The sequence below is a fragment of the Delphinus delphis genome, chromosome 12 (assembly GCF_949987515.2).
Source record: "Delphinus delphis chromosome 12, mDelDel1.2, whole genome shotgun sequence".
In the NCBI taxonomy this organism is placed as follows: domain Eukaryota; kingdom Metazoa; phylum Chordata; class Mammalia; order Artiodactyla; family Delphinidae; genus Delphinus; species Delphinus delphis.
In genome coordinates this window covers 14,263,899-14,335,113 of record NC_082694.2, presented here as the reverse complement: position 1 = coordinate 14,335,113, position 71,215 = coordinate 14,263,899, and the positions used below count along the sequence as shown (strand labels likewise).

General features: G+C 46.5%; 1 protein-coding gene across 6 annotated transcripts; it reads left to right on the top strand.

Annotated features, from left to right (window-relative positions):
• Positions 1-12,756: 12,756 nt before the first annotated feature.
• THNSL2 (threonine synthase like 2) lies at positions 12,757-29,888 on the top strand. 6 transcript variants are annotated; one of them, XM_060027385.1, is made up of 9 exons: positions 12,757-12,793; positions 15,234-15,468; positions 16,707-16,901; positions 17,635-17,787; positions 21,012-21,242; positions 24,328-24,476; positions 24,583-24,708; positions 26,907-27,058; positions 27,557-29,888. In XM_060027385.1, the coding sequence occupies exons 2-9, from the start codon at positions 15,246-15,248 to the stop codon at positions 27,780-27,782; spliced, it is 1,455 nt and encodes a 484-aa protein (XP_059883368.1). In that variant the 5' UTR covers positions 12,757-12,793; positions 15,234-15,245; the 3' UTR covers positions 27,783-29,888. The 6 variants fall into 6 exon arrangements, with proteins under 6 accessions (XP_059883368.1, XP_059883367.1, XP_059883372.1 ...); XM_060027384.1 differs by lacking the exon at positions 12,757-12,793 and adding an exon at positions 12,895-13,352; XM_060027389.1 differs by lacking the exons at positions 12,757-12,793; positions 27,557-29,888 and adding exons at positions 12,895-13,352; positions 26,552-26,694 and having other exon boundaries at positions 26,907-27,018.
• The last annotated feature ends 41,327 nt before the right edge of the window (positions 29,889-71,215 follow it).

Genomic DNA, 71,215 nt, shown 5'->3' with positions numbered 1-71,215 from the left:
TTTTTTTTACATCTTTATTGGAGTATAATTGCTCCACAATGGTGTGTTAGTTTCTGCTCTATAACAAAGTGAATCAGCTATACATATACATATGTTCCCATATCTCTTCCCTCTTGTGTCTCCCTTCCTCCCACCCTCCCTATCCCACCCCTCCAGGCGGTCACAAAGCACTGAGCTGATCTCCCTGTGCTAGGCGACTGCTTCCCACTAGCTATCTACCTTACATTTGGTAGTGTATATATGTCCATGCCTTTCTCTAGCTTTGTCACAGCTTACCCTTCCCCCTCCCCATATCCTCAAGTCCATTCTCTAGTAGGTCTGTGTCTTTATTCCTGTCTTACCCCTAGGTTCTTCATGACATTTTTTTCCCCTGAAATTCCATATATATGTGTTAGCATACTGTATTTGTCTTTCTCTTTCTGACTTACTTCACTTTGTATGACAGACTCTAGGTCTATCCACCTCATTACAAATAGCTCAGTTTCATTTCTTTTTATGGCTGAGTAATATTCCATTGTATATATGTGCCACATCTTCTTTATCCATTCATCCAATGATGGACACTTAGGTTGCTTCCATGCCCAGGCTATTGTAAATAGAGCTGCAATGAACATTTTGGTACATGACTCTTTTTGAATTATGGTTTTCTCAGGGTATATGCCCAGTAGCGGGATTGCTGGGTCATATGGAAGTTCTATTTGTAGTTTTTTAAGGAACCTCCATACTGTTCTCCATAGTGGCTGTACCAATTCACATTCCCACCAGCAGTGCAAGAGTGTTCCCTTTTCTCCACACCCTCTCCAGCATTTATTGTTTCTAGATTTTTTGATGATGGCCATTCTGACTGGTGCGAGATGATATCTCATTGTAGTTTTGATTTGCATTTCTTTAATGATTAATGACGTTGATCATTCTTTCATGTGTTTGTTGGCAATCTGTATATCTTCTTTGGAGAAATGTCTATTTAGGTCTTCTGTCCATTTTTGAATTGGGTTGTTTGGTTTTATTTGTTATTGAGCTACATGAGCTGCTTGTAAATTTTGGAGATTAATCCTTTGTCAGTTGCTTCATTTGCAAATATTTTCTCCCATTCTGAGGGTTGTCTTTTAGTCTTGTTATGGTTTCCTTTGCTGTGCAAAAGATTTCAAGTTTCATTCGGTCCCATTTGTTTATTTTTGTTTTTATTTCCATTTCTCTAGGAGGTGGGTCAAAAAGGATCTTGTTGTGATTTATGTCATAGAGTGTTCTGCCTATGTTTTCCTCTAAGAGTTTTATAGTGTCTGGCCTTACATTTAGGTCTTTCATCCATTTTGAGTTTATCTTTGTGTATGGTGTTAGGGAGTGTTCTAATTTCATTCTTTTACATGCAGCTGTCCAGCTTTCCCAGCACCACTTATTGAAGAGGCTGTCTTTTCTCCATTATGTATTCTTGCCTCCTTTATCAAAGATAAGGTGACCATATGTGCATGGGTTTATCTCGGGCTTTCTATCCTGTTCCATTGATCTATGTTTCTGTTTTTGTGCCAGTACCATAATGTCTTGATTACTGTAGCTCTTACAGTCTGAAGTCGAGGAGCCTGATTCCTCCAGCTCCGTTTTTCTTTCTCAAGATTGCTTTGGCTGGGCTTCCCTGGTGGCACAGTGGTTGAGAGTCCGCCTGCCGATGCGGGGGACACGGGTTCACGCCCCGGTCTGGGAAGATCCCACGTGCCGCGGAGCGGCTGGGCCCGTGAGCCATGGCCGCTGAGCCTGCGCGTCCGGAGGCTATGCTCCGCAACAGGAGCAACGGGAGAGGCCGCAACAGTGAGAGGCTCGGGTACCGCAAAAAAAAAAAGATTGCTTTGGCTATTCGAGGTCTTCTGTGTTTCCATACAAATTTTGCGATTTTTTGTTCTAGTTCTGTGAAAAACGCCATTGGCAGTTTGATAGGGATTTCACTGAATCTATAGAGTGCTTTGGGTAGTAGAGTCATTTTCACAGTGTTGATTCTTCCAATCCAAGAACATGGTATATCTCTCCATCTGTTTGTATCATCTTGAATTTCTTTCATCAGTGTCTTATAGTTTTCTGCATACAGGTTTTTTGTCTCCTTAGGTAGGTTTATTCCTAGGTATTTTATTCTTTTTGTTGCAGTGGTAAATGGGAGTGTTTCCTTAATTTCTCTTTCGGATTTTTCATCGTTAGTGTATAGGAATGCAAGAGATTTCTGTGCATTAATTTTGTATCCTGCTACTTCACCAAATTCACTGATTAACTCTAGTAGTTTTCTGGTAGCATCTTTGGAATTCTCTGTGTATAGTGTCATGTCATCTGCAAACAATGACAGCTTTACTTCTTCTTTTCCTATTTGGATTCCTTTTATTTCTTTTTCTTCTCCGATTGTTGTGGCTAAAACTTCCAAAACTATGTTGAATAATAGTGGTAAGAGTGGGTAACCTTGTCTTGTTCCTGATCTTAGTGGAAATGGTTTCAGTTTTTCACCATTGAGAACGATGTTGGCTGTGGGTTTGCCATATATGGTCTTTATTATGTTGAGGTAAGTTCCCTCTATGCCTACTTTCTGGAGGATTTTTAACATAAATGGGTGTTGAATTTTGTCAAAAAAATTTTTTGCATCTACTGAGATGATCATATGGTTTTTCTCCTTCAATTTGTTAATATGGTGTATCACATTGATTGATTTGCATGTATTGAAGAATCCTTGCATTCCCTGGATAAACCCCAGTTGATCATGGTGTATGATCCTTTTAATGTGCTGTTGGATTCTGCCTGCTAGTATTTTGTTGAGGATTTTTGCATCTATGTTCATCAGTGATACTGGCCTGTTGTTTTCTTTTTTTGTGACATTGTTGTCTGGTTTTGGTATCAGGGTGACAGTGGCCTCATAGAATGAGTTTGGGAGTGTTCCTCCCTCTGCTATATTTTGGAAGAGTTTGAGAAGGGTAGGTGTTAGCTCTTCCCTAAATGTTTGATAGAATTCGCCTGTGAAGCCATCTGGTCCTTGGCTTTTGTTTGCTGGAAGATTTTTAATCACAGTTTCAATTTCAGTGCTTGTGATTGGTCTATTTATATTTTCTGTTTCTTTGTGGTTCAGTCTCAGAAGGTTGTGCTTTTCTAAGAATTTGTCCATTTCTTCCATGTTGTCCATGTTATTGGCATAGTTGCTTGTAATAATCTCTCATGATCCTTTGTATTTCTGCAGTGTCAGTTGTTACTTCTTTTTCATTTCTAATTCTATTGATTTGAGTCTTCTCCCTTTTTTTCTTGATGAGTCTGGCTAATGGTTTATCAATTTGGTTTATCTTCTCAAAGGACCAGATTTTAGTTTTATAGATTTTTGCTATTGTTTCCTTCATTTCTTTTTCATTTATTTCTCATCTGGTCTTTATGATTTCTTTCCTTCTGCCAACTTTGGGGGTTTTTTTGTTCTTCTTTCTTTAATTGCGTTAGGTGTAAGTTTAGGTTGTTTATGTGAGATTTTTCTTGTTTCTTGAGGTGGGATTGTATTGCTATAAACTTCCCTCTTAGAACTGCTTTTGCTGCATCCTATAGGTTTTGGGTCATTTTGTTTTCATTGTCAATTGTCTCTAGGTATTTTTTGATTTCCTCTTTGATATCTTCAGTGATCACTTGGTTATTTTGTAGTGTATTGTTTAGCCTCCATTTGTTTGTATTTTTTATAGACTTTGTCCTGTAATTGATATCTAGTCTCATAGCATTGTGGTCAGAAAAGATACTTGATACGATTTCAATTTTCTTAAATTTACCAAGACTTGATTTGTGACCCAAGATATGATGTATCCTGGAGAGTGTTCCATGAGCACATGAGAAGAAAGTGTATTTTGTTGTTTTTGGATGGAATGTCCTATAAATATCAATTAAGTCCATCTTGTATAATGTATCATTTAAAGCTTGTTTCCTTATTTATTTTCATTTTGGATGATCTGTCCACTGGTGAAAGTGGGGTGTTAAAGTCCCCAATTATGATTGTGTTACTGTCAATTTCCCCTTTTATGGCTGTTAGCATTTGCCTTATGTATTGAGGTGCTCCTATGTTGGGTGCATAAGTATTTACAGTTGTTATATCTTCTTCTTGGATTGATTCCTTGATCACTCTGTAGTGTCCTTCTTTGTGTCTTGTAATAGTCTTCATTTTAAGTCTATTTTGTCTGATATGAGAATTGCTACTCCAGCTTTCTTTTGGTTTCCATTTGCATGGAACGTCTTTTTCCATCCCCTCACTTTCAGTCTGTATGTGTCCCTAGGTCTGAAGTGGGTCTCTTGTAGACAGCATATGTACAGGTCTTGTTTTTGTATCCATTCAGCCAGTCTATGTCTTTTGGTGGGAGCATTTAATCCATTTACATTTAAGGTAATTATCGATATGTATGTTCCTATTACCATTTTCTTAATTGTTTTGGCTTTGTTATTGTAGGTCTTCCCCTTCTCTTGTGTTTCCTTCCTAGAGAAGTTCCTTTAGCATTTGTTGTAAAGATGGTTTGGTGGTGCTGAATTCTCTTAGCTTTTGCTTATCTGTAAAGGTTTTAATTTCTCTGTCGAATCTGAATGAGATCCTTGCTGGGTAGAGTAATCTTGGTTGTAGGTTTTTCCCTTTCATCACTTTAAATATGTCCTGCCACTCCCTTCTGGCTTGCAGAGTTTCTGCTGAAAGCTGTTAACTTTACGAGGATTCCATTGTATGTTATTTGTTGCTTTTCCCTTGCTGCTTTTAATATATTTTTTTGATAGTTTGATTAATATGTGTCTTGGCATGTTTCTCCTTGGATTTATCCTGTATGGGACTCTGTGCTTCCTGGACTTGATTAACTATTTCCTTTACCATATTAGGGAAGTTTTCAACTATAATCTCTTCAAATATTTTCTCAGTCCCTTTCTTTTTCTCTTCTTCTTCTGGGACCCCTATCATTAGAATGTTGGTGTGTTTAATGTTGTTCCAGAGATCTCTGATACTGTCCTCAATTCTTTTCATTCTTTTTTCTTTATTCTGCTCTGCAGTAGTTACTTCCACTATTTTATCTTCCAGGTCACTTATCCGTTCTTCTGTCTCAGTTATCCTGCTATTGATTCCTTCCAGAGAATTTTAAATTTCATTTATTATGTTGTTCATCATTGTTTGTTTGCTCTTCAGTTCTTCTAGGTCCTTGTTAAACATTTCTTTTATTTTCTCCATTCTATTTCCAAGATTTTGGATCATCTTTACTATCATTACTCTGAATTCTTTTTCAGGTAGACTGCCTATCTCTTCTATATTTATTTGGTCTGGTGGGTTTTTGCTTGCTCCTTCAACTGCTGTGTATTTCTTTGTCTTCTCATTTTGTGTTTGGGGTCTCCTTTACGCAGGCTGCAGGTTCATAGTTCCCGTTGTTTTTGGTGTCTGTCCCCAGTGGCTGAGGTTGGTTCAGTGGGTTGTGTAGGCTTCCTGGTGGAGGGGACTTGTGCCTGTGTTTTGGTGGATGAGGCTGGATCTTGTCTTTCTGGTGGGCAGGACCATGTCCAGTGGTGTGTTTTGGGGTGTCTGTGAACTTATTATGATTTTAGGCAGCCTCTCTGCTAACGGGTGGGGCTGAGTTCCTGTCTTGCTAGTTGTTTGGCATGGGGTGTCCAGCACTGGAGCTTGCTGGTTGTCGAGTGGAGCTGCGTCTTAGCACTGAGATGGAGATCTCTGGTAGAGCTCTCGCCGATTGATACTACATGGGACCGGGAGGTCTCCAATGGACCAATGTCCTGAACTTGGCTCTCCCAGCTCAGAGGCTCAGTCCTGACACCCAGCCGGAGCACCAGGACCGTGTCAGCCACACGGCCATGTACGCGGGGAATTTCTTGCCTTTTGGGAAGTCTGAGGTCTTCTGCCAACATTCAGTAGGTGTTCTGTAGGAGTTGTTCCACATGTAGATGTATTTTTGATGTATTTGTGGGGAGGAAGGTGATCTCCGCGTCTTACTCTTCCGCCACCTTGAAGGTCCCCCTCTCATTCCTTTTTTAGCTTTAGATATTATCAATGACTCATTATCATGGAAGATTAGGATCATGAGGCTTATGTGGTGGTTTTCAGCTGCGCAGCTGGGCACACCTGTGTCGTCTTGCTGTCAGGGAATGCCCCAGACGTGCCCCATATCAACTGCCACAGAAAGTCCAGCCGCTGGGGAAGAAGCTTTTTCTTCCTGAAGGAGGATGTGAGCAGAACATCACAGTATCCTCTGCATTTAGAAATTTTTTTTCTCCTCACTGGGTGGAGCGTGGGCGGGACACTCAAAAGTGATAGAAGGTGGTCCCAGCTGGAGATCATGAAAAAAATTTAAGTATAACATCACCAATCTGTACACCAGGTACCTGGCCAGGAGGTAGGGGGGACACAGTAAGAAAAAATAATTCTCATGGCAAAATTCTAGTTTTGCCAATTTTCTAGGAAAACATCAGGCAGTAATTTCCAGTCTACCATGGACACCAATATTCCAGTATTTGCTTGATTTTTCAATCCTTTAGGCGCATGGATATATATGTCATATACAATTTTATGAATTAAAGTAAAAAACAATGGAAAACCCTATTGCCATTCCCAGGACCCCTCCCCGTGCCTCCCTTCCCCGCATCAACCAAAATCGGAACTGGGGCTGACAGCAGTAAGCCACGGTAGCCGGTCCTCTTGACCGAATACTGCCATCTAGTGGCAATGAATGTAAACACCCTGGTTTATGCTGGAATCAGGAACCAGAGAGTTGGAACACAGGTTGGCAGTACCAGGCGCGAGAGAAGGGAGCCACACGCTCTGTATCACTCAACTTTCTGCATGGCGTGAATGGGTAGAAAGAAGCCCACTTCTGTTCCATCTAAAGCTGTAAATCCGAGTCGCTCAGGCTAGACCAGGGGCCTCCTCCTCTGTGAAGCCATGGCTGCATCTCCTGAGCCCCAACTCTGTGTGCTGAGCCAGGCCTGTGCTTGCTTCCCCTGCAGCACTTCTCGGTTGGGCTGTGTGTGTCTTTCTGTCTGTCCCTATACCTCTGCTCTGCAGACTATGGGACCCTGAAGGGCAGAGCCTGGAGCCTGGCCCAGTGCCTGGTACTTTTTTAGGTGTCCAATATATATAAAATATCTTTAATCATACATCATATATATATATTTTATGGAATAAAAATGAGTGAACGGCAGAGTAAGTGTTCATCACTTTAATAATGTCAGCTCCAGAGAATGAGAGCTCTACTCCTCTTAAATCATTTTCTAAATGTGGAGGATACTGTGATGTTCTGCTCACATACTCCTTCAGGAAGAAAAAGCTTCTTCCCCAGTGGCTGGGAACTGCTGGGAGAAGACCTTCGACCCACAGCCTTCTTTGGAGGTTGTATCAGCTGACGGTACAATTGTAGACAGCGATTGTATCAGCCTCGTCCAAGGTCATACCTCCCCCACGGGGTAGCCGTGTCCAATGACTGACCGATGCAGGAGTGATTTATAGATTCATATCTGATTCCTGAAGACACTGTGATGTCTCTAAGATCTGCCCCCAGGGATCTAGTGTGCCTCCGTCCCCAAGCCCTGGCTAACTTGCTCCATTTCTGCACCAGGGGAAACGGACCGTTCTCCCCTCCCCTCCTACAGCTTGGGATACACCTCCAGCATTTTTGCTCCTTCCTTTCAGGTAGCTCAGCTGAGCATCATAGGTTTTTAAAATGTTTCCTGTGTTTTAAACTGTTCCCCTTCCCTCTGTGCCCCTGTGTGACTCGCATTGTTTCCTGGCCCTGGTGCTTTCCCTCCTTCCCTTGGCAGGTGTTTTCCTGACTCTGCTTGTGGAGTCGTGTTGTGAGATAGATGGTCAACAAGTTCCGAGTCTCCCACAGAGTATTCAGACAAATACTTCCCACCTTCACTCTCTGCCTGTCATTCTACTTAGGAAGAAGCTGCTAGACCAGGGTGGACAAACGTTTTCTGTAAAGGGCCAGATAGTAAACATATTAGGCTTTGCGGGTGTGGGTGAAAAATGTCACCTGTCGTATCAGTAAACAAAAGATGTTGGGGCCATCAAACCGTTGGCCACTGCAGCCTCCACCCACTGTGCACCCTGAGGGGACTCAGGATGGAGAAAAGCAAGATACCGGCCCTAGACAGCTGCGGTGCACATCGAGGGAATGATTTCAATGAGCCCAGACTTTTACATCTTCCCATACATAGAAAAGCGCTCAATTCATTAACTTGAGATGTCTGGTTTCCTTTAATTAATAGTAATCTCTTAATGTTCCGACTACCTGGTCTTTGTTGCAAAAACTCCTATATATCCTGGCTTCTCCCTTACCTCTTCAGAGCAGTCTCTCAGAGCTATCTGAGAGGCTGCCTCCCGGGCTTAAGTCTTCAGCCAGTCCACCGAATAAAGCACAATTCTCAACTTCTGTGCATTTTTTTTTTCAGTTGACACGGGCCATAGGGTCTATGGTGCAGATTCTCCACTCTGTTGTCTTAGTGCAAAAGCAGTCACAGGCGGTACTCAGATGAATGGGCACAGCTGGGTTCCAGTAAAACTGTATCCAGAAGAACAGGCCGTGGGCCAGATTTAGCCCGTGGGCTATAGTTTGCTGACCCCTGTCCTAGACAGTCAACCTCTCCTCCCAGCCTCGGCTTGATCTATGACTGACCTGCCTGACTCGTGTCCCATGTTGTCTCAGGCTTGTTCTCTGTGACCCTGACCTGTGTCATCCACATGCCGTGGAAAATACCTGTGTCAACTTGATGGTCACTTATCGTTTTGTAACTCACCTGAAGTAATAAATTATTATATGTTGACCTTACTCTTTTGTCTTTCTATAATTTGTTGAGAAAGACAAAATAGAGTAACCACACTCAGAGCAGCATTTTTTGCGGTACGCGGGCCTCTCACTGCTGTGGCCTCTCCCGTTGCGGAGCACAGGCTCCGGATGCGCAGGCTCAGCGGCCATGGCTCACGGGCCCAGCGGCTCCGCGGCACGTGACCACTGCGCCACCAGGGAAGCCCGCAGCATTAGTTATTAAAAAGAGGTAACTGATTGTTCTCATTCCCGGTCAGGGTGCTGGTAAGAACCTTGGGACCAGGAGGAAGGGAAGGTGTCAGGGTAGAGAGAGGGAAAAGCGTCTCCATTGCTGTAGTAATGTCTTCCTTAAGCAAATACTTTACGGGGCATTTACTATATGACAGGCACTGTCTGAGCACAGGGGATACATCAGAGAATGGAACAGAACGATTCCCTGTTTTCCTGGGAGCTTCCATTATGGTGAGGAGAAACCAGTGACCCTCTAGAGTGTCTGGTGGTGATATCTATGGAGAAGAGTAAAGCAGCGTAGAAGGATAACTAAGTACTGTTTTAGACCAAGTGGTTTTAGAAGCCCTTTCGCATTAGGAGACCTTGGAGCAAAAACCTGACTGCACCGAGAGGAAGAGCATTCTGGGAAGAGGACAGAGCAGTTGCAAAGACCTGAAGTGACACCATGTTTGTCACGTGTTGGAAGAGGTGGGCACCATTGTGGCCCGAGCAGACAGAGCGAGGAGGAGAGTATAGGGGATGAAGTTAAATGTTAATGCTCTTATATTTCTAATTGCCTCTAAAAAGGAGCTGTTGCTCCAATTATTTCCTGAAATATGAATCCAGGCTCATTGTCATGAAGGACGTCATGCTCTATACTAAGAGCTCATGACGTCACTAACCCCTTCACGAACTTCTGTGTTGGACATTTTTAGGTGTCCAAAGGTCATTTGGAAGCACTGTAATGTGAGCATTACCCTGAGTCAATCTTCCTCACCACCCGTGAGAGGGTCCCCATAAAATGCTTCCTCTCTATCCCCCCCAAACCCTTTTCCTATTTCCCTAGCTGCCATTTTTGCCTTTATTCAAGGCAGCTTGTTAGCTCATTAGTCTTCTTTTATTATTTATTTATTTATTTATTTTTGGCTGTGTTGGCTCTTTGTTGCTGCGCGCCGGTTTTTCTCTAGTTGTGGCGAGCAAGGGCTACTCTTCGTTGCGGTGTGCGGGCTTCTCATTGCGGTGGCTTCTCTTGAGGAGCACGGGCTCTAGGCACACAGGCTTCAGTAGCTGCAGCACTTGGGCTCAGAAGTTGTGGCTCGCAGGCTCTAGAGCGCAGGCTCAGTAGTTGTGGCACACGGACTTAGTTGCTCCGCGGCATGTGGGATCTTCCCGGACCAGGGGTCGAACCCGTGTCCCCTGCATTGGCAGGCAGATTCTTAACCACTGCGCCACCAGGAAAGCCCTCCTTGTTCTTCTTGAGGGTTTTTTTTTTTATTACAACGGTCAAATGCAAAACTTCTCTAAATATGCCAACAGATCACTTGAATCAGAGTCACCTGGGGCACTAGTTAAAAATAAAGATTCCTGGGTCCCTGCCACTGACTTTCTGAATCAGAATATTAGAGATGGCACCCGGGAATCTGCATTTAAAACAAACTTCTTAGGTACTTGCTAATCAAAGTGGAGTTCTCAGACCAGCAATATTGGTCTTGCCTGGACACTTGCTAAAAATGCAGAATCTCACGCCCCACCCCGGATCTACTGAATTAAAATCCATATTTAACAAAATCTTCAGGTGAAGCTTTGGTATATTAAAGTTTGAGAAGCACAGGCCTAAATGATGTTTATACGCCTGGGAGTGTGAGAACCACTGACCTAACGCCATCAAAAGGTTCTTAGAATAGGGTCTACATTCGGGTTTGGGCCATGGGAAATGGTTGCTTGGCTCACCCAGAGGAATAAGAAAGTTTCACAGCCTGCAGATTCCCTTTCTGCATTTAAGATCACTTCAGTCTATGCGGATTGTCTAATTCTCAATGTATGGAACTGCAAAAGTGCGTTCTCATGCTGAAGCTTGAAACTTTCTTGCTGACCATTGTTTTCCAGGGATGTTTAACACGGCCACCACTAGTGTGATGGAATTTCACACTAGTATCCAATCAACTTTTGTAGGCTGGCCTTTGCTAAATGAGTTACCAGCGACATCCAGATGGCTAATATTTTAAACAAGTCAATTTTGTTTTCTATGCATTTTATTCATTCATTCAATAAGCATGTACTGAGTGTGGCCAGTAACTGTTCTAGGGGAGAGAGTGGTGGATACAACAAATAAGGTCCATGCTCTCATAGAGCTTCCATTAGAATAGAGAGGAGAGAAAGACAGCCAACAAGCACGTGAGTCTGAGAGCAATAAATGCTATGAAGAAAATAGAAAAAAGAGCAACACGAAGTAATATTAACTGCAGAACTGTTTGTACCCTTCTCAAATGTATTCTACAAGCTTATCAAAAGTTATTGAGTAAAACCAGTCATCAGAACATTAAAAGGCATCTGATTCTTATTAATTAGGCACAATTACTGCTATTCCAAATAAATTCAGAAATGGAGGAAGTTATTTAGTATGATAGAAAAGGGTGCATAACTAATACATGTAAGAACCATACAGGGACTTCCCTGGTGGTCCAGTGGATAAGGCTTTGCCCTTCCAGTGCTGGGGAGGTGGGTTTGATCCCTGGTCGGGGAGCTAAGATCCCACATGCCCCGCATGGCCAAAAAAAAAAAAAAAAGAACCATACATATAAGAAGGGTCCAGCAATAGAAGATGCTTGGTTGGTTATGAGTATTGTAACAAACTCCGCGGCATCTTATGGCATTTTTGCCATGGGTCTCAGTTTCCCTGGCCTTTGAGTTATTAAGTACACTTGATGCAGGGGATGGAAACTCTTTGCAGGTCCCTGCCTGACCTATATTCCTCTCTGGGAATGGCCCCTCTGGCCGCTGTGTGAATTCCATGACGACAATCTATAAGCTGAGCAGTGACCAGTCAGACTTTCTCTTTCAGGAATTTGAGACCCACTCAGACTGGAGTCAGTCGACGGCAGGTGCGTGGACCTATATGGATGTGGACACCATGTGTGGGCCAAAGTTTGGAGGGCAGGTAACTTGAGTAAGCAGAGACCACAGGTTTAGGAGAATGTCATAAATAGAAGGAAGATAGCAGAAGTAACGGCAACACCAGAGGGCGGCCATTCCCTCCATCCCCATGACGCCCAGTGGGACCACCTACAGTGACCAAGCCCGGCCTAGAGGCAAGTCTAAACCTTATCCGGCATCTGTCACATCCAGTTCCACAAATTTTGCCATCTAAGTGGGTCGGGTGCCAGGAGCAGGGACGTGAATCCAAGGGCATTTGGCTATATCTGGAAGGCATTTTTTCACGTCTTGCTTTTTTTCTTTAAAATAAATTGGGGAGGCATTTTACCCTAGAATATATCTGTGCTTAATAAAAAGTGTTTTCCTACAATACGATGTCACGTATCCCTGTGGATTCTGAATTCCTGACTCACTAACCCTAGTTTGAGAAACAGTTTGTCAGCCTTCCAGTTTTCGTAGGTGGGAAGCATGAAGCCCAGAGACGATAAGGGCCTTTCTTCTTTGCATCTTGCGCTCAGTTTTCTACCCTGCAACGTGCGACGATGTGGTGCTTCCGGGGCTTGCAAGGAAGATTTAAGAGACTGTGAATAAAGCGCTTAGCAAAGTGTCAGAAAAGCAAACTAAGTGAAGAATAAATGGTTTCCCTCTCGTTAGCATTCCCTGTCACTCCCTCCTCCACCTCTTCCCACGCCGCTTTCTTCCGCCTTTAGCCTCCCTGCCAGGTGGCCCGGCTCATCCTCCGACCGGAAGCCTGGCCGCTGCCCCCGCGTCCGCGCGCACGTCCGGAACCAGGCACTCTCGCCGCGTCCGATCCGCCTCCCCGGCCGCGCCCCGCCACTCCCAGAGCCTGGCACCAGGTAAACGCGCCTGGCCCGGACCCCGCAGCCCTCCCACTCTCCCGCCCAACCAGCCGATTCCGGGGCGGGGATTGGGGTTCCGCCCCCCCGCGAGCGGGCGCCCCAGCTGCCGAGCCTCCAGCACGAGCGCGCCGACCCCCGGTCCCCTTTCCGGGTCCTCTTCCGGCGATCGCGGCACCCTCTCCGGGGTAATCGGTAGCGAGACTTTTGAGCTCTGGAACTTTCGCTCAACCCGGATTTCAGCGTGGCTGGATCGGCCTCCCTAACCCCTTTCTTCAGTTTCTAGTTCGGGCGCTGCGACTTGGAGGAACCTGGGAGGGTTGAGGGTTCCCGATGCTTTGCACTTTTGGCAGGATTTCTGCAATTCTCAGAGAGCCCCGACACTGAGAAGTCTGCGGGGTTTTCAGAGGCTGGGAGTGGAGCCTTATCCCTAAGACCTTATCAAAACCGTCTTGGCCCAAGACCAGGCCAGCCGGAGGACTGGTGCCCAGTGACCTTGGAGAGGCCGGCGCCTGCCGTGGGCGTATCGGGGCCTCCACCCCAGGGACCGCAGTACGAGGTCAGCGATCGGCTGCCAGGGGTTCGGCCGCAGAGGTTTAAGTCTTCCCCATGGCCTCACCCCTGCTCAGAAATCTCTTCGCCTCCTGGAGGAACCCTTCTTGAAACGTTTCCTTGTCTTGCGGCGCTCTCTTGTTTCCCTTGCTTTTCATCCAGATTATTGGTCAGAGTTTTTCTGACCTGTCTCCACTCTGGAATACGGCCCAGCGGAGTCACAGGGGCAAATTATAAAATCGTGCGCCAGAGGCCACTTAGTTCAGTCCCCGTCGGATGCTTGGAGCCCCCATACAGCCCCCATACAGCAGTCCAACCAGAGTGCCTGATTTTTTCGTCAGCTTCTCCACGTCCTGTGGCAGCGGCTTCTACTTCAGGGCTTCTCTCTCCAGTTTACCTTACACTGAACCCAGTGGTGTATAGCGCATGTAGCTTTGCCGTGTTGGCCTCAGAAGGCTGCCCCTTGGGGTCTTTGGATAGAACGGCGGCGGCGGCCCTTCCTGGTGCAGACAGCCGCCCGTGTGCTTATCAGTCCACTTCTTCCCACTGACATGTGCAGAGCCCGGCCTCAGGCCCTCTCCTTTGTTCCTGGGCCAGGTGGAGGCGGGAACGGAGACCAGCGCCCCGGGAAAGTGCATTCCGCAGAGATTTTCTTTCGCGCTTCTCTGTAGCTCTGACTGCCCTCATGCTTGCCACGGCTTCTCTGTGTCAGAGTCACAGTCTAGGGAACCAGAATTCCTCCAGGTCAATGCTAGCTCATTCCCTTTCTCATAGGTGGAAGGCTTCAGGTGGCTTTGTCCCCAGAGGGCAGGGGTTCCCCTCTGGCCCTGGCACAGAAGTTAAGTCCAAGCTGATACTGAGAGCTATGTCTAGTCAAATTCATCCCCAGAGGTGTTGTGGGGATTTATAATCAGAATTCACAGCCATGATCCAGAGAAAGGTGTTCCGAGCTCAAGCCTAGCTGCTTAACATGGTTCTTGGCTCCTGGGAACCTAACTGATGTGAAGTGTGACCAGAGTTAGGCCTGGGATGCCCTTGGACCCTATCCCCTTCCATGCTAATCAGAGTTCTGCCAGGACAGGACCAGTGAGCCGGGCCAGATGATAGTAAGAGTAGCATATCAGCACTTCTAACTATTTTAGGATCGGGCTGAGAGGTAGGGCACTGCTTTTCACCTGGGATGACTAACCGTACTAGTTTTCCTGGGACTGAGGGGTTTCCTGGGACTTGGGGCTTTCAGTTGTAAAACTAGGAAAGTTCCGGGCAAACTGGGATGGGTTGGCCACCCTGTTCTTCATCCTTGCTTCATATTAGACCCACCCAAGGAGCCTCATGTAGAGATTTCAATTTAATTGATCCAGGTAGAGTCCCAAGTAGGGGTATTTTTTTTAAACACTCCCAGGCCGATTGCAACAAACTACCAGAGTGGAGAACCATTAGGTTATAGGCAGCATTGCTAAAAATCCATTGAAGGTGATGATTATTTTTTTAGCAGAAGTAGATACATCTCTCAAAAGGGAGTGTAATCAAGTGTGTCATCCTCTCCTTATCGAGGGGGGTATCAAAATGACACGTGCCTTATTAGTGTTATTCCTTCTCCCCACCCCAAGGACTTCTTCCTCATCAGTGAGGACCAAGTGTTCTCCTTTCCCGGAATGCTCCCGTACCCCCTCTCCCGTGGCAGTAGGTCAGTAGAATGACCTCATTTTGATTGGAGAGGTCAGGATTTGCGCAGCCTCAGGTGAAGCTGGCCTGAGATTTCACAGAGCCCCAGCCTCCCATGGATCATGGCCCAGGGGCTAGCCGAAGGGGCTGGGTGTACTTCAGCATTGTCCCATGGGGTACTGAGCTTGGAGATCAAGCGTCTCTGGGACTGTTCTCTCTGCAGGCCTCCAGGATCATGTGGTACGTCAGTACTCGGGGGATGGCCCCACGGGTTGACTTTGAAGGGGCCCTTTTCTCTGGCTATGCTCCGGATGGGGGCCTCTACATGCCCGAGAAGCTGCCTCAGCTGGACAGAGACACCCTGCGTCAGTGGAGTGTGGCCTCCTACCCCAGCCTGGTGAAGGAGCTGTGTAGCCTCTTCATTGGCCCCGAGCTCATTCCAAGAGATGACTTAAATGGTGAGCAGACCCTGCCTTTCTACTCTCCCATCTCACTCTTCTGCCAGCCCAGCCCACCATGGAGTTGCAATCCAGCATTTAACCCCTAGGAGGTCCCTAAGCCACATTTCCGAAACTTTGGAGTTTTTTCCAGACTCTGGAATCCCAGAATTGGAAATATCCCCAAAGTGTTCATTCATTCCAGCTCCCACCTCCAGTGAGATGAATGCCAAAGTGATCTGCGGAGATTTTTTTTTTTTTTGCTTATTTTTTAAAAACCCTTTCAAGGGATTTCGCTATTGTCCTGAGATGCTTGAATGTGGGGTATTTCCTTCCTGCATATAAAACACCCAGACCCTCAGATTGCTGTTTTATCTCCTTTAATGGTAATTCCAGAAGGGACTTTGAGAGTGTTCTGGTCCAGCTCATTTCAGACTGTTATGTGTCTACAGATTCTCTGTGGGAATATCTTTAAAATGCAGGTTCTGATTCAGTAGGTCTAGGGTGGGCCTGAGAATTCTACATTCCTATCAAATGTCCAGATGCTAATAGTGCTGCTGGTCTGTGGACCAAATGTAATGGTGAGAGTTTGGGGCTGAGAAGAAGAGGACTCAAAATGTAGTTCGATGACCCGCACTGATGGTGTTGCCTGGGTACATATTAGAATTCTCAGACTTCTCTGACCTACAGACCCCAAACCTGCATTTTAAGATCCCAGGTGATTGGTTCACTAATTAAAGTTTCAGAAACACTACTCTAGATGACCTTAGCCTTAGGTAGGATTCTAAGTAAACCATCTCAAGGTGCTGGCATCACAGGTGTGAGATTAAGTAATGCAAAAACAAACAAATAAGTCTCTGTCTTTAGGAAGGAAAATTAGAAGAGATGAGACATTTGCTTTGTTTCTTATGCAATTGTTTAATTGAATCTCATTGGAATACATGCACACAAGAAATCCAAATGATGAAGAAATTTATAAAGTGAAAAATGAAAGTCTTACAGCACCAATTCTGGTCTCTGGGGCCATCACTATGAGGAATCCATGAACAGTTTAGTTCATGCCTTTTCAGACGTTTTTCCTAGGATTAAACAATTATATTCACACACAGTATCCTTTATGATAAAAACTTCTGGTCTTTTTATCTGGTAACAAGGGAAAGAAACTTCAAATGTAAAAGTGTAAAGAGACTGAGAGTGAACTTGAGGGACAAGAGAATGGCCTTTAATCACCGTCCAACGTCCCCTCTCTCCCCTCGCAGATCTGATCAACCGAGCCTTCAGCAGATTCCGACACAAAGAGGTGGTCCATCTATCCAGACTGAGGAATGGGCTGAACATGCTGGAGCTGTGGCATGGGGTCACCTACGCGTTTAAGGACCTGTCCCTGTGCTGCGCAGCACAGTTCCTGCAGTACTTCCTGGAGAAGAGGAAGAAACACATCACCGTGGTTGTAGGTGTGCATCGTGGCCGTGCGCCCTGGAGCCCTACCGTGCCCCAGCTTGCCAGGGTCCACCCACAGGATGCCCTCCACTGATGTCTCTCGGGGAGTGTGTTATTGGTTCTTCCAGAGCAGGGTTCTTTTTCTTAAATTGAAGTATGGTTGATTTATAGTACTGTGTGTGTGTGTGTGTGTGTGTGTGTGTGTGTGTGTGTGTGTACAGCACAGTGATTCAGTTATACATTAACTATCTGTCTATCTATCTATCTATCTATCTATCTATCTATCTATCTATCTATCTATCTCTCTATTCTTTTTCAGATTCTTTTCCCTTATAGGGTATTACAAAATACTGAGGACAGTTCCCTGTGCTCTACAGTAGGTCCTTGTTGGTTATCTATTTTATGTATAATAATGTGTACATGGTAATCCCAACCTCCTAATTTATAGAGCAGGGTTCTTAAACTTTTCTTGTGCCACAGACCCTTTTGACAGTCTGGTGGAGGCTGTGGAACCTTCTTAGAGTAATATTTTAAATACATAAAATACACAGAAGATACGGTGCCAAGCTCACAGATGCCCTGATTTCTATCCGTGGACCCCTTGGAGGTTCAAGGACCCCAGATTAAGTACTGGGTTCCTACCCTCCAGGATATTGCCTCACTTGGCGACAGTGCTTTAGGGGCCATTGCTTTCCTTCTCCATCTCCCTCGTCCTAAAGAGGAGGGTTCCTCCTTCTTCCCATCCAGGAACTTCTGGGGACACAGGGAGTGCTGCTATCGAGAGTGTTCAGGGGGCAGAGAACGTGGACATCATTGTTCTGCTGCCCAAAGGTCGCTGCACAAAGATTCAGGAGCTCCAGATGACGACAGTGCTGAGAGAGAATGTCCACGTGTTTGGAGGTGAGTGCTGGGACAGAGGCTCCGGGGACAGCATGGCTTTGCCTCGAGTGGTCTGTTTTGGGAGATGGGCTGGAACAAAACTAGTCAATCGACTAGCTGACCATCCTTCCTCCTCTCCTTTCTCTCTCCTTCCCTTCCTTCATCAGTCATATTTAGAGGTTGGTGTATGCCTTGACTTAGCACTGAGCAGGCTCGTGGCGACACAGTTTCAGAAACTACTGGAGGTGACAGGTGCCTAAACCAATACTGACAGTACAACCGAGGAAGCGCAGGTTGAAAATCATACCCCAGAGAATGCCACTTCCCTGCATGTGCACCCTGCTGGTCCATATCTACAGGCAGCTACCCAGAGTCATAGCCTGAGCCAACTGACTTGGGTTCTGTCCCAGGGCACTGAAGTTCAGATGGCAAAAACACGTTTAATAATTATTTTTAAGAGAATGTGCCGTTGCGTGTTGGCAGCTCATGCCCTCCCTTGCAGTGTTGAACCAACTAAGCTATGCACTTGGTTAGCAGGTCTAAGTATTTAAAATAAGAAGCTACTCAGTGGAACCCATCGCTAGTGACCCCCCTTCCTGAGCCACATCACGAATCATAGGGTTTTGTGTTTGCAGAGAGGCAAAAAGCCATCTCCTTAATGTCTGGCCATCTGTTCTGAGTGCGTTTAATCATTATGGAGTTCAAGAGTGTAGGAAGGCGGCGTGGGTTCGAGTGGAGTCATACTTTTTATTTTTTATTTCTACCTCTGACACCCTACTACACCCCAGGTAGCCCCAAGGAAGGGGTTGGAATATGAGCAGTAGGGGTCTTGGTGAGGTTTTGTGCACTGTGGCCTTGGGCAAGCTGTCCAGGTGGCCTGGCTTGGTTTGGTCACTCACCTGGCAGGACAGCAAATATAGTGACAGAAAACCTTCCTTCTATAACTGGCCTGGCCTCCTGTTATAATCCCATAGATGATGTTTTTATAGAACACCAATTTTGTCAAGGACCAAAAGAACAGTGAGAACGAACCTTACCCATGGGAGTAGCATGAATATTCTTTGTCTATTTGTTCAAGAGCAAACAAAAAGCCCCTTCTACTCTTTTCTTTAGCAAGCACATACGCATTCCACTGAAAAGTTTATGGTTTAGCTGAGGCGGGTGTTGGCAAAAATCTTACACATTAGCCTTAGTAATGAATTACCCATATCTGGCTGCATTTTCCTGCAGTCACGACAAGATTTTAATGTACAAGGTTCAGGTTCCTGAGTGTCCCTGTTACACCCTAAGCACCAAAATTGCTCTTTATGAATCTAGGACTGTCTTTACCTAGAATCAAAGCAGAGAAGAGCTTTTCGTACCTCTAATCTGCACCTATGCCCTTCTCTCCTTGTCCACAGATGTTGGAAGGCTTTGACCTAAGGGCATGTGTAGAAGCGCCGTTCCTGACCATGGGGTGGAGAATGGTGCACATTTGAAAAATAGTGGCAGGGACTTCCCTGGTGGTCCAGTGGTTAAGACTCCGCGCTTCCAGCATAGGTGGCGTGGGTTCGACCCTGGCTGTGGAACTAAGATCCCGCATGCTGTGTGGCATGGTCAAAAAATTTTAAAAAGAAGAAAGAGAGAAAGAAAAGAAAAATAGTGGCAGACACGTAGATGGTGATGAACACAGTATGTCATAAATGTGCTATTGCCTGAGGCAAAGGGCATTTCTGTTTCATACGTGTTCTGCGCTTCAAGAAAATAAGGCAGGAACCTTTAAAGGAATTAGCTTTTGTTTCTAAAACAGGACTGTTCAAATTCTTCCCTTCCTTTCTGGAATCTTCTGATTTGGTTTCCAGGAGGACATGTGTTAGTTCGGGAGCTAACGGTGGGCATGTGTTTTCTGTGGGGCTGGTGAGCTCAGGGAGTAGAGATGGGCCACCTGGATTGCTGTGTGTTGGACACTAATTTTTTCTAAAGTCATGCATTTCCATATACATTGTATACTTGGTTCTTCTTAAGCACGGGATAATCAGCAAGGGCTAGTTATATATTACTTGGGATGTTTTTGGTTGGAAGTAACAGAAAATCTAACTCAGACTGGCTTGAACGGGATAGTTTTCAGCTCATGTCCCTGGAAGTCTAGAGGTGGGATAGGCTCCCGACTGGCTGGTTCACTGGAGCCAGGTTCTCTGCTCCATCTTCCATTCAGCCTCATTCCTCTTGTGGCATATGATGGTTACTGAAGGTAACCAAGTCTCTCTTCCTGTGGCTCTCTCTTAAAAACAGTGAATCTTTCCTTAGCACCCCAGCAAATATCCCCCCTGTACATGGATCTGGAGTCAGTCCTGCAGCCTCATTACTGCTACACGATGAAGGGTGGAATGAATAGGAACCTCAGTGCCGGCCTTCCCTGGTGGCGCAGTGGTTAAGAATCCGCCTGCCAGTGCAGGGGACACAGGTTCGAGCCCTGGTCCCGGAAGATCCCACATGCCGTGGAGCAACTAAGCCCGTGCGCCACAACCACTGAGCCTGTGCTCAAGAGCCCGCGAGCCACAACTACTGAGCCCGTGTGCCACAAGCCCGAGCACCTAGAGCCCGTGCTCCGCAACAAGAGAAGCCACCGTGGTGAGAAGCCCGCGCACGGCAACGAAGAGTAGCCCCCGCTTGCCGCAACTAGAGAAAGCCCGCACGCAGCAACGAAGACCCAACTCCGCCATAAAGAAATAAATACACAAATTTATTTAAAAAAAAAAATAACCTCGGTGCCTACTCTGGCATTTCCCCTGATAATCTTCCCCCACTGTCCTCCAAGTTTGGACCCAGTGGAGAAACAGACCCAGGTTTCAGACAAGAGAACAATATTGGCTGGATTGCTGGTTGGGCTGGGTTGAGGGATGCAACTTGGACTAGGGACCCACGTGGGAAGAGCGACTCTTTCCCTCCAGCCCCTGATGGAGGACGGTGAAGTAAAGCCCAGCCTCTCACCATCTCACAATCTGATAAACCATCCCCAGAGACTGGGGAAGAGGGCATGGAATACAAAGAGGAATTCTCCCCCAATATCCCAGAAAGCTGACATTTTCTTTCGTTCTAGATAATGGTAGAAACATTGGAAATGTGACCCCAAGGATATGAGACGTGGTTTGAGTGAAGGTCCCAGCAGGATGGTCTCAGCCCAGGAGTACATGCTGACCTTATGGGCACGTGCTGGCCCCCGGGGGGTCCTTCATGATAACTCCCTTTCCTCTCTCCTCTGACAGTGGAGGGGAACAGCGATGAGCTGGACGAGCCCATCAAGGCCGTGTTTGCCGACGTGGCCTTTGTCAAGGAGCACAGTCTGATGAGTCTGAATTCCATCAACTGGTCCCGGGTCCTCGTGCAAATGGCCCACCACTTCTTCGCTTATTTCCGGTGTGCACCAACCTTAGACTTGCACCCACTGCCCCCCGTGGAGGTGGTTGTACCATCGGGGGGTGCCGGTAGCCTCGCAGGTAAGGAGACCCCTGGGCGGAAATGGGCTTTCCAGAAAAACACCTGTGGTCCCCGTTCTCCCAGCTGCACTTTGGTTGAGGATAAAGGTTGGGTCCTAAGTGATGGGAAATGACACACAAGAAGCTTCCAGAAAACTTGCCTCAACTCCCTGGGGGTGACATCCTGGCCTCTTGCCACAGGGGAAGGAGGATGAGTTAACCCCAAGGTGCTCCGGCTGCCTGATCTGATGTGTTTGCTCAGCAGAACGTGGGGAGACTAGGCCAAGGTTCAGCTGCTGGCCCGGCTGGCAGTGCCCTCTGCCAGGAACGTGGACTTTCCTCCCAGCTCCAGCCAGCTGCCCGCTCTGAAGATAAGGGCTCGCCTGGCACGGCGTGTTTTCCCTGGAGACTGCGTGATGTGGAAAGAGTCCTGGACTTAGGCTTCTGTGCCAGTTCTGTCCTTTACTCGCTAAACGTCTTGTCTCTTAGATTCAGCTCCTCAGCTATCAAAGATTGGAACACTTATCATATCTCTCGCAGAAATAAGATTCTTTATGCGTGTCTGTGAACTTTATGAGGGTCAAGAGCTATAGAGCTACGTGGCATTCAAATCATTTCCTATAATAATACTTAACATTTATCAAGCACTGACGATGCATCAGGTACTGCTCTAAATGCTTCTCTCGTATTAACTCCTTAAATCCTCACATGCGCCTATGAGGGGGACGATACTATTATTTCCATTTTATAACGAGGAAGCTGAGGCATAGAGAAGTTGGTCAGCCTGCCCCTGGTTACACAGCAGTCAGTCCCAGAGCCGGGATGGCAGCCCAGGCAGGCTGGCTCCAGAGCCTGAATCCTCACAAGCGTGCCTCCTGATTGGCATGACTTGTTTTCTGATGGTTCTGTTAGCGGCATCGCTTCTGATGGGCGTCCAGGACAGCTTAGGTGAGACCATGAAAGTATCTTAGCGGTCAGGAGGCTTCCTGACTTCAGCTAACACAGGGATGGAAAGAACGGCAGGCTGGCTGGTAGACAAGGATGGCTCAGCCTTCTTCCCCCTCCATGGCTGCCCATTTGCATCACCCTCCAGGGAGTGATGCCACCTGCACACGTCCCAGTATCTGCCACAGCGCCTGGCACAAAAGCAGTGTTTGCAGAGGGGACTCCGATCTAGCCCTGCTCCATCAGGAACCAGCTGCTTGACCTTAAGCCCCTGGACCCCTTGAGCCTCCGTCGCTCCTCTGTCATACAAGGATATCATGATGTTTACTGAGGATCACGTGAAATAAGACTGTGAATGTGCTTTGCAAAATTAAGAGTGATGTTGGGTGGTGCGGTTATCCTTAACTCCTTTCACCTACTCATCAGAGATAAGCCATTCATGACAGTAGGAACCTTCCCCCAAACTACGTTGCCTTTCTGGGCTTTCCATCTTTCAGGGTGAGGAATTCCTTGTTTGTTCCATGCAAATAGACACCGCTATTAGGGCTGCTCTGTGCCCCCTCAGTCCCTTTCCAGGGGATGCAGTCTGAGGGCGCTGGTTCTAGGAGACTGAGTCAGGGGACTCAGCATGTGCTCTAGACTTAGACAGACCTTGTTCAAATCCTTCGTCTGCCACTTAGCAGGCTTTGGATGGGTCATTTCAACATATATACACTACCAAACGTAAGGTAGATAGCTAGTGGGAAGCAGCCGCATAGCACAGGGAGATCAGCTCGGTGCTTTGTGACCGCCTGGAGGGGTGGGATAGGGAGGGTGGGAGGGAGGGAGACGCAAGCGGGAAGAGATATGGGAATATATGTATATATATAACTGATTCATTTTGTTGTGAAGCTGAAACTAACATAGCATTGTAAAGCAATTATACTCCAATAAAGATGTTAAAAAAAAAAAAAAAAAAAAAACTTCTCAGAACCTCCATTTTCTCTTCTGCAAATGGTGGCGAGCACGGGAACAGTGTCAGGGCACAGTCACCTTCTCCTACTCTTTCCCTCTTTTTTTGGTAACGGCTTCATTGCTCTATGATTCACATATCATACAATTCACCCACTTCAAGTATATAACTTAATAGTTTTTAGTATACACAGATTTGTGTGGCCATCACCATAATCAGTTTTAGAACATTTTCCTCACCCTAAAAGGAAGTCCTGTTCCTTTAGCAGTCATTCCCCCTTTCCCCTCATCCCTCCCAGCTTTAGGCAGCCACTAATCTATTTCATCTCTATAGATTTTCCTATTCTGGACATTTTATATGAATAGAATCATCCAATATCTGACCTTCCTTCACTTAGTGTAATGTTTTCCAGGCGCATCTATGTTGTAGCATGTGTCAGTACTTTATTCCTTTTTGCGGCTGAATACTAGTCTATTGTATAGCTATAGCACGTTGTGTTTATGCATTTATCAGTTAATGCACATTTGGAGTGTTGCCGTTTTTTAGTCGTTATGAATAATGCTGCTATGAACATTTGTGCTTAGGCCCTGCTTTCAGTTATCTTGAGTATATAGAAACTAGGAGTGGATTTCTGGGTCATATGGGAACTCTGTGCTTAACTTTTTGAGAAACTGCTGGACTGTTTTCTGAAGTGGCTGCACCATTTTACACTCCAGCCAACAGTGTATGGGGGGGGGTCCAGTTTCTCCACATCCTGATCAAGACTTGTTATTATCTATCATTTTGAGTCTAGCCATCCCAGTGGGTATGAAGTGGTACGTCACTGGGGTTTTGGTTTGTGTTTTCCTGATGACGAATGATGTTGAGCATCTTTTCATGTGTTCATTGGCTATTTGTATATCTTCTTTGGAGAAATATGTACTCAAGTCCTTTGCCTAATTTTTAACTGGGTTATTTTTATTGTTGAGTTGTAAGAAATCTTTATATATTCTGGCTTCAAGTCCTATGTCAGGTATATGATTTGCAAATAGTTTTTCCTCTTCTGTGGGTTGTCTTTTCATTTTCTTGATAGTCTCCTTTGAAGCACAAAAGCTTCCAAAAGCACAAAATCTTCTTAATTTTGATGAAGTCCAATTTATCTACTTTTTTTTCTTGTGTTGTTGTGCTTTTGGTGTTGTGTCTAAGAGACCATTGTTCTCCTCTCTTAAGCTGGGTTCATCGCTCAGAAGATGGGCCTGCCCATCCACCTGGTCGTGGCAGTGAACTCCAATGACATCATCCACAGGACCGTCCAGCGGGGAGACTTCTCTCTGTCTGAGGCCGTCAAACCAACCTTGGCATCAGCTATGGACATTCAGGTGGGGCCTGTGAGGCGATGTGCAGGTCTGACCCAGGTGTTGGTTGGGTGGAGGTGGACGAGGGCTGAGGTCAGCGTGACCCTCGGGACCCTGCCTTCCTGCCCAGGTGCCGTACAACATGGAGAGGATCTTCTGGCTGCTCTCTGGCTCTGACAGCCAGGTGACGAGAGCCCTCATGGAGCAGTTTGAAAGGACCCGAGGTGTGAGTCTGCCCAAGGAATTGCACAGCAAGGTCAGTTACCACCCATACACCACAGAGAAGGGAAAGGTGCAGCCACAAGACCAGACTTGGGGTTTGAAAATCTGTTCGAGGAAAGGGGATGCTTGTTTCTTGAGTACCTACTATAAGCCTGGCACACCTGCCGTCACTTCATGTGGATTTCTTTGTTGAATGAGGAGAGGCAGTAGAGGTTATTGGTTTAGAGTCAGGTGGGGCTTAACTCCAAGCCAGCTGTGAGACCTTGGACCAGTTTCTTAAATTCCGTGCTTCAATTTCCTCATCTATAAAATGGGGATAAAGAGAATGCCTGCCTCATAGCATTGTTGAATTTTAAGTCAAATAATACCCATGAAGAACTTTGTATACTGCCTGGCAATATAGGGCTTAATATATTAACTGTTGTTTTTATTTATTATTGTTGATTTCCAATAATAACTGGAAGCCACTTTTCCCATCCAGTATGAGCAGAGACTATTGTTCTATTAGCTTTTTTTTTAAAAAAAAAAAAAAGAAAGAAGGAGAAATTTTATCTCCTCAGATGGGTAGGAGCCTAGGGAGGGATTGCTTTTATTTTAAGGTAACCTGGCGATGAAAACTTATTTAATATAAAAAAAGAATTTCATATGTTGAATTTGCTTTTAATTTTCTCTGCCACATTCCCACCAAATCGTCATCCAGACTGTGTATATCTCCAGTGCCTAGGACCTCACTACCTCACATCAGCTCTAATCATTATGAAGTTCTTTATATCAAGCTAGAACCTGTTACTTCTTAGCTTGTGCACTGGTGAGCCATCTGATCCCCATACTTGAAGAGAATCTTCGTTTACCTGCTAAGCCTTCCTTTAGCTGTCCCTTACATGACGTAATTTTCAGTGGTCAATGTCCATCTTAAAGGGTTGTCTCCAGAACTAGATACACCCACACAGACTGGAGTGGAATTTCTGTCTTCTGGAATCTATGCTGCTTTTGATGCAACCTGTCTTAGTTAGTTTGGACTGCTATAACAAAGTACCACAGACTGGCGGCTTAGAAACAACACAGATGTACTTCTCACAGTTCTGGAGACTGGAGGACTGAGGTCAGGGTGCCGTGGTTGAGTTCTGCTGAGGGCCCTCTTCTGGGTTGCAGTTGTCTGCCTTCTCATATGTGGAAGGAGATTTAGCTAGCCCTCTGACCTCTTCTTATAAAGACGCTAATCCCATTCATGAGGGCCCCACCCTCATGACCTAATTACCTCCCAAAGGCCCCACCTCCAAATACCATCATATTGGGCTTAGGGCTTCAACATATAAACTTGGGAGGGACACAAACATTCGGACCGTAACACAGCCAAAGTTCAACTTATTTAATGGTTTGTATTGACATCCACAATCCTTCTCCTCATGTAAATGAGATGCTCCATGAAGACAGACACCATATCCCCCAATTCTTCGTTCTCTCCCCCGCCGTACACGTAGAAGATATTCCAACTGCTGGAGAAGCATTCATTCATCCATTCATTCACTCATTCATGTTACATATTGACCATGAGTCAGGAGCTATGCTTGGTGCTGGAGATACAAAGATAAATAAAACACACGCATTGTCTTCTGTGAACCCTAATGGGTCAGGAAGGTATCTAAACAATTTATAATGCCCTCTGGTCTCTATTGGTTGCAGTTGAGTATATGCAGGGTTTTGGGCACATTGTAAGCATGCAGTGAATTTTCAGAGAATGATCAAATAAACCATCTACACCAAGGGAACACTGAGAAGGGAGTCTTCCTCTTTCTAAAGGTAGTGGGGAGTTTTCCTAAAGGAGGTGCCACAAGAGCTGGGTGGGAACTGACGGGAAGCTATTCTCACATCCACAGGAAGGGGGCGTGCCAACAAAGCAGCAGGAAGGCTCGAGTGCCCTTACCCTGTGTTCCGTCCCGTTGTTGAACAAGACTACATACACTAATTTGCTGATTCATGAGCCAAATCCTAACTAAATGTGTTGACCTGAAACTCAAAGGTATCCTTCCCCTAACTTGAGTGAATCCATTTGAAACTGGGAAACGTGGGAAACCAGATTTTTCTCTGAGCTGGATCTGAGCCATTCAATCTGAACGTTTCATTCGCGTTTCTGGTGCATATCTGGCTATGTTACGTGGTGGGAATTTTCTCCCCTTTTCCCCACTTCCCCTCAGCCCTGATTCCCACCCCTCTGACCCTGAAACCTGTCAGCTTTCAGAGGCAGTAATTTCTCAGTCAGTGTCAGACGAGGCCATCACCCAGACCATGGGCCGCTGCTGGGAAGAGAACCAGTACTTGCTGTGCCCTCACTCGGCCGTGGCTGTGAGCTACCATTACCAGCAGGTGGACGGGAGGCAGCCCAGGTACAGGTGGTGGGTGCCTGTGTGTCGGGGGGACCCCTTGGCTTTCAGGGGTCCTCCTCTTCACCAAGCAGGGGAGAGAGGAATGTGAACAAATGGACATTTTTTTTTTTTTTTTTGGCTGCCCCTTGCTGCACGCGGGATCTTAGTTCTCTGACCAGGGATGGAACCCACGCCCCCCTGCAGTGGAAGCACAGAGTCTTAACCACTGGGCGGCCAGGGAAGTCCCACAGATGGCTTTTATGAGCATGATGGGTGCTGCGTGGAACTGTGTCTTGAGACTGTGGTCCTGGAAGGGGGAGCTGGGCCTCCAACAAGGAGGAGCAATTTGCTTGCAGAGATAAGTTCAAGGGACCAAACACGTCTTTTTCTCTCTCTCTTTCTCTGCACCCTACCTCTCCCCTTCCCCTGTTCCTTCTTCTCCCTCCTGGCCTGCGTTCTGTACCTGTCCCTCTGTCTTCTGTCTTCCGCCCCCTGTTCCCACCTGCCCTGCCTCCGCAGCCCTCCCCGCTGTTGTCTGGCTCCCGCCTCTGCAGCCAAGTTCCCGGAGGCCGTGCTGGCTGCCGGGCTGACCCCGGAGACTCCCGCGGAGATCCTCGCCCTGGAGCACAAGGAGGCGCGCTGTACCCCGATGCGGAAGGGTGACGACTGGACGCGGATGCTTCGGGGCCTGATTGAGGACCTGAGCCGGCAGTGGCGGGGGCGCTTCCGGAACGCGCCAGCATAGCCAGGCTTCCTTCAGGCTTCGGACCCTGGGAGGTGTCCCCTCTGAGCTGCCTTGTGCACTTTCTCCCCATGCAGGTGCAGGAGTTTCTCAGGGGGCTGCCCAGCTGGGTCTGGAGCCAGCGGGCTGTGCGCTGTACCCTGGCTGCTCTGTGCTCTCACCGTGGCTGGCTGGCCGTGTTGGGCCTGGTCACCGGGGAGGCGGGGAGGGAGTCGTGGAGGATTGCTGGGGGTGCACCCCCAGGGCCAGACAGTGCAGGAACATCACTGCTTCCTGTGAAACTCTCAGGGCCTGCAAATGAAAGGTCTGGGGCTCAGGGGCAACCTTGGCTCCAAGATTTTGGACCCCCAGATCCTAAAACCTGTGCAGGTGGGGCCTGCTGCCTCCATTACCACAGGTCTGGCTCTGAGCCTTAGTTTATCTGGTCCCCAGGTCAGATCCAGACATCTTGGCCACAGGGCTTCCACCCTGTCAAACGTTGGGAATCCCTGGAATAAAAGTGCAGGTTCAGTGCTATGGTGACTCTGCGTGCCCTGTGGGCAGAGCCCGGTGCCTGTCAGGTGGTGATGGTGGTACCATGGTGTCCCTCATCCATCTGCTGCCCCAGGTTGCCAGCAGGGCAGGTGGCACAGGAGCTGGGGTTCAGGATCACCAGATCCAGGCCATGTAGGAAAGCAGGAGCCTCAAACTAGGTCAAGTTGCCCTGTTGCTCATGTACCAGGTTCACCATCCTTATTAAACCAAGTCATGATCATAGCAGCGGGAAGCAATGGTCCCTCTTTAAACACTAAATAAAGTCCAAATGCCTACATTTCCACAGGTACCTCCATAATCACGCTGCTTCAGAGAAGTCAAGTTGTTCTTTCCACTGAAGACACGACTGACGCTCTCCCTTCTCCACGCCTTTGACCCTACACTTGCCTCTGGGAGACTGTCCTTCTTTGATGAACCCACAAGTCCCATCTCACAGGCTATTTGTCTTGGTTCCTGGTACTTGTTTACTCGTCAGCGCAGCTGGAAATAAGGACTCCTGTTTCCTGACTCTGGCAGAACTCCAGCTGTAGCTTCCTTAAGCTGTGTATTCCCTTCTGCCCTGTTTTATGGTTAGCCACTTGAGACGTTATCTTCCTGTCTCTAAGCTCCTTGAAGATAGGAACAATTGTTTAACGCAAGGGCTAAAACTTTTTGGATTTGCCCCTATTGATTAAAAATCTTTTAATATGTTCTCCCAACATATGTGGACTAAATTATGAATAAACTACACAAACCGTGAGCTAAAATAGACATGAAGGAATAATAACGACACCTATATTTATCTTTTCTCCCCATTCTCCAGTGGATCGCCTGTGGGCCTGTCTTTGGCAGTCCTGGTTGAACACAGCGCCTGTTACATTCCAGAACCAGCAGGAACCAGGGGCATAGCTCCCCTGTGATCGCACATCTGCCAGATACTGTGCGATGACTCTCAAAGTGTGGTCCCTGGGTTTATCCAAAATACACTCTCCTGGCCCCTACCCCAGACCTTCAAAGGCAAATCTGTGGGCGTGCGTGCGCCATCTTCAGTCCTTACAAATGCCCCAAGTAAGTTTCGACCCTCTCACTCGGGAAACCTTCGCTAGAGGCTTTAAGCGTATGAATAATTCTCTTCCACAGGGAGATAGGCTTTTCACAAGGGCGTGCTTTCTTCCTGCTACTGTTTTCATGATCTAGCCTGCACTGTCCAGTTCAGGAGCCACTAACCATATGTGACTGTGGAGCCCTTGCAATGTCAATAGTCTGACTGAGGAACTGAATTTTAAATTTTATTTAAGTTTAACTTACATTTAAATTTCAAAACTATTACTTGATTCAGTCATTGGAAAGCTTTTAGGTATGATTGGAAAAATGCAGATATGTGAATCTGCCTTTTGAGCTGTGAAATTTATGAAGTACATAAAATACAGATAAGTATTTCCAATGAAAATTCAATGTTCTGATTGACATGTGTCACAACTGTAAACTACATATTGGATTTCAAAGGCTTCCAATGAAAAAAATCTAAACTATCTCATTAATAACTTTATACAGATGACCTGTTGAAAGGATGATATTTTGATGTATTGAGTTAAATAGAACACGTTATCAAAATTAATTCCGTCTTTTTCCTTTTCCTTTTCCAGGGACATTTAAAGTTATATATGTGGTTCGCCTTTGTCTCACGTTGTATTTCTACGGACAGCAGTGATCTAGGCTTTGGGTACACATGAACACACGGCAGATAGTTGTGGATTTAGTTATATTACTGGGTTCAAATCTCATGTAGATTGAGGGAGGGGGTTAGACAAACGCAAACACGTGTACGTCAACACAAGCCTGAGGCTCTGGTCTCTGGGGGCCCCTCTGGAAGGCAGTTAAGGCAGGCACAGCGTGGAGGTATTTTGGCCACTAGAGGGCGCTGTTACTACCACTCTGAGGCCCGCTGTGAAAGGAGCCAGTGGGCATCTAGCCTCCAACGCTGCCTTTCCCGGCCCCCGAAGTCTAAAGGAGCTTCTGGGCCACCCAGCTTGATCTCTGCCTGCTACCTCCACATCGGAACCACTAGCCCCGCATCTACTTGATGCCCAGGGGCTGAAAGGAGAGGCCGGAGGGCATCCTCTTACTGGAAAACTTGGCATCGAAGCATGGCATTCAGTACGTAGACGGCAGGAATGCTGGACGCACAGGAGGATGGGCGAGCATTCCTAAGGGAATGACCGTGACCCTTACAGCCATCAGCACCTGACAGCTTCCGAGACACTTTAATATCCACAAGAGCATACCTGAGGGAGCCCCCAGGACCCATTTATCTATTAGGCAAGACCAGGCTGATACTTCGGGGTCATGAGATACTTAGAGGCCCGTGAAAATATTTTTATTTCTATTAAAAGAAACAATGAATATAATCCGGCTTGGATTATATTCATCTTTATACCAACAGTTTAGTAAAAAAAGAACTTTAAATATTTTTTGTAGAAGAACCCCTTGAAAGCAAAAGTGCCTGGAGCCCACGAAAGTCATAATGCGGCCCTCATAGGACCCACTCTATGCCAGGTAATACTTCACCAGAATCAACTAATTTAATGGTGACAAGCAAGCTGTGAAATACGTGTTACTACCATCTATGTTTTAGAGATGAGGTAACCTGTCAGGGTGGTACCGCAAGGGAGCAGAGGGGCTGGGACTTGAACCCGGGCATGTGGCTTCAAGTTTGACGTGTATTTTCATCTTATCATGTTGCATGGAGCTGGTCCATTCTGCTGTGGCCCGCCACTCTCCATCCTGCCCCAGGCCGTGGCCCTTCCGCGGGGTCCTCTTCCACCCTCCCTTTAATGGGTGGATGTGGGAGCGTGGCCATGATGCTCCAGGAGGTCCACCAGGGGCTGCTGCAAACCTGCTTCCCAGGTCTCTGCACGGGCCCTGGCACCCACCTGCTGCATGCAGCCAGAGCAAGTGGTTCCTTATTCTTTGCTGCCGCATTTCTGAGGGTCTCAGGGCAGTGCTGGGAGTTACAGGGGGTCACAAAACCCTTCACCTTCTGGAGGCTTCGGAGTGATATCCAACTCTGAGAGCCCACTGCACCTGTGAGAGGAGACCCAGAATAAAGCCATTGGACACAGCACAAACAGACATGAAACATGAACTACAAGATATTCTGGCCACAGGGAATCTTAGGGCTGAATGGAGGAGAGGACAGGAATGAGATGAAGTCTGAAGAAACATCCACCCCTGTGAACATATACACAGGCACACAAACACAGACAGACACACACACACATACAAATACATACCTACATACACACTCATCCCCCTCAATGGAAAAAGCAAGGATCCTGGTACCAATTGAAATTAGAATCAGGTTGAAGTTGTCCTTCTGAGTCGTCCGCTAACTGGCAGTGTGACCACACACAAGCCGTTTCATCTCTGTGAGCCTCAGTTTCCTCATCTGCTCATTGTAACACTTACCTCGCTAGTTTATTTTGAGGATTGAGATCATGTATTTCCAATTCCTAGGTAAATGCTAAAACGCCATACAAGTGCTTCTTACTAACATAATTTAGTCTGCAGTGAACAGTTTAGTACTTTTAAGCTATCTTGCGTTTTTTACTAATTGCTTCCCGGATTCGTCTTCTTTTGCCTCTTCCTGAAGGATGAAGTTCCTTCGTGGCCCTGCGGTGCTGGGACAGCTCTGGGTGCAGGGTTGGAGTTGCCCTGGCCTGCTCAGTGCACCCAGCGACAAGCCCTGTGGGGGTCATTTGAGGGTTGAATGTCATGGATTAGTCAGTAGGGGCTCTGCTGGGCAGTTAACAAGCCTCATTAATTTGCAGTGATGAGGATGGTGGGATGATTCCCTTTCCTGAGCACTCATGATGGGCTGAGTCCTTTGTAAAGCACGTTCCAGACATTGGCTCCTTCAGTCCTCACAAGGACTGTATGAGAAAGTACCATTAGGGGCTCCATTCTAGAGATGAGGAAATGAAGCTCAGAGAGGTTAAGTAATTTTCCCAAGGCCACCCAGCCAGTGAGTCCTGGAGGAAGGATGTGAGGCTGAGTTAACCTCAGAGCTAGACTAGGAGAGGAACTTTGGGCCCGACGGCTTCCAAGTTTTCTTCAATCAGAGTCTGCGAGCTCGATGGCGAGAGGGCTGCATCTGAGGGTGGAGGAGAAGAGAAGAGGACCCATCACTAGGAGACGGGCCATCTGGGGAGAGGGGCACAGAGCCAGTGCCTTTGCAGGGAGCTCTCCTCTGGCTCAGGCTCCCTCTTGGAGCTGGGTTCCTCTCGGGGATGCTGGAAGCTGGGTTCCTTGCGGGGATGCTGGTGTCTGCTGAGTGGATTGGGTATGGTTACGGGACAAGAGGGAGGTGAGAGTAATTCTGTGGGATTGTCAGCTGCTGGCAGAGAGGCCCAGCCTGGTGGTTCCCACTGGAAAGACTCAGACTTAGATGGATGAAGTCGGGGAGCCTTTGTTGAGTTTTCTGTGTCCCCAAATAAATAAAGGGTGAGCAATACAGGAAGGGCTGGGCCATTAGCCTCCTGGAAAGAGGAGAGGGCCAACTTCTCTGTCCTGCTCACTGCCTCTGTCCAAAAAAGCATCTCCCCAGAACTCCCTTTCAGGCCCAACCCATCAGTTTATCCATTCCACAACCTGGGCATCTCCCAGGTGCCAGCTGGGCAAATGCTGAAGGCCACTGTGCTGACTGCCTACCAAGTGCTGGGGAGAGAGAAAAAGTAGGAAAAGATGGGGCTGGGGTTGACTTATGCAGAAGGATAAAAGTTTGTGGCAGCACCCAGGGGCTGTCCCAAGGCTGTGAGGGACTGGTTACTGGTTCTCCAGGGCAGGATCCCAGGCAGTCCCCCTGCGGCCCCCTCCCGCACTGACCCTCAGTGTTGCAGTGATTGGTTTAGAGCCTGCTCCCCCGCTACTTAAACAGTCCTTAAAGGCTGCTGTCAAATACCCCATAAGCCAGGACCTGGCGTCCACGCCTAGCCTTCACTGAGTATGGAACAGAACAGGCGGGAGGAACTGCAGGGCCCAGAGGAGGAAAGGTGACTGGGCAGGAGAGGGTGGGGCTGGAGTGAAGAAGGCTGGGCTGGGTCTCCAAGGGTCTGCTAGGTACCAAGGGGATGCTCCTCGGTTCAGGACTGTTCCCTTCTCCTCTTCAGTGGTTTAGCCATCACAAAGATCTATTATAAGAAGGCAAGGGACCTCCTGTTGCAGCAGAAGTGTCTGTGCACTTGCTCCTTGGGGAGGGGACCTTCTTTTCTCTGAATGAATACGCAGGCCTTAAGTCACCAAGGCCAAGGTCCTGTAACAGGTGCAGAGCCAAGAACTGAGGCAGGGCTCTGCATGGCTTAGGCCAGGGTGAAGCCCCTGGAGCCTCCCCTTGGTTTAGCTGCTAGGGGGACCTATTGAGTGTCACCTCTCCAGCCTCCCCTTGGTCTCCTAAGTCGCTGGAATCACTGGCTTCCACCATCCCTGATCCAGACCTCATCCCCAAGCAGGGACAGCGCTTGTTTATAAAACAGATGCAGTTTGGGTCTTGAGGGTTCGGAAAGGTCAGGGCGCAGCTCTGGGTAACCTCCTGCAAATGGACGTCCCTTCGAGCTGCGTTCTCGCCCTCTCTCCCCGCCCCCTCTCCCCGCCCCCTCTCCCCGCCCCTCCTCAACCCCTGGACAAAAGCGCCCTCCAAAGTCTTCTTCAAGCCCGGAATGGCCAGCAGAGAGCAGCAGAACACACCCAAAGGCCCTCTCCCTCCAAAGGTGACTGACCGCACCCCGCAGGCATGCAGGTCTGACCTTGTTCTCTAGGAATTAGAGCCCCTGAAGGTCAGAAAGGGGGGTGGGCCCCAGAGATTTTTCTTTTTTCTTAGCTCATTGTTTCTCAAATTTAATATTGGGAAGTTCCTCCTTTAAAGCTTAAAAAAAAAAAGGTATATATATATATATATATACTCACAAAGTATATATCACATATAATTCCAGTGTTGTCGTAAACAGTTTTTGCTTTGTAATAATGCTACTGCAACATGTACAAACGTGAAACTACCTATGAACCCCTTATATTGATATCTCCCAAACAAGGAGAAACAAACATTCAAATTCAATGAGAACAAATCTACAAACAAAATCAGTAAAATTCAGAGTAATCTCATTAATGTGTGTAATCCATTGTGCACTGCACTCAAATTTCTGGTGCCCTGTGACAGTGGCACTGCACTCCTCAGACAGGATTTTCGTTGTTGTTGCTTGTTTAGCGTATTTACTTTCCTTTTGTGGTGGAATAACTTTGCTCCTTCATCACTTTTCGTACATTAACCACCGGGAAACATCCCAAGCACAGCACGTTGTGATGTCATATAACCTTTACGTGGCACCAGCTCATCATATATTTGCCACATCTGTCTGCCTCTCCTTACTGGCTTGTGACAATTGAGATGGTATTGTTGCTTGCAATTGTAAATACAAGTACAAATGCAGACACTGAAATTATGTGATGACTTACTTTTTTTTTTTTTTTATGGTACGCGGGCCTCTCACTGTTGTGGCCTCTCCCGTTGCGGAGCACAGGCTCCGGACGTGCAGGCTCAGCGGCCATGGCTCACGGGCTCAGCCGCTCCGCGGCATGTGGGATCTTCCCGGACCGGGGCACGAACCCGTGTCCCCTGCATCAGCAGGCGGACTCTCAGCCACTGCGCCACCAGGGAAGCCCGTGATGACTTACTTTTAAGGTGGCTGGCAGATGATGCAGAAAATGTCTTAAAAAAATTATCAAATGAAATCACACACACAAATACACCATTGATTAAGAATTCTTAAACAGCAAGAGTACTTACTGTATGATATTACTTATATGTGGAATCTAAAAACTAATACAAACTAATGTATATGCAAAACAGAAACAGACTCACAGACCTAGAGAACAAACTAGTGGTTACCAAAGGGGAGAGGGAAGGGGGGAAGGAGGAAGTTAGGGGTATGGGATTAAGAGATACAAACTATTATGTATAAAATAGATGCACGATAAGAATAAATTGTATAGCACAGGGAATTATGGTCATTATCTTATAATAACTTTTAATGGAGTATAATCTGTAAAAATACTGAATCACTATGCTGTGTACCTGAAACTAATATAATATTGGTAAATCAACTATATGTCAATTAAAAAAATAAATAAAATTAAAAAAAGAATACATGTCTGGATCCCTGTTTGACAAACATTATCTCCCCCAACCCTTGCTTTTTACAGATGAATGAACAGGCTCAGAGAGGAGAGTTGACTTAGCCAAGGTCACACAGCTAATCAGATGGGCAGCTTGAGGACTCTGAGACTCTCTCATTTTACACAGTAATACTTCCCATTACAGGCTTGACCCAAGGAAAGGAGTTTTAGGGATTCTCTTAGGAATTAACCATTGCAGTCTGGGTAATTTCCTGCACATTTCAAGCAGCCATCTTTCCAAGCTTGGAACAGGAAAGAAATTAGATATACACAGCCACTGCCACAGATAGGAAGAACTTGTCTAAAGCCCTACCAGACTCCATTTTCTGATATACATACATGTATATATGTATGTGTTTGTGTATATATATATATATACATACATGTATATATGTATGTGTATATATATATATATATATATGAAAGTTTATGGAGAGAACAAAATATATACTTATTAAGCCTTTAAGATATTGAGGCCTTATTGGATACTACTTTTACGGCTTGGGGAAAATAGACTATCTCTTCCCCAACTCCAGGGGCAGGTTTTTAATTTGAGGTCTTTTAACTCCCAAAGGTCCATGGATAGAATTCTGGAGGTTTGAGAACCAGATGGGAAAAAACTGCATCTTTATTTTCCCTGGCCTGTACCTGAAATTTAGCACCTCTTTGAAATATAAATGTTGGCAACAAACCAATTAACACTAATAGCACCTGGGACTTTTTGGAAGATAAAAATCACAGACATTTTCACATGATAAGATAGAAGATAAAAATGATAAGATAGAAGATAAAAATCACAGACATTTTCACATTTCACTACTTTCAATAGTAGCAGTTGTAGGTGTCTTGAAATAGCATTAACACTCATCACTACTTTAAAATAATATTAGATCTGACACTATATTATGTTATTTAATTATTATTAAAGAGTGTATATTTCTTTGTTACATATATTTAAAAGTATTTGGTAACTGTCTTTCAATATAATTAGTTTCCTTTCTTATCCCATGTATTTTATTTTGTGCATTTGAAAATATTCCTCCAGGCTACTGAGGAACACACAAGAAAATTACTCTTCATTTGGGGAAAATAAATCTGTAAAGTTACCATTTCTTGTTCATCAGTTATAAATTGGGCACATCCTGGGTTCTATATGGTACATGATCGCTAAATCTTATAACACTGAGCTGGACATTATCATCCCCTTTTATACAGGAGGAAACTGAGGCTCAGAGAGGTGCCTAATATCACTCCACAAATATCCTAATATCCTAATATCACACTCCACAAAACATAATAAATATGTCCAGTACTGTAATAGAAATAGGGACAAAATGAGAGTAACAGTGTCTGGTTTTGTTCACTACTGTATCCCCCATGCCTGGTACTTCTAAGTTGCTCAGTAGATATTTGTTGAGTGACTAGATGAGAAGACATCACGTAGCCCCCATGAGGAGGACAGAACAGAGATCAGGACAAGGCCGTCAGCCCTCAGGGAGGCTGCGAACCTCTGAGCTGAGCAGCTCTGCAGCCTCCCACCTCTGGACTTCTAGTTAGAGGAGATAACAAGGCTGGTTATATTTAAATCCATTTTAGTTGAGTTTTCTGTACTTTGTGGCTAAAGGCATCCTAGTGAAAGGATGTGTATGAAGAGAGAGGTGGGGCCATATCAGGAAAGACTTCCACGCTCTTCTAAGAAGTTTGTGGTTTATCCTCAGAGGTGATGATGGGGGTGGGTGGGGTGAAGGATTACATGATTGGAGGGAGGGACTGAAATGGTGTGATTTATGCTCTAGAAAGCATATTTTGGAGGTGGTGTGGAGGACGGGATTGTGCAAAATGGTTAATAAAATGGTAGAATAGTGCAAAGATGGTAAACAAGCAAACTGGGGTGGGACCTTGTTCTGCTCTCAGCTTGAGGGAAAAAAGAAATAAAGTAAAGATGTTGAAATTTGAAATCTACTGTAGAACTCAGCTTCCAGGGGACCCACCATGGAGTAGATCCAATCTCACAGACGGCAGAGAGGACGGACTGCTGAGAGGATGCTCAGAATGGTGACCTGAGATCCTGCCAGCACCAGGGCCATCATCAAATAAAGGGTCAGTCTGGGAATTCCCTGGAGGTCCAGTGGTAAGAGCTCCACGCTTTCACTGCCGTGGCCCATGTTCAATCCCTGGTCGAGGAACTAAGATCCCACAAGCTGCACCTCATGGCCAAAAAATAATAGAAAGGGTAGGTCTGCCCAGTGCCATTTAGTACCAGGAATCTTCCCTTCTAGTCTATACAATTCTTTGAAAGTTGATAATCTTTCTATGATTTAAGTGGTTACTCTCAATGAGCCAGAGTACTCCCCCGCCCCGCCTTTTTTTCTAGGTAAAAGAAAGCTTGCTATGTTTGGGTGGGTGGATCTGTGTGTAATCAGCTCAAGGGGCTGGGGCAGAGCGTTCTAGTCATCTAGACCTGTCTTGGGGACAGAGGTGGTGCTTGTGGTGGACAGGGGAGTGGCTTGGGAGTCAGGAGAACCGGTTCCTGCTTCTGCTTCTGCCACTGTCCGGCTGTGGTCTCAGATGTGCCTCGTCCACTCTCAGCGCTGTGAATGGTGGGGTTGGCTCCACATTCTCTGTGTTCTTCCCAGTCCCAGTGGCCCTGGACTCTGACAACCTTCCACTGGGCTGCATCGTTTGCTTGCATTGGTCCTTCAGAAGGAGGGGATCGGTTTCCAACGTTTCTAATTAAACCGCTGTTCTCAGTGTCAAATAAAACGTTGGTATCAGTGGCCAGCTGAACATTCAGCATTTATAAAACCCCTACTATGTGCTCAGTACCATGCAAGGCATGAGGAAGCATCTTGAAGAAGGAAGCTCCTGTTCTCCAGTAGTTGCCAGAAGACCTGTACACACCCCCACACCCCCACACCCACACCCACACACACACATGCACACACACAAATGTGAAGTGCTGGGAGCCCTGGGTAATTTCCTGTGGTGGTTCTGAGAATGGGAGAAATCACTGGTGCAGTGTCGGGCAGTTAGTAAAAGCTTCTAGAGGGAGTGAGTCAAGTGTGTTTCAGGTTTAGGCTAAGGGAATTCTTATCAGCCGTTATGGACTGAATTGTGCCCCCCAGATGCTCATACGTTGAAGTCCTAAACCTCAGTGCCTGAGAATGTAACTGTATCTGAAGACGGGGTTTTTAAAGAGGTAATTAAGGTAAAGTGAGGTCATTAGAGTGGGCCCTAATCCAACATGATTGGTGTCTTTATAAAAAGAGGAGATTAGGACACAGCACGTACAGAGGGAAGACACAGGGAAAAACCATCTTCAAGTCAAAGAGACAGATCCTCCCCTTATGGCCCTCAGAAGGAACCAACCCTGCCAACACCTTGATCTCAGACTCCTAGCCTCCAGAATTATGAGACCATCAATTTCTCTTGTTTAAGCCATGCAGTTTGTGGTCCTTAGTTATGGCAGCCCCAGGAAACTAATAAATACCTTAAAATACCTTTTTAAAATAAATAAAATAGCATCCCCCCATCTTCAAATAAAATGTATGGTCCTTATGTTCCTGTAAGATACCCATGCTTAGTCTGTGGCCTAACTCTACCCACTTGGGAAGTCATGGGCTTGCATTCATTCATTCATTCATTCATCCAATATTTTTTTAAGGCGTGCCGGCTATAAGCTAGACATGGTTTTAGGTGCGGGGATATAACAGATAAAGTACCTCCTCCTCTGGAGCTTTCATTCTGGGGAGGGAGGGGGGCAGGCAATAGAGGAATAAATAAATAAGCAAGATAATTCCAGACTGTGATAAAGGTGTGAAGGAAAATAAACAGAGGGGTGAAGATGTGATGGACATCAGAGGGGTAGGGCCAGCTTTTGGTGGGTGGTCAGGAGACGATCTCTAGGAGTTAACACCCCAACTGTGGGGACTGGGTAGCCTAGCATAAGAACATTCCAGGGGGAAGTCACAGCCAGAGCAGGGGCTTAAGGGTGGTGCATGCTTGGGTGTCTGAGAATCCCCAAGAAGGTAAGTGTGTTTGTGGCAGGGTCCATAAGGGGAAAATGGGATGAAATGAGCTCCTGAGCCTGGCAGGGAGCCCATCATGCAGACCTTTTCAGGCCCAAGAGAGGCTTAGGACAAAATGGTTTAACTTGCATAATTAAAAGTCTGCACCATATGATTCAGCAATTCTACTTCTGGGTATATAGCCCAAAGAACTGAAAGCAGGGACTTGATCAAGTATTTGTACACCCATGTTCATAGCAGCATTATTCACAGTAGCCAAGACAAGGGAACAACCCAAGTGTCCATCAAGAGATGAATGGGTAAACAAGCGGTATATCCCTACAGTGGAGTATTATCCGGCCTTAAAAAGGAAAGAAATTTTGACACCTGCTACAGCATGGAGGAGCCTTGAGGATATTATGCTGAGTGAAAGCACCAGACACCAAAGGACAAGTGCCATATGATTCTACTGAGATGATGGGGCTTCCCTGGTGGCGCAGTGGTTGAGAGTCTGCCTGCCAATGCAGGGGACACGGGTTCATGCCCCGGTACGGGAAGATCCCACGTGCCACGGAGCGGCTGGGCCCATGAGCCATGGCCACTGAGCCTGCGCATCCGGAGCCTGTGCTCCGCAATGGGAGAGGCCACAATAGTGAGAGGCCCGCGTACCACAAAAAAAAAAAAAAAAAAAGAGATGAGGTACCTAGAATAGGCATTTTCATAGAAACAGAGAGACAGTGGTTGCAGGGGAGAGCGAATGGGAAGTTAGTGTTTAACGGGTACAGAGTTTCACTTTGGGATACGAAAATGCTCTGGAGGTGGATGGTGGTGACAGTTGCCCAATATTGTAAACGTACTTAATGCTACTGAACTGGACACTTTACAATGGTTAAAGTGGCACATTTTCTGTTCTGTGTATTTTGCCACAGATGTAAAAAACTCAGTCTGGTTGCAGCTCAAGAGCAGAGGGAGGGAGAGGCCGGAAGAAAGGGGGCAGCCCAGGCCACTTCCCCATTGCTCTGCACCCTATAAGGCTGGCTCTAGGATTTCCACCCAAGGACTTTCCCAGGTCCCAGGGCCATGGATGTCGAGCCTCGGTCCAAGGCTCCCCGCGTAGGAAGCACACCGTGACCTTGCCTTTGGTGTCACACTGCTGCTGAGGTGGGAGGTTGGGAGGTGGGGGCCTGTGCCACCAGCTGCCGCCCTGACCCCTTGCAGCCTCCCCGGAAGGCAGCAGCCTGAGCGGCCGGCGTCAGACAATTCCTGCAGCCTCCTTCCTGCGCCGGCCCCTGGTGCTGCCTGGGCAGGCCTGCACGGGGGAATAACCCTGCCCCGAAAATAAAAAAAAAAACAGGCGAGAGAGGGAGAAAAGCAGCACAATTAAAATCTTAGTGTATGAATAATTACATTTTTAAAATCCCAACATTTTTTTTTTTTTTTTACATCAAAAGGAGTTCTGTAACCAGAGGTTTAATTTGCAGATTTAGTGGCATTTGGCAGGTTAAAAGTAGGTGCTGTGAAGCGAGTAAGCGTGGGATTTGGGGCTGGAAGCAAAGAATGGGGGAATCTGCTGGGCCAGAAATCCCGGCTTTGAGCTGCCTCGGAGCTTTGTGGCCTTATTTGCTCTGCCCACAAGCCACGCTGGACCGCGCTGCTCTCGGGGAAAGAAAGCAGGGAATAGAGAGGGAGAAGAATTAAGTCCTCCAGTCCTCCTTCAAAATAGCTTTCTTGGGTGTTTTTTGTTTGTTTTTTTCCCCTGATTATTCACTCATTGCAAAAAAAAGAATCCTGAAAATACACAAAAGCGAAAAAAAAAAAAAGCAAAGATCACCTGAAATTTCACTGCTTGGAGGTAGTAACAGTACCTTTTCCTCTTCTCTAAGACAATGTGGATGAAAAATCCTTTGGCCAACTGGACTGGGCTTCACAACAGGCAGGTCTATTATCCTTACCTCTCTCTTATTTTTCTTTCCCACTTCTTTTCTGGAAGTCTCCCTCCTTTTTCTTCCCCACGAAAAACAAAAAAACAGGAGCCTTGACATACGAAGGTCAGGAAGGGAGATTATGGTCCAAGAACCTTTCCAAAAGTGATGCTGGCTGGCGGAGCAGCCTCAAGGAAGGGGCCCAGAGGCGGCCATCTTGGCTGAGGGAGGGGTACAGCTGGGTGGGTAACAGAGAAGGATTATTCTAGGGCGGCCCTTTCAGAGGAAGGGAAGGGAGAGAAGCAGGCATGGACAATGTTTATCTCCCAAATCAACTAGTCATTGGTGGCAGGCTAGCACCAGGAAGGGGGCCCTTGGTGAGGTGACTCCCCTCCACTGAGACAATTTCCACATAGGGTTAGGACTCAGGGCTGTCTGTAGCAGTGCTCCCAACAGCTGGGGTGTGGGGCGTATTCCCTTGTACGCCCTTCGGTCCTAAAAGGGGTGTGTGTGTGACAGGGAGAGAGAGACAGACAGGATTGCTGGAGCTCACCAAGGCCCAAATCTAAAACCAGTTAGAAGGCAGCTGCCCCTGGACAAACTTTACCAGTGGCCTCTGTGAAGACAAACACAGGAGACACCAGCTGGGCTGTCTGGAAGCTCACCCAGATAGGAGCAAAGGCATGGGACAATCCGGCAGTTTGCGGGAGCAGGGCAGGCAGTTTTAGGAGACATGAAGGGAAAACGCAGAGTGGTAACAAAACAAGCTCTTCCTGAGGAAGCCAACTCTGCTGGCCCTGCAGCGCCTTCCTCAGCACTTGTGGGTGGAATCTTCTTCTCACAGACTCTGCAGATATGTGGCAAATATTAATGGCTACCACTAATTTAACATGGCTGTCTCATCCCCCAAGGTACTGGGGTTCTGCCCTTGTACTAAAGCCAGAAAACAAAGACTAAGAGAAGATGAGGAAATTGCCCTGGGCTCCCAGGTAGGAAATGGCAGGGAAAGAGGTTCAAACTCAGGTCTCTCTGACTCCAAGGCCCTACACACATCCACCAGCCCTAGTGACCATGTTTCTCCGACTTATATCATCATGAAATACTTTTTAAAAGCGTAATGGACTGAGGAGACACCAAGATGATTAAAAGGCAGTAATGTGCTTGGATCACACCAGGCAGAACGTGGTCTCGCAGATTAACTAATTGTAGCAAGAAATTATGAAAAGGAGTTCTGTATTTTTCATTTAGAAGAGAAGTTCCAAATTCTGTAAATTAAACCAACTTAATTTTCTTAATAATTAAATAGAACACACCTTTAAATATGTATTTTTATACTTTTATTATAATGTATGACCCCCACAAACATTTTTTAATCGAAATAATCCTTATTTATTTATTTGTCTGTGCCACGCAGCTTGTGGGACCCTAATTCCCCAACCAGGGATCGAACTTGGGTCCGGCAGTGAGAGCGCGGCGTCTTAACCACTGGACCGCCAGGGCATTCCCTTGAATTATTTAAAAGCTACCTTTTCACTTAGGAGCAAGGACGTGGTTTGGATCTTTGTTATCAGTTTTAACCTCAAGTCCATTTCTGTTACCACTACAGTGGAACAAAGGCTAAAACATCAAGAACCCAATTTGCCCTATTTCTGTTGTGTTTTATCGTAGTTATTATTAGTAGTACTGGCAATTAATTACTTCCTTTTCAAGAGCTCTTCTCCCAACTTTTTAGAAACTCTCTTCATTTGGAGGCTGCTTAATTTTGTGACTGTATGATTCAAACCCAGCTTGGAAGCACACGATTCTTTTTATTTAAGACTTCCTTCTTCTAGATCCATGCGGATTGATATGGGACAGCAGATATGTTTAGGATACAGGAAACATTGAAACACATCATGAATACCTTTGGATCTTCTAAGTCTGAACATACAATATAGGCTGATGCTGGTCACATGTCAGGAGTTGTTTTTGCAATAAGGGCGCATCGTTTTCTGCTGCAAATGCCTCTACCCTGTTCCTGAACCCTAAGAGTTGTGTTGTCACACAGCATAAGGGTCAATTGTTAGACACCATACATCAAGGGAGGCTGTTTTGGATGTCGCATGTGTATGATTAGGTAATGCTTTCCTCCATTCTTCAATAAGGCTCATCAGTTTTGAAAAGCAGATTATCACGTAATAATATCAATGGCACCTCTATAAATGTGTCCAGTATTTTTCTTAAGCAGATATTTTATTTTTAAAATTTTTTTAAATTTTGTTTTTATTTATTTATTTATTTATTTTGCGGTACGCGGGCCTCTCACTGTTGTGGCCTCTCCCGTTGCGGAGCACAGGCTCCGGACACGCAGGCTCAGCGGCCATGGCTCACGGGCCCAGCCGCTCCGCGGCATGTGGGATCTTCCCAGACTGGGGCGCGAACCCGTGTCCCCTGAATTGGCAGGCGGACTCTCAACCAATGCGCCACCAGGGAAGCCCTTAAGCAGATATTTTAAACATTTTTTAGAACAAAAATATGGCTACTAGAGCTTTGAGCTTTTTTTTTGGTGAAACACCTATTGACAGCACACAGGCTGAACCTTAGCCCCCATAAGAAATTGGTAAAATCATGCTAATTTGGTCCAGGGTGCAAAAAAGTAGCAAATACTTTGTAAAAGACACGCCCCCTAGAAATGCATTCTAGAGAAAAAACATAAAAGATTCAGGGAACTGCTCTATTGATAAAATTATTAAGGGTCCAGTGATTTGAGCCATGGTCAGGCTAACTCTCCAAAGCAAAGGACAACTTACTGCATCTTAAACTCCCACTACTGAGAAAGAAACACAGTGCTTGGCAGACTTCTTGGGGTTTTGAATGTTATATATTCCATACTTGGGAATCCTGTTATGATCCATTTAACAGGTGATGCAGAAGGCTGCTAGCTTTGAGTGGGGTCCAGGGCAAAAGCAGGTTCTACAGCAGCTCCAGGCTATAGTACAAGCAGCCCTGCTTCTTGGCTTGTATGACCTGGGAGATCACACAGGGTAGAGAAAGATGCCAGGTAGAACTTCTGCACACCCCAATAAGAGAGCGCCAACACAGCTCTTAAGGTGCAGAAACAGGGTAGAGGCATTTACGGCAGAGAACTATGCACCATTATTGCAAAAACAGCTCCTGACATGTTACTGGGTTCTTGTAGAAATTTAGCCTCTGACCATGGGAGGCCGAGAGGTCACAAGGTCATGAGCTGGATACTGTGAGAGCCAGTAAGTCATAGGCTGCGGGGGGAGGCAGCAGAAATCTATGAAAGTGATACATTGGGGATTGGGCGGGTCCAGGGGGGCAAGTGAGCTGAAAGTGGACGGCCCAGACACACACGCCACTTACCACTACTGCTCCAAACATACCTCCCTCGGCTCACACCTGTGGTCTTATACAGGGAGGAGGTGCTCCCCATAACCAGCTGACAAAGTAGAAAAAGAGCCCCGTATGGATCATAGATGGTCAGCTCAGTGGTAGCTATGAGCCCAGAGAGGACTGCTGATACACTATGACCTCTCTCAAGGGTGGCCCTGAAAGGTAGTGGTAAGGAGACCTCCAATGGACTCTCGATCATCCTCTGTCAGACAGAGGAAAGAGTCAACGCAGACTCCTGGGCTGTGGTCAACGGCTGGCTGATTTGTCAGGGCCCTGGAAGGAGCAAAATTGGAAGATGAAGGACAAGAAAGTTTCGAGAAGAGGTCTGTGGATAGACCTTGGGGGCTGTGTGCCAAGTGTGAGAATCTTTGCAATGACCGGTTAATGCCCGTCAGACACCGTCCCCTGCGGAAGAGGGGAATAAACAACTGTGTGATTAGGACTTCAGCCAATAGCTGCCAGCCCACTTCTGTTCTCAGCCACCCCCGTGTTTGCACACTGGCTCATGAGCAGAGTGATCCTGGTGGCAGAGAGGGAGTCATGCACGAGCCCAACAGCATGGACTCCAGCTCACCTTGTCGCTCCCTACTTTCCATAAATAGCTTTGTGATCTACATCCGATCCAGCCTCTAGATCCAAATACTAGGTTACAGGGAATACAGAAGAGGGAGGAAAGAAAAACACTTTAAATCACGCCTGAGAGATGTAATCAAGAAACCCAAACTACGGGGAACGCCTTAGGAAAAAAACACCTGAATTTCTTCAACAAATAAATTGCAAGATGAGAGAGAGCATAGATTAAAAGATTATTTTAAAACTTAACAAACTGTAAAGTGAGGTCCTTACTTGGATTATGATTTTTTTAATGGAAATAATTCTGACATTTACCAAATAATTGGAAATGTGAAAACCTGATAGCTATTTGATGATTCTAAAGAATTATATTTAATTTTTAAAATATTATAATGGTATTGTGGTTATGTGTTAAAGGGAGAGAGAAAAGAATCCTAAGCTTTTAAAGATATACACTGAGGGACTTCCCTGGTGGCACAGTGGTTAGGAATCTGCCTGACAATGCAGGCGACACGGGTTCAAACCCTGGTACGGGAAGATTCCACATGCCTCGGAGCAACTAAGCTCCCGTGCGCCACAACTATTGAGCCCATGTGCCACAACTACTGAAGCCTGTGCAGGTAGAACCCATCCTCTACAACGAGAAGCCACTGCAATGAGAAGCCCGTGCACCACAGTGAAGAGGAGCCCCTGCTCACCGCAACTAGAGAAAGCCCGTGCGCAGCAATGAAGACCCAATGCAGCCAAAAATAAATAAATAAATAAAGTTATTTAAAAAAATAAAGATATACACTGAAATATTTGTGGATGAAATGGTATGATGGCTGGGGTTTGCTTCAAGTAAAACCAGAAAGAGGACATTGGGCTTCCCTGGTGGCGCAGTGGTTGAGAGTCTGCCTGCCGATGCAGGGGACACGGGTTCGTGCCCCAGTCTGGGAAGATCCCACATGCCGCGGAGCGGCTGGGCCCGTGAGCCATGACCGCTGAGCCTGCACGTCCGGAGCCTGTGCTCCGCAACCAGTGAGAGGCCCGCGTACCGCAAAAAAAAAAAAAAAAAAAAACCAGAAAGAGGACATAGATAAGGTCAAACTGGCCAGGGTTTGATGGTTATTGGGGTTGGATAATGGATACTTGGGGGTTCATCATACCTTTCTGTTCACTTTTTGTTCTTGGTTTGTTTTATTTTGTTTTGGCAACACCACACGGCATGCAGGATCTTAGTTCCATGAGCAGGGATCAAACCCCCCTGCAGTGGAAGCAAGGAGTCTTAACCACTGGACCACCAGGGAAGTTCCAGACTTTCTGTGTGTTAGAAATTCTCCACTTAAAAAAAATGTTGTGTGATTGAGACGTGTTACCTTACCTATAATACAAAAAGAGGAATCCTTCAACCTCCCTCAAGAAATGTTATGAGAGTAAACTAAGATAATAGATATGGGGAAAAGATTGAAAAGTTAAATTTACTCAGCAAATTAAAATGAAATAATATCACAGATGAAACTGTAAGTGGAGCTTGACTTGAGCCCGTGTGTCAAGAAGGGAGGACCTCTCCCTAATCCCAGGACTAGAAGGATGCTCTAGGATTCTTCAGGCTGGGCTCCATGACTCTCTAGGGGTCCTCAGAGTCCCTGCAGGGGCCTCAGTGGGAGGCCTGTGGGGAGGGGCTCCTGGCTCTTACTTCTGCCGTCTCTGAAGCAGCTCTGCTTTGATCTGTTTGTTATAATGAGCTCAGGACCAGATTAAGACTTTAAAGGCCCCGAATACTGAGAAGATTGTGATGCCTCCATGCCTACATACAACTGGATTTTAATCACTGACATTAAAGTAGCTCATTTCTAGTTTTGCTGATGGAAACATTCTAGCTGCGTTTATTCAAGTGGAACTTTTCTCTCTCCCTCCTCCCACTTCACCGGTGTTCTGAGCATAGGCTTAGAATGCCTTTTGGGGAATCACAGCATTGACTGGGGTTTCACAGTACGTTTCATCTAAAAGGGAAGTTTCATTTGTTTAAACTTTCGATCGAATCTAATGTCTAATTAAATCCTCTCTCCAATAGCTCACCAAGTATTTCTCCACCTTTGGCTTAAACACCTCCTATACTGGAGATTTGCCATCCACTCAATGACCCTGGCAGATTTTCAGACTATTATTAGAAAGTCTTATGTTGAGGCCAAATATGTCACCTTCGAGCTTCCACCATTGGTTGGTCCTCTGCCCTCAAGGCTACGCTGAGCAAGCTTAATCCTTCTTCCACTGTCTGCCTCTGCTCAGCCAGGAGCTCAGGCCCAGTTCTTGGAGTCAGCCTGTCTCCTCCGTCTCTCCAACCCTGCCTCCTCAAATAGTCTCCCCAGACAGTAATAGTAATAACCATAACAATAATAGCGGGGCTTCCCTGCTGGCGCAGTGGTTAAGAATCCACCTGCCAATGCAGGGGACATGGGTTTGATCCCTGGTCCAGGAAGATCCCACATGCCACGGAGCAACGAAGCCTGGGCACCACAACTACTGAGCCTGTGCTCTAGAGCTCACGTGCCGCAACTACTGAAGCCCATGCACCTCAACTACTGAAGCCCGTGCGCCTAGGGCCCGTGCTCCGCAACGAGAGAAGCCAGAGCAATGAGAGGTCCACGCACCGCAACGAATGCAACCAGAGAAAGCCCGCGTGCAGCCATGAAGACCCAACACAGCCAAAAATGAATAAATAAATTGATTAAAACAAAACAAAACAATAAGAGCCACAATTAACTGAACTCACCAAAGTCACACAGCTGGAGGATTTTAGAACCAAATGCTAGTTTGTTTGATTCTGGGGTCTATGTTTTTAGCCTCTGCGTTTTGCTTTTAACCTCCCTTCTAATATGAAACAAACTCGAAGTTTTACCTCTTCAGAACATTCAGAAACCATTGGTATAAGAAAAAAGTTTCAAGTGCCCTCCAGCTTTTGACAGGGAGCATTACCTAGAGTCTAAATACTGAATCAAGGAGTCTTCACTGGTCAGTCGAAGGCCGTGCCCCTGAGCTGGACGGCCATGGTGTGTATCTGCTCTGCTCCTTCTTTACTGAGGCATCTCTTAGGTGCAGAGGCTGAGCTGTAGCTTGCGATGGCCTTTAGGCAGCAGGGTTGGATCTGCCGTCTGCTGTCTGGATCGTCACTGATATCTGCAGAGATGTCCTGTCCACCTGGGTGATTTGTGCCCTGTCGGAAGTTCATGGCCGAGGTATGAGATAGTATCACTGGTACCTCATTAAAGCCAAGGAAGCTGGGGGCTTCTGGTAGGCTAGCTTGGGTCCCATGCCAGTGCTCTGGCTGTAAGAAAGGCTGGGCAAACAATTTCATGAGTCTCTGCTTCCTTACTGTGAGGTGGGCTCTTCTCACCAAGATTCATAAGGAGGGGAATTCTTCCAACATAGGAAGAGAGAATAGATGTGATGAACTGAAAAATGACCACACCTCCATAGTTATGAAATTCCCCAGGTCTTTTCATTTAATGAACCAACACGTATTTATCAAATCCAAGGTTCCTGTAAGGCACAGTGAGTGGGAAGGGAACTGTCACCTTTAGTGGAAACCTCCAAAGAGCCTGAGGTCTTTCAGCTCCAGCTTACACCAAGCCTTAATTGGGCTCTTTATTTACAGGACCAGAGGTCAAATTGGGAGTGGAGGAAAGATGAAAGTGACTTGCCTTATCCTCTCAGACGTAGAATGCCCAGCTCAAATCCCCAAACTCTCACCCTACAGCCAGGGCTTACACAGGGCTGTCAAGGTGACATTCCTAAAACACAGGTAAAATTGTGTCACCTCCACAGCTCAGAAATCCTTGATTAATCTCCGTCGCTCAGACACTAACCCATTCATTCACTCAAAGGGTATCGGTGCCTATTATGTGCCAGGTACAGTGCTAGACACTTGGAATATAAAGATGAAAGCCATGGGCCTGGCCCCCAAGGAGCTCAGGGTGTAGCCAAGGAGAAGGATAAGAGCACAATGTCAATGTCATGCAGGAAGATGGCCAAGTGTCCTTGGTGCCTCTTGCTGAAATACCCTCCCCGGAACAGCAACCCCCATACTTGTATCCTGTAAATCCCGTGCTTCCTTCAGATCAAATCTAGACTCCTCCCCGGGAGATCCTAGATGGTTCTCTGTGTGTTGTGAATGCTGGAATCCCCCAGAGAGCTCTCTGGGGAGGTGGGGGGGTGGGCTATGCCATCTTTACTGTGTGTTTCCTGCAATGCCCTGCAGAACATACTCTTAGCGGCTAATAGGATGACCCTTCTGATTTCTCTTCCAAAAAAAAATGAACACATGTCTGGTAATGCCTTTCAGGAAGATGAAAACCCATTTTCTTTTTTTTGTACCCGAATGTGATGGGGCTGCTCCCAAGGTCACATGTGCCACGTGCCCTGCACCTAGAAGGCACCCAGTGACGGTCCATGGGGTTTGTTTGGAGACTCATCTTCCATCCCAATCAGGCCTGCGTGGGGCTGGGCTCCTTAAGTGGGGGGCTCCCTAAGCTGACTGGGGGCTTAGAGAGAGCTTTGCTGCTGGGGGGATGTTCCACCTCCATCAGTTTTTTTTTTTTTTTTTTTTTTTTTTTGCGGTCCGCGGGCCTCTCACTGTTGTGGCCTCTCCCGTTGCGGAGCACAGGCTCCGGACGCGCAGGCTCAGCGGCCGTGGCTCACGGGCCCAGCCGCTCCGCGGCATGTGGGATCCTCCCGGACCGGGGCACGAACCCGTGTCCCCTGCATCGGCAGACGGAATCTCAACCACTGCGCCACCAGGGAAGCCCCACCTCCATCAGTTTTAAGCGAGGAATCTGGACCCAGAAGATAAAATGGTTTTCTGCCTGATGGAACTTGCCACTTCTCAGATTGGCCAGCGAGCTTTGGTCTCCGGCCAAGTGCACGGTGGGCTTCCCTGCTTTGATGTGGTTTTGCAAGGAAAACATCTGCAAATGAGCAACAAGCAACACGTTTTTCTTTTCTCTGTTAGTGCACCTTGAGTTTTGAAAAAGCAGTGCTAATTAGCCTCTTGGAGCTGGTTGAGTCTGGGAGGCCACCGCCCTCTAGAGGAGAGAGTGGATATAGGTTTCAGAGTCTGAATATCAGCATAGATTTAGATTAATTTAGGATTTCCAAGCAGTTATTCAAATGTTTGTCATTGGTGGAAAAAGAGGAGAGGGGAAATTTGGAATCAGGAGAACTAGGTCCTGAATCAGTCATGCTCTACCTCTTAGTTAAGGTGCATAATTTTTATGTCTGAGCTTTGGTTTTCTGATCCATAAAATGGAGATATCAATCAAAGTACCACCTCAGTACTGATAGTCTCCAGTGAAATGATGCCTGTGGAAGCCTGTGTGATCTGTAAAGCACAGATATTAACCAGGGAGGAATACCAATCCCAAAAGAATTGTTCATTGATATTAGAGGCAAAACACATTGATCACTTATTTTTGGAAGAGGCTTTTAGTTGAATTAGATATGCTTTATATTGCAATGGCCTAAAGAATAATAGTGCCTGTAGAAATAGATTTAATATTAAAAACATTTCAGCTTGTCTTTTTTTTTTTTTTTTTTTGATTGTGGGGAACATTTCTTATTTGAGACAATTGTGGATTCACAGGAGGTTGGGAAAAAAATGAATAGGGAGGTCTATGCACCCTTCACCCAGGTTTCCCCAAAGTGAACGTCTTGCAATTCCTCTAGTACAGTACCAAAACCAACAAATTGGGAATTCCCTGGTGGTCCAGTGGTTAGGACTCCACACTTCCACTGCAGGGGGCACAGATTCAATCCCTGGTCAGGGAGCTAAGATCCCACAAGTTACATGGTACAGCCAAAAAAAAACCCAAAAGAAAAAAACACCAGCAAATTGACATTGGTATAATGCACAGAGCTTGTTCAGACTTCACCACTTTTACAAGCTCTCATTTGTATATGTGTGTACATAGTTCTGTGCAATTTTATCCCCCATGTAGCTTTGGGTAACCACTGCCCCAATCAAGATGCAGAACTGTTCCATCACCACAGGGCTTCCCCATGCTGCAAGATTCACTCTCCCCTACACAGTCCTTAACCCCTGGCAATCGCTAATCTGTTCTCTATCACTATAATTTTGATATTTCAAAAATGTTATATAAATGGAATCATACAGTATGTAACCTTTTGAAATTGGCTTTATTCACCCAGTTTAGTTCCCCTAAGGTTCCATGCAAGTTGTCGTATGTATCAACAGTGTGTGCCGGGACTCCCCTGGTGGTCCAGTGACTAAGACTCTGCGCTCCCAATGCAGGGGTCCCGGGTTCGATCTCTGGTCAGGGAACTAGATCCCACACGCCACAACTAAAAGATCCCGCGTGCTGCAACGAAGATCCCAAGTGCGGCAACTAAGACCTGGTGCAGCCAAATAAATAAATATTTTTTTAAAAAAACCCTAAAAAGTGTGTACTTTTTCTTTGCTGAGTAGTATTGATGGTGTGGATGTACCATGGTTTGTTTAAGCATTCACCCACTGAAGGGCATTTGCGTTGCAATTATTCCTGATGAGAGAAGGAATAAATATTTCCTTTATTGGTTCATTTAGTAAATATCTAGGGAGTTGCCCCACGTGCCAGGTTCTACGGTAAGTACTTGTGATGCAGCAGTAAATTAGAGAAAGATGATAAACCCGTAAATAAAGAGGATGATTGCAGAGGTGATAAAGGATGGGCAAGAAATAAACAGACTAACAGGCAGAGTGCACGTGCCTCCTTTAGAATGGAGGTTGGCGGTCGCCCCTCAGAGGAAACAGCATTTAAATCTAGACCTGAACGGGGGGAATCAATAATTCAAAAGCTCCAGTAAAGAGCCTACGAGGCAGCAGGCAGAGGGAACAGCAAGTGCAAATACCCTGAGGCGGGCAAGTGCGTGGTCGCTGGAGGAACAAAGAAGAAGCCAGGGAGGCTGCAGCAAAGGTGGAGGCCCGGGAAGGAGTGGTGGGAGAAGCAGGTAGAGCCTGTGCGCTGCAGGGACGAGTTTGGATTTTATTCTAAGCCTGTGAGGCAAGGGGAGGCATGATGCCCTTAACGTTTTAAAAGATCACTCTAGAGTCTACAGACAAATTCTCTTTTCAGCCCCCGGGAGGAACTTTGCTGAGTCACTATTCATTTATTATTCACAAACCCCTGAACAAGAATTGAACGCTAACAGCCTTTGCTGCCGCTTGCCACTGTGGGACTCTCCACCCCGCAGTCGAATGGGAAGGTAGACAGGGTAAAACATTCTTCTGCAGCCCAAAGCCAGCGGCTCAGCAAGAACAGATTTATACAGAAGCAGAATCTGCAAATGCTTTCTTTATAGATACCCCTTTGTCCTTCACGCGACCTCCATGAGAACTTGCTGCACTGCTCCCCCATCCCACTGTGCACCTGGCTCCCACCCCCTACTCCCCAGTTAGTGGTGGAGGTGAGAGAAGGGAGCGTGTGCCGACAGAAGAGAGGGGAGATACTCTAGCAGGTCTCAGGGAGCTCCAGGTCGGCCTGAGGGATGGGTGGCTGGGTTGGGACAGAGAGAGAGAGACAAGAAGAAAAGACCAGTGTGGGCTGATGTGAGAGACAGGCAGGAGAAGGACCGGGAGGTAGGGCACGGAGTATCCCATCGCAGCCTCGGTAGTGGGGAGCGGTCACTGTCCCTCTGGACCTGGGGTCCTCACCAGAGGGCTGTATGTTCTGGTCAAAGGGTACTTTCCAGCCTGGGGACAAATCAGTTCAGGACAAATAAGCATTTCTCCATGTCTGACTTGCCTGAGTGAAACTGAGGAGGGAATTGTGGTTCAACAAATGCAGGGACTATTTCCTTCCTTCAAAATAGTCTGGGAAAGAGTCTCTAAACTAAACTATCTCTAAAACTCAACAGCAGCAGTTGACCACATGCAGAGAGGCTGCCCGAAAGCCTCCGACTCTGGAGTAACTCACATTAAGAGAAGTTGATACGCTGGGAATTCCCTGGCAGTCCAGTGGTTAGGAGTCGATGCTTTCACTGCCTTGGGCCCGGCTCAATCACAAGTCGCACAACGCGGCCAAAAAAAAACCAAAAAAAACTTGATATGCAAAACTTTAATTTTTCTAACTGATAAATGAGGACGAGTTTGGCAAAGTAGCGCTCACAGGCCAAATCTGGCCCACAGCCTGTTTTTATCTTTTTAATTAATTAATTTAATTTATTTATTTCTGGCTGTGTTGGGTCTTCATTGCTGCGCAAGGACTTTCTCTAGTTGCAGCGAGCGGGGGCTACTCTTCCTTGCAGTGCGCGGCCTTCTCTTGTTGTGGAGCACGAGCTCTAGGCGCATGGGCTTCAGTAGTTGTGGCACACAGGCTCAGTAGTTGTGGCGCACGGGCTTAGTTGCTCTGCAGCTTTGGGATCTTCCCAGACCAGGGCTCGAACACTATTGTAAATAGTGTTGCAGTGAACATTGTGGTACAGGTCTCTTTTTGAATGATGGTTTTCTCAGGGTATATGCTCAGTAGTGGGATTACTAGGTCATATGGTAGTTCTATTTTTAGTTTTTTAAGGAACCTCCATACTGTTTTCCATAGTGGTTGTATCAATTTACATTCCCACCAACAGTGCAAGAGGGTTTCCTTTTCACCACAGCCTTTCCAGCATTTATTGTTTCTATATTTTTTGTTAATGGCCATTCTGACTGGTGTGAGGTTATACCTCATTGTAGTTTTGATTGACACCTCTCTAATAATTAGTGATGTTGAGCATCTTTTCATGCGCCTCTTGTCCATTTGTATGTCTTCCTTGATGAAATGTCTATTTAGGCATTTTGGGATTGGGTTGTTTGTTTTTTTGGGATTGCCCATTTTGGGATTGGGTCGTTTGTTTTTTTGATATTGAGCTGCATGAGTTGCTTGTAAATTTGGGAGATTAATCCTTTGTCAGTTGCTTCGTTTGCAAATATTTTCTCCCATTCTGAGGGTTGTCTTTTCATCGTGCTTAGGTTTTCCTTTGCTGTGCAAAAGCTTTCAAGTTTCATTCGGTCCCATTTGTTTATTTTTTTTATTACTAATATTTTTTTTTTGCGGTACGCGGGCCTCTCACTGTTGTGGTCTCTCCCGCTGTGGAGCACAGGCTCCGGATGTGCAGGCTCAGCGGCCATGGCTCATGGGCCCAGCCGCTCCACGGCATGTGGGATCTTCCCGGACCGGGGCACGAACCCATGTCCCCTGCATCGGCAGGCGGACTATCAACGACTGCACCACCAGGGAAGCCCCCATTTGTTTATTTTTGTTTTTATTTCCATTTCTCTAGGAGGTGGGTCAAAAAGAATCTTGCTGTGATTTATGTCATAGAGTGTTCTGCCTATGTTTTCCTCTAAGAGTTTTATAGTGTCTGGCCTTACATTTAGGTCTTTAATCCATTTGGAGTTTATTTTTGTGTATGGTGTTAGAGAGTGTTCTAATTTCATTCTTTTACATGTAGCTGTCCAGCTTTCCCAGCACCACTTATTGAAGAGGCTGTCCTTTCTCCATTATATATTCTTGCCTTCTTTATCAAAGATAAGGTGACCATGTGTGCCTGGGTTTATCTCTGGGCATTCTATCCTGTACCATTGTTCTATATTTCTATTTTTGTGCCAGTACCATACTGTTTTGATTACTGTAGCTTTGTGGCATAGTTTGAAGTCAGGGAGCCTGATTCCTCCAACTCTGTTTTTCTTTCTCAGGATTGCTTTGGCTACTCAGGGTCTTTTGTGTTTCCATACGAATTGTAAAAAATTTTTTTCTAATTCTGTGAAGAATGCGATTGGTAGTTTGATAGGGATTGCATTGAATCTGTAGATTGTTTTGAGTAATATAGTCATTTTCACAATATTGATTCTTCCGATCCAAGAACATGGTATATTTCTCTGTATTTTTATGTCATCTTTGATTTCTTTCATCAGTGTTTTATAGTTTTCTGAGTACAAGTCTTTCACCTCCTTAGGCAGGTTTATTCCTAGGTATTTTATTCTTTTTGTTGCGATGGTAAATGGGATTGTTTCCTCAATTTCTCTTTCTGACTTTTTGTTGTTGATGTATAGGAATGCTAGAGATTTCTGTGCATTCATTTTGTATCCTGCAACTTTATCAAATTCATTGATTAGTTCTAGTAATTTTCTGGTGGCATCTTTAGGATTTTCTACATATACTATCATGTCATCTGCAAACAGTGACAGTTTTACTTCTTCTTTTCCAATTTGTATTCCTTTTATTTCTTTTTCTTCTCTGATTGCCGTGGCTAGGACTTCCAATACTATGTTGAATAAGAGTGGCGAGAGTGGACATCCTTGTCTTTTTCCTGATCTTAGTGGAAATGCTTTCAGTTTTTCACCATTGAGTATGATGCTTGCTGCACATTTGTCATATATGGCCTTTATTATGTTGAGTAGTTTCCCTCTATGCCCATTTTCTAGAGAGTTTTTATCATAAAAGGGTGTTGAGTTTTGTCAAAAGCTTTTTCTGCATCTATTGAGATGATCATATGGTTTTTATTCCTTAATTTGTTAATGTGGTGTATCACATTGATTGATTTGTATATATTGAAGAATCCTTGCATCCTTGGGATAAATCCCACTTGGTCATGGTGTATGATCCTTTTAATGTGTTGTTGGATTCTATTTGCTAGTATTTTGTTCAGGATTTTTGCATCTATGTTCATCAGTGATATTGGTCTATAGTTTTCTTTTTTTTTGCGGTACGCGGGCCTCTCACTGTTGTGACCTCTCCCGTTGCAGAGCACAGGCTCCGGACGCGCAGGCTCAGCGGCCATGGCTCACCGGCCCAGCCGCTCCGTGGCATGTGGGATCTTCCCTGACCGGGGCACGAACCCACGTCCCCTACATCGGCAGGCGGACTCTCAACCACTGCACCACCAGGGAAGCCCTATAGTTTTCTTTTTTTGTGATACCTTTTTCTGGTTTTGGTATCAGGGTAATGGTGGCTTCGTAAGATGAATTTGAGAGTGTTTCTCTCTCTGTAATTTTTCAGAAGAGTTTGAGAAGGGTTGGTGTTAGCTCTTCCCTAAATGTTTGATAGAATTCACCTGTGAAGCCATCTGGTCTGGACTTTTGTTTGTTGGAAGACTTTTGATAACGGTTTCAATCTCATTACTTGGGATAGGTCTGTTTATATTTTCTAATTCTTCCTGGTTCAGTCTTGGAAAATTGTACCTTTCCAAGAATTTGTCCATTTCTTTGTGGTTGTCCATTTCATTGGCATATAGTTGTTTGTAGTGGTCTCTTATAATCCTTTGTATTTCTGCAGTGTCAGTTATGATTTCTCCATTTTCATTTCTAATTTTATTGATTTGCATCCTCTCCCTTTTTTATTGATGAGTCTGGCTAAGGGTTTATCAATTTTGTTTATCTTCTCAAAGAACCACCTTTTAGTTTTATTGATCTTTGCTCTTGTGTCCTTCATTTCTATTTCATTTATTTCTGCTCTGATCTTTATGATTTCTTTCCTTCTACTGAGTTTGGGTTTTCTTTGTTCTTCTTTCTCTAGTTGTTTTAAGTATAAGGTTAGATTATTTACTTGAGATTTTTCTTGTTTCTTGAGGTGAGATTGATATAAACTTCCCTCTTTGAACTGCTTTTGCTGCGTCCCATAGCTTTTGGTTTATCGTGTTTTTGTTGTCATTTGTTTCTATGTATTTTTAAATTTCTTCTTCGATTTCCTCAGTGATCTCTGGCTTATTTAGTAGCACACTGTTTAGCCTCCATGTATTTGTGTGTTTTGCAGTTTTTTTTTCCTGTAATTGATTTCCAATCTCAGAGCACTGTGGTCAGAAAAGATTCTTGATGTGATTTCAATTTTCTTAAATTTTCTGAGGCTTGGTTTGTGACCCAAGATGTGATCCATCCTGGAAAATGTTCCATGTGCACTTGAGAAGAAAGTGTATTCTGCCACTCTTGGGTGGGATGTTCTATAAATATCAATTAAATCTATCTGGTCTATTGTGTCATTTAAAGCTTGTATTTCCTTATTTATTTTCTGTTTGGCTGATCTGTCCATTGGTGTAAGTGGGGTGTTAAAGTCCCCTACAGTTATTGTGTTACTGTACATTTCTCCTTTCATGGCTGTTAGCATTTGCCTTATGTATTGAGGTGCTCCTAAGTTGGGTGCATAAACATTTATAATTGTTATATCTCCTTCTTGGATTGATCCTTTGATCATTATGTAGTGTCCCTACTTATCTCTTGTAACAGTCTTTATTTTAAAGTCTATTTTATCTGATATGAGTATTGCTACTCCAGCTTCCTTTTGATTTCCATTTGCATGGAATATTTTTTTCCACCTGCATGAAATATCTTTTTCCATCCCTTCACTTTCAGTCTGTATGTGTCCCTAGGTCTGATGTGGATCTCTTGTAGATAGCATATATATGGGTCTTATTTTTTTATCCATTCAGCCAGTCTGTGTCTTTTGGTTGGGGCATTTAATCCATTTACATTCATGGCTATTATCAGTATGTATGTTCCTGTTACCATTTTCTTAATTGTTTGGGGTTTGTTTTTGTGGGTCTTTTTCTTCTCTTGTGTTTCCCGCCTAGAGAAGTTTCTTTAGCATTTGTTGTAAAGCTGGTTTGGTGGTGCTGAATTCTCTTAGCTTTTGCTTGTCTGAAAAGCTTTTTGATTTCTCCATCAAGTCTGAATGAGATACTTGCTGGGGAGAGTAATCTTGGTCGTAGGTTTTTCTCTTTCATCACTTTAAGTATATCCTGCCACTCCCTTCTGGCCTGCAGAGTTTCTGCTGAAAAATCAGCTGATAACCTTATGGGGATTCCTTTGTATTTTTTGTTTGTTTTCTTTTTCTCTTGTTGCTTTTAATTTTTTTCTTTGAATTTAATTTTTGTTAGTTTGATTAATATGTGTCTTGGTGTGTTTTTCTGAGGGTTTATCCTGTATGGGACCCTCTGTGCTTCCAGGACTTGGGGGACTATTTCCCTTCCCAAGTTAGGGAAGTTTTCGACTATAATCTCTTCAAATATTTTCTCAGACCCTTTCTTTTTCTCTTCTGCTTCTGGGACCCCTATAATTCGAATGTTGGTACATTTAATGTTGTCCCAGAGGTCTCTGAGATTGTCTTCAATTCTTTTCATTCTTTTTTCTTTCTTTCTTTCTTTCTTTTGCAGTACGCAGGCCTCTCACTGTTGCAGCCTCTCCCGTTGTGGAGCACAGGCTCTGGACGTGCAGGCTCAGCGGCCATGGCTCACAGGCCTAGCTGCTCTGTGGCATGTGGGATCTTCCTGGACCAGGGCACGAACACGTGTCCCCTGCATCGGCAGGCAGACTCTCAACCACTGCGCCACCAGGGAAGCCACATTCTTTTTTCTTTATTCTGTTCCTCAGCAGTTATTTCTGCCATTTTGTCTTCCAGCTCACTTATTCGTTCTTCTGCTTCAGTTATTCTGTTATTAATTCCTTCTAGTGTATTTTTCATTTCATTTATTGTGTTGTTCATCTCTGTTTGTTCTTTAGTCCTTCTAGATGTTTGTTAAACGTTTCTTGTATTTTCTCAATTTGTGCCTCCATTCTATTTCCAAGATTCTGGATCATCTTTACTATCATTAGTCTGAATTCTTTTTAAGGTAGATTGCCTATTTCCTCTTCATTTATTTGGTCTTGTAGGTTTTTACCTTGTTCCTTCATGTGTGACATATTTTTTTGCTTTCTCTCTCTCTCTTTTTTTTTTTAATGAGTGGGATTGTGTTCCTGTCTTACTGGTTGTTTGGCCTGAGGCTTCCAACACTGGAGTTTGTAGGCTATTGTGTAGAGCTGGGTCTTGCTGCTGAGATGAGGACCTCCATGGGACCTCACTCCAATGAATATTCCCTGGGGTCTGAGGTTCTCTGTTAGTCCAGTGGTTTGGATTCAGAGCTCCCACCGCAGAAGCTTCGGCCCAACCCCTGGCTAGTGAACGAAGATTCCACAAGCCGTGTAGCATGGCAAAAAAAAAGAGAGAGGGAGAATAATAACAAAGTGAAAAAAAATTAGACTATGAAACTAACAATATGTTAGAAAGAATATAATAATAAGAATATAGATGAATCAACAACCGGAAGGTACAGCAGTACCACACTAGTAAAAAAGAGGAGGGAAAAGAAAAAAAAAAGGGGGGGGAAAGGGCTTGGCTGTGGAGGGCGGGGCCTATGCAAGGGCAAGGTTTGGATGGTGGGCAGGGCCAATGCTCAGGACCCACAGGGCTGGAAAAGGCCCTGGGGGCTGTGGGGGGTGGGGCTTAGGCTCAACAGAACAGAAGGGGCCCAGGCATGCCCCCCACCCCTGGTCTCAGAGGGCGGGGGACTCACCTGGGAGCCCAGCAGGCTTCCTGGGCTCGAGTGGGTGGGGCAAACACCCTCGTCTCCTCTCCTGCTCTTCCAGTCCCAGAGGACCCTTCCCGCCTGCCTCTCCTGTTCTCCCCTGGCCTCCCTCCTATGCCCCCAGGACCCATGCGGCCTGCAGGGGGCTTTGGAGGGCAGGGTACCAGCCTAGGAGCTCAGCAGTCTCCCCGGTCCAAGTGGGCAGGGCAAATGCCCTCTGTTCCTCTCCTGTTCCTCTGGGATGGCCCCTCCTACCTGCTTGTCCTGATCAACCCGGTCTCAGGGATGCCGATCCTGTCTGGCCTCCACTTCTCCTCCCCCGTCAGCTCCCCCCACATCCCACTGGTTCACTTGGGGGTTCCTCCCATCTCCTTGGGCGTCAGGATCTCCCACCAGCGGCCGGCAGTCTCCCTAGTTGTGGGGAGATGCTAACTTGGCGTCTTCCCACACCACCATCTTGACTCCACCACCCCTCCCCTCAGCATTTTATAGAGGTTTGCTGATCCCTGTGGTGGGCAGACTCTAGGTGCCCCCATGCTGCTTGCTTCCTGGCATTCATGCCTCTGTGGAACCCCTCCCTCTGAAGGAGGGTGAACCTGTGACTTACTTCTAACTAACAAATACAGCAAAGGCTGCCACTCCCATGATCACTTTACATAGCACTGTAACTTCCATGTCGCCATCAGACTCTCCCTTTTCTCCTTTGGTGAGGACAGCTGCTGTGTTATGACTTGTTCTGTGGAGAGACGCAAGTGACAAGAAACTGGGGGTGGGCCCTGGACAACAGCCAGGAAGAAACTGAAGCCCTCAGTCCGACAAACTGCAAGGAACTGAATCCTACCAACAACCGCATGAGCTTGGAAGTGGGCCCTTCCCACCTGGAGCCTCAGGGAACCCAGCCCTTGCTGACACTTTGCCGACAGCTTCATGAGAGACCCCAAAGTAGAGGGGCCCAGCTAAGCCATGTCCCGACTCCTGACTGAGGGAGACTGTGAAGTAATAAATGTGTGTAGTTTTAATTGCTAAGTTTGTGGTACTGTTTTTTTGCAACTATCGATAACTAGAGAACTGGGATTTAGATTTCCTCCAACATGGTTGTCCAGTGGGATTCCCTTCAGACAGACAAGATTTCTACACAGCTCCTTGGGAGCAAAGCAGACAAGCGAGGCTAGGGCAGCATTGGGGTTGTTGGAGGACCAGGTAGATGAAGATTCTTCACCAAAGCCTCTAGGACAGACATCCCAAAGATGCCCCCATTTAAATGGGTCACCGAAAAGCCTGTTACTTGGTAGGCAAGACTGGAACAATGGGAATCCCCTAAATGTGCTTAGGGTCCTGGGCTTCTGTGGCCCAGAGGCACACCGGCTGCTTGGCTTGGAATGGTGAGCTGGGCTGAGGCTTGAGGACTCCCTGTGGCCCATTACTTTAGGTCTTAGGCTGCAGTCAGAACTGTGCCATATACACCATGGCTGCTCACGCCTGTTCCCCAGTGGTCACCCCCCCCCAATCAAGAAGAATGCCCTCCCCACCCTACCCTTGATCAGACAATCCTACCACCTCAGAATCATCAAGGGCAACAGACCAGAGCCCAGAGAAACTGAGGGCAAGAAGTGGGGAGCTCTGGCCTCTACTTAGAAGTTAAAGAACGTCACCCGAACATCAGGATACAGAGTAGATTTGGTTATGAAAGTTAGGACAGTAAAATGAAAGCTGCAGTAAATGTTTTTAAAGGAAAAGTTCCAAACCTTCGTCAATCCCCAGCTTAGTAAACATCACCATGGGATTTCAGGAGAGAGCTGTGCAGGATGTTGGATGGGTGGCTAGGCTGCCAATGGGCTTCCCCTTCCAGATCACCCTCAAGGCCCTGCCATCTACCTGCTGTCCTCAGGAGAAATGAAAGCCCTGCCCGCTGGAAGCAGAATCAGAAGGACCGATCGGCAGGGTTTCTGACAACTAGAGGAAATCATGAACGGTCATTTTTGGCACACAAAGTGTCCTTTTGCTTAAAACTCCTGAGCCAGTGTCACCAGGGCAAACCATGTTTATGATGAATGTGACTTAGAACCTAAATAGAGTTTTCATGCGTCTCTTCAACTGATACTTGCCAAAAATGTTCATCGAGCCTCTCTACTGAGCTCCAAGCACCCTTAAATGCTGGAGCTACAGAAGCAGATAGTACGGGCTTGCTTCCTGCAGCAGCTGGGGCAGCCTCAGGGAGTTTCAAGCCACACAACGGCAATAATAAGAGCTTTTGTTATTAGGACTGTTACCGGCATTATATCATAGTGATGGTCTTCAATAACTGTCTTTTCTGTTCTCTCCTTAAAATTCAGCCACCTGTTAGAAAGAGTCCACCATGAACACCATTAACCATCAGGCCTCGTGGGCTCCCACCAGCCACGTGGTAAGATTACTCATGGGTATAAGAGAGTCTTCTCTGTAAAGTGCAGTTGCTGAGGATGAGATAGATACTTCAGTGAAGACCAAGTTAGTATACACTTGACTGGAACTCTGAAGTTTTCCTATTTGAAATCAAATGAAACCATTTTCTGGTAATGCTTTGGGACGTGTGTGTGTATATATAGTATATATATCAAACAAAAATGTGTCTTTATTACAAAACAAAAATCTGTAATGAAAAGAGTGAAAGACTCCTATGATACTTCTAACTTCCTGCATTCATTGTTAATAAAAATGAGAAGTCAAGAAAGTAGAGAGAGTAAACCTCCCTTTTAATCTTAACCCCCGACTTTCCCCCTCCCCATACACAAATAAAAGATCATCCCCGTTGGTAGCTGGTGTGTATCCTTTCAAGCTTTTATGTACATCTAAACATATATATATATATATGTATATATATATCTGAAATAAAAATGGAATATTATACCCACTTTTAAAAAAATGTATTTCATCCCAACTCAACACTACTACATGGCTCAGCTAAACAGCATACACATTACTCAGAGGAATATACATGAGTCACCTACTCTGTTTTAAAAGCTGTGTAGACAGACGTAGAGAACAGACTTGCGGTTGCCAAGGGGGAGGGGTTGTGGCAGAGGGAAGGACTGGGAGTTTGGGATTAGCAGATGCAAACTATTATATATAGGATGGATAAACAACAAGGTCCTACTGTAGAGCACAGGGAATAATATTCGATATCCTGTGATAAACCATAATGGAAAAGAATTTTTAAAAGAATGTATGTATGTATAACCGAATCACTTTGCTGTACAGCAGAGACTAACACAACATTGTAAATCAACTATACTTCAATAAAAAATAAAACAAAATAAAAGCTGTGTAGAATTCCATTAATGGCTGTTCCACAGTTTTTAATTCTCCATCGCTGAACAATCAGATTGCAAAGAATCATTTGCCAACACTGTTGCAGTCATCACGTTTGTACAGACGTGTGCATTCTTTTATGAATATTCCTGTAGGGTAAATACTTAGAAGTGGCTTGTTTTTGAACCTGGCAGTCGTTGTGATAATGAGCTGTAGCAGAAAGAATGCTACCCATGGGTCAGAAGTCCCCACGATAACAACAATTCCTACGACTCACTCATGGATAAGTCACTCAACATCTCTGAGCCTCAGTTTCCTCACCAGGAAATGAAGATAGTAATCCCCATTGGCCTATGACATGGGATGCTGCAGAGATCAATTGAAATAAAAAGCGCAGGGATGTTTTGAAGGAAATGCGTTAAACAGATGCGGGCATGGGTGGGGGACGAGGTTTATTACTCTTCCCCCTTAGGTGTGCAAGCATAGGAGAGGTTATGAAATTCCCTACTTGAATTTAATGAACTTTAATTTTTAAACTATGCCAGAGCATTTGGGGAGTAAGATACTTATAGGTGCCAGGGCTGTGGACTCAAAACAAACATGAGACTTTGCTGGCGGAGACTCCAGAGCTTGTCTGCAAAAGCCCAGAGGGCTCCTGGCCTAGACTTACCCTGGGGCCTTGGAGGCCGAGTGAGACCAAAGACTCCCGGTCCCTCGTGGCTGGATCTGATGTGCCCTGTGGAAGAGTTTCGTAATAATCGGAGCCATCCGACTTGCAAGAGTTTATCCCAAGAGGGGAGCTCCCGTCACCGGAAGTACCCAAGGAAAGGCAGATGAACCCCTGTAGGGATCACGCAGAGAGGTTTTCCATGGGAAAATCGCCACCAGGAGTCCGTGAGGGATCCTCTTCTCTGAGAAGCCAACTGTCTTAGTCCAAAGGTGGCTGAGGGCTCTGCCACCAACCTGGGAGTCCTTTGCGATTTACCCCCTACTCTGTGGCTCTGTTCCTCAAAGGCTTTGCCTACCACCAAATAAACCACTTGTACTATGAAACAGTGAGGGTCCGTTCACTTTAATTTATCAAATCAGAGACAATCCGAGCTCCCTTTCCCTATAAAATAACCAGGGGTAGCCTCTCCCAGCTTACGTGGTTACAGCCTTGAACAACGACGTTTAATTCAGAGGAGTTGGTTGATTTGTCGAAGGACACACAGCAGGAAAGTTGCCGAGCGGAGCCGAACCAGGGCCACCTGAACCTGCAGGATCCCTAGTTCTAGGATAAAGCACACTACACGTGTCGTTAGAAGATGGGGGTTCAAATCCCAACCCTGCTGCTTTCTAGCAGTACAAGCATCTGGAAAATGGGAGCAGTGACACTGCGCTCTCAGAGCTGCTTTGAGGAGCAAATGAGACAGAAAACTCTCTACAGTTACATAAACGGATGAGCGTGAAAGGAAGCAGCATGTGAGGGGGTAGAAAGCTTCACGCACATTCGGGTTAGCATAACTGCCTTTTCTTGGAGCAGGGGAACTGCTGCACGTGAGGGGTGGTCTCCGCTGTCGGAGGACCAGCTTCCCCACCCTGGAGCCGGATCTATCCAGGAGGAAGCGATGCGGAGCCTGACACTTCCAGCTGCCTCACGAAAAACACTGGCTGCACAGGGAGAGCAAGTAAGCCACCCAGCGCCAAGGAAGCTGCACTTCCTCACTTTGGAAATTCACATTTTAATGTCTCTGAAATGTTACGATCAACAAGGGCATTTGGTGTAGTCTTTCTTCTACGTTGTAGTCTGTGGAATAATCTATCTCCATCAGTGCCCCCAACAGCTCTCGCAGCCCCTCTCCACATAGAGCCCAGGGAGTCCTCGAATCAAGTGGATAAACTCTGAGCACATCTCACCCCTTCTCTTTACAGGAAACCGAGGTCCAGAGAAGGTGAGTGATGAGTCCAGCATCGTGGATGCAGGAATGTGACTTGGCCAAGGTCACACGGCCAGGAAGTGGTGGCGTTGGGATTTGAACCCAGTGCTTGTCAGAAAACGTCATCAGAAACAAGAGGGCGATGATATGCATCCTTGTGGTTGGTCTGAGGGTGAAGTAGTTGAGGTCAGGAGAGGTGCTTTGTGAATGAGGGGGGCCATCCCACCCTGGTCCATGTCCTGCCAGTGGGCCTACACTCAGCCCTTCCAACCTGGGAGTCTCCAGCCAGGGCACCCCAGCCCAGACCTAGAGGGTCACAGACCCTAGATTCGTGGGTCTCTAACCTGAGTACGCATCAGAACAACCTGCAGGACTTGTTAACGCAGGGATGCCTGGGCCCCACCCCGCCGGTTTCTGGTTCAGGAGGTCTGGGGCGGGCCTGAGAATCTGCATTTCTAACAAGGTTCCACGTGACGCTGAGGCTGCTGATTGGGCCACACTTTGAAAACTGCTGTCATACATCATGTTTTTCTCCCCCTCACTCATACCCCAGCCCCATCTGGGTTAAGAGAGAGGAACTTAACCAGCAGCAGCCTCCGGGAGTAAGATGAGAATGGACTTTCAAGTTTTTAGTCTCTGTGTGACCCTTTGTTAACTTCCCTAACTCCTCTGTGCCTCCGAGAATTTTCTAGAAAATGCAGATGTTAAGACCAGCTTCATAGAGCTGCTGAGGTTGTAACTATAAACCCACTTGGTATATAGTCGTAGCTCTGCTAATAACAGTTACCCTGTGTCTGGCACATAGTAGTTTCTTTTTGATTTCTGCTTCTCCACCAGGCTGCTGGCCTCCTGGGCCGGGATGCTCAAAATCCCGGGGGGCTGACTGCATTCTTTATTTTTATTTATTTATTTGGCTGCATTGGGTCTTCGCTGCTGTGCGCGGGCTTCTCATCGCGGTGGCTTCTCTCGTTGCGGAGCACAGGCTCTAGGTAAGCGGGATTCAGTCGTTGTGGCGCGTGGGCTCAGTAGCTGTGGCTGGCGGGCTCTAGAGCGCAGGCACAGTAGTTGTGATGTACGGGCTTAGTTGCTCCGCAGCATGTGGGATCTTCCCGGACCAGGGCTCGAACCTGTATCCCCTGCATTGGCAGGTGGATTCTCAACCACGGAGCCACCAGGGAAGTCCCTGACTGTGTTCTTTAAAAATGAATCCTAAAGGCAGCATCAGCCTGATGAAGAGGGCTGCACTCCAGCAGCTGCTGCAATCCCAGGACCACACAGCCAGGGAAAGCAGGGAGGCAGCAGACAAAAAGGCAGAGGAGATGGGCTCAGGTGACAGAGGAGGGAAACTGCCTGGAGTGTAACCAATTAGTGACACAGGGCAGTGCACCCTAATCCCTGACAGATGTAGGCTCCGGGCTCTGTCACGTGGGAGGAAGCATCTGGCTTCTGGGTCCCTACCTGTCACAGCAAGGCCGGGCTGCCTGGAGCCCAGGTGTTAGGGCTGGAGGTTTTGATCTTACATGGAGCCTGGCAGCTTGCAGGTGGGGCTGCTGGCATCTGCTCAACGGACTGGGTGCATGCCTGGCCCCATCTGCTCTCCTCACCTCTGCCTATGTTCCTTCCTTCCTGGGGGCTGCTGCAGCGTCCCCAGTGGCAGACTAGCTCCCTCCCACCCAAGCTCAGAGAGAGATGCACGGGCGTGTCCCAAGGTGCCCTCATCCTTGGCCAGTGCTTGTCCTTGAATGCAGTTGAGGTTTTCGGTCCTCCAGGGGCCACCCCATAGGCCTGTTCAAGAACCTCCCCTCCTGTATGGGTCAGGCTTCAGTCAGAGAATCAGAACCCTGGGGTTCGTGACAGGAGGTGACAGTATGGAATTACAGGAGCTGGTTCAGCAGTCTCTGGGAGTCTTATCTTCCCTGATGCTGGAGCTTGGGGCTGGCAGAGCAGACAGTTGGGAAAGAAAGATAGACACAAGGTAGGGAATGTCAAGGGCAGGCTGGATGCCACATATACAAGCTGGAACCCACATCGGGCCCTATATAGTTTACTACAGCTGCCCTCACAAAATACCACAGACTGGGTGACCTAAACAACAGAAATTAATTTTCTCACAGCTCTGGAGGCTGGAAGTCCAAGATCAAGATGTTGGAAGGTTTGGTTGCTCCTGAGGCCTCTCTCCATGGCTTGCAGACGGCCACCCCTGGCTGTGTCCTCACATGACCTTTCCTCCATGCACATGGATCCCTGGTGTTTCTTCCTCCTCTTATAAGGACACCAGTCATGTGGGATTAGGGCTCCACTTTTAGGACCTCACACAGATTAGGCTATTAATTACCTCTTTAAAGGCCCTGTGTCTAACCACAGTAACATTGGAAGTTAGGGCCTCAACACATGAACTTGGGTGGGGACACAGTTCAGTCCATAACAAGCCCTCACTGTCCCCCATGGCCATGATGGTGGGTGTCCTGCAGGAGAAGCTGGTGCCCTTTATCATGAAGGTGAACACCACCCACTCTGGAGCTGGAGCATCTGCGGGCCTGGCAGCTGGCCATGCCAACAAAGTCAGCCAGCAGGCACGTGACATGCTTGGGCCGCCGCAGCTCACACACACCTCATGGCTGCTGCGTCACTTTCACCCTCCAAAAACCATGCATAATCTTTCTTGGGGTCCACCCTAACTGAAAACACAGTTCATCCCAGCCAAGCTGACGTACAGTAAGTCCCCTGCATATGAACCTTCAAGTTGCGAACTTTCAAAACTGCGAACGTGCGTGCCAGCCCCGGTATGCCAGCTGTTGTACTGTACTACTGTACTTTTCAAGGTACGTACCGTCAGATTAAAAATATTTTCCTTATGTTTTGTGTTTGATTTTTATGTACGTATTATTTGTGTGAAAAATATAAACCTATTACAGTACGGTACTATATAGACAATTGTGTCAGTTGGGTACCTAGGCTAACTTTGTTGGACTTACGAACAAATTGGACTTACGAACGTGCCTCGGAACGGAACTCTTTTGTATGCAGGGGACTTATTGTATTACAAAGCCACCGTGGTCCACCCGTTGTCAACTTAGCACTCATCTATACCACTTTAAACCACACTTAGCAAATAATGGCAATAGCCAGGTCACTTTCACGGAGCACGATACCGCTATGCCACATAATTGATGACATGCTAAACTCTTTCCCCAGAGGAGGATACAGAGTCCCCTTCCTGTCTTTGGATGCTGTTCATTCTTCTAGCTCAATCACACGTCCCCTTTGATAGCCTGTAACAAATACTGAGCTATAAGGTTGACTGTTGTTAACACATCTTATGTTAGATGGTAGGGGGATGGGAGAGGAGTAAAAAAAATTAGTTAATATATACACAAACATACTTATATCCAAAAGGAGAAAGAAATACAAATATTAAAGTCCTTGTTTCTGCAACTGGTCTTGTGACAGCTGGTATTTATAATTCTTTCCTTCCTCCGCCCTTTCCACACTCTCTGCCCTGGGCAAACACCTTGGCTGGACCAGGTTCCTTGCCTAGGTGGCTGACCCAAATCTTTCTTCTTGAAGGGCCTGGGCCAATAGCAGACCTGCCTGCATTGAGCTGTTGTAGTTTTCCACTGAGCTTTATCACAGCCTTCGGGAGTCCTAAGAGGACCCCAGGGAAGCCCCTGCATTCCAGGCATATTCCTCGTCATCTCTGTTATGTGGCTGCAGCCCGATTTTCTCTGGAAAGTCAGGATCAATCACCCCAAAGAGTAGAGTGACCTCTTTGCCTGTTGATTCACTGGAGTGAAGAGGCAACGTGGCCAGATGGCCGTCCCAGCTTCCTCTTCAGTGGACCCCATGCTCTGTCCCCTGTGGGAGATCCCCACCCCCTTGGGGACTGAGACCTCTTCACCAGCAGAGCTCGGAGTTGTGGAAGCGGGAAGCCAAATGCTGCCTGTGGATCAGCAGGGCTAACGGTGAGAGGGGCCACTCCCATCCCTGCCCTGTGGTCCCCTGCCTGCAGATCCTGAGGACAGCAGCGTGTGTGGGTCACTGATTCACTGCACACAACGCGCCCCAGGACATCACCACAGCTACAGGATTTGACAACCAGCCCATCCTCTGCCTTTCCTCTCCAGGCTATCTGGAAGGCGGAGCTCTCTCCTGTCTGCCTGTCTGTCCCTCTCTCTGGATGGGCATCTTCGTTACTCAAATACTAGGTGAGGCTCCAGGGGCACAGCGGCATCTCCTCACACCTGAGAATCACTTTCCAACCTCAGTTTACCATCATAGTTGCCCTGTGATTAGGGGAAGGGAAGGAAACTCAGTCCCGTTTTCCCTTTTATTTTGTTTTTTTATTAGTTACTTTGTTTTATAAACAAAAGAGTAATCAAACAACAGGTTCACTGATGTGCCTCAGGTCACCTAGCCAGCTGGGGGAGGGGGTGGAATCTTGCCTGCAGGGCTTCTGACCCCTAACTTGGCAGTACCTTTCCGGACAGCAAAGAATTTCACTGCTCCTGGAACTTTCACCACCAATAATGATAATGACATTTGCTGATAATATGTGGTTCCGGACCCCATAAATTCTTGTCATGTGACTTTGCACTACCAGGCGTCTCCTCTTCCGGATGCCTCCCTCAGCTGATGAGTCATGAACTGGATTTCCTTTTTTAATATATTTATTTATTTATTTTTGGCTGCGTTGGGTCTTCGTTGCGGTGTGCAGGCTTCTCTTTTGCGGAGCACGGGCTCTAGGAGCAAGAGCCTCAGTAGTTGTGGCACGTGGGCTTCAGTGGTTGTGGCTCGCAGGCTCTAGAGTGCAGGCTCAGTCGTTGTGGCACACAGGCTTAGTTGCTCCGCGACATGTGGGATCTTCCCGGACCAGGGCTCGAACCCATGTCCCCTGCACTGGCAGGCGGATTCTTAACCACTGTGCCACCAGGGAAGCCCCATGAACTGGAGTTTGTTCCCAGCCTGGCCTGTGGTGTAGTTGGAGGAGTGAGGGATTTGCAACCAGGTCCCCCTCAACTTACCATGGGGAAACTTTGGGGGAACGTTTTGCTTCTCTGAGACTGGATTTTTGTCTATAGATAGGGCAGAGATGATACCTTCTACATGAAAGGGATCTGGAAAAAATGAAGGGCTATGGTATATACGAGACGGTTTTGTAAAATTCTAAGTCTTTTGTTATCAGAATGACTGCTTATCATCAGCGTGAAACGCTTGTGTTGTGAGGAACAAGAATGTCCTGGGCTGGATGGGGAGGGGCGTGGGGCGGGATTGCAGAATGGAGTCGTGTTGGCTGGCAGCATCCTGGAAAGGAGCCTCCTTGGTGACGTGATGGTCCAGTTGTATGGGGCCAATGGGCTACAAGTTCATGTGTGCTGCTAACAATGGGAGGAAAGGGCAGAAGGAATATTTATGGAACACCCAAGGTGTACCAGGCCCTTTCTGTAGTTTCTAATATTTTTCTCATGACATCCCCCATTCAGATGTTCCTTCAGCAAGATGTGGTTTTGTTGGGTACCTGTTCCAGGTGGGGGTCAGAGCCAGTTCAAATACATCACAGATGCTGGGAACAAAGTGACAAGCTCCACAGACACCATCCCAAGTCCCAAGGAATGTAGACCTTAATGAGGAAGATGGGCATTACACAGAGCATGGCTGGCTTCATTCAGGCCTCTCATGCTGCTTTCCATGGCCACCTATTGTAAGGGCACCTCAAGCCTTCCCCCTCACCTCCGCCTTCTCCAGGACCCATGCTTCTCTTGCCCATTACTTTCCTCCATAAACTTGTCATTATCAGAAATGATTTTATTTTTTTGATTAATGTGTTTAGAAGCTCTTGTTTGTCTCCCCTGACCCACTGGAACCCAAGCTCCCTGAAGGTAGGGGTATTGTTTGCCTTGTTCAGTGATGTATCCTGTGGGCCTAGAACAATGCTTGGCCAGAAACAGGTGATCAAAAACTAGTTTTGGAAAGAATGAATGGAAGAAGAAAGGAAGGTGTGTTCCCTGCCCTCACAAAGCCTCTTCCCTGTCTCCTGCGGAAGTGCCCCGCCTTGACTAGTGGAGGAGACAGATAGGTGAGTGCTGGGAGGAGGCATGCCCAGGTGATATGTGGTTATGCTGGGCAAGGTGGTGCAGGGGAAGGCTTCCTGGGGGGAGTTGTGTGCTTAGCTCTGAAGGAAGAGGCGTATTAGTTTCCTGTGGTTGCTGTAACCAAGTACCACAAACTGCGTGGCTCAAAACAAGAGAACT

Bases quoted from the DNA above. Each gene is read 5' to 3' on its own strand.
- THNSL2 (XM_060027385.1), top strand. From the start codon at position 15,246: ATGTGGTACGTCAGTACTCGGGGGATGGCCCCACGGGTTGACTTTGAA. The intron at 17,788-21,011 runs GTGAGTGCTGGG...CTCCTCTGACAG, and splicing joins GAATGTCCACGTGTTTGGAG to TGGAGGGGAACAGCGATGAG. The intron at 21,243-24,327 runs GTAAGGAGACCC...TCCTCTCTTAAG, and splicing joins GGGTGCCGGTAGCCTCGCAG to CTGGGTTCATCGCTCAGAAG.